Below are 72,089 nucleotides of genomic sequence, written 5' to 3' on the forward strand. Positions count from 1 at the left end.
GGACTGGTCTCTTGTTAATGCTTATTCTCCAGGTTTGGAGTCGTCTTCATTTTCAAGATTATACTTGAATTAAGAAGTAGGTATAAGTCAATATTTTCCAAATATATTTATAGTGGACAGCAGTTAGTTATTTCTACAGCATTGGTAGTGTTGTTGTTTCAGCCTTGGAATTCCAGGGAAGCTGATACTATCTATGGCTCCAAAGAGGGAAATATGATCTAGGGTAAGCCAGTCAGTATATGTTATCCCTTGCGTAATGATAGGCTTGGTAAACAGCCTGTGACCTGAGAGGATCCAATAAAAGCAAGTCTCAGAACTTTTGGTGGTGGGGGGGCGGGGTGGTGGAGTTTAAGAACACTGATCCTCTCTCATGCTCTGGAGAGTGTGATGTGTATATGTGAGGGCTGGATCTGCTGCAGTCATTTTGCAGAGAAGAGGAAGAATATAACACACAGATATAAACAGAATCCAGAAATGGAGCTTGAGGCCTGATCGCATTGTACCTTGCCTGCCCCACCTCTAGACTTTATCAGTGAAGTCAACAAATGTCTACTTATTGAGACAGTTTGAATTCAGTTTTGAAGGAAGGAAGGAAGAAAGGAAGAGAAAAACACTTATCTTCTCCCTTTGTTTTTTTCTAGAAGCATTTCACAGGACTAGATTTTCTCAGAGTCAAACATTGGGAAATGCTGATCTTGACAGTTGATGGCTGTTAGCCAAAGTCCTAGACAGGATAAAATATGCATCCCTTTGATCAAGATCTCTCCAAGTTTTAAGAAGTATCTTTATACCCACTGTTATGTAGTCTAAGTGCAAAGAGATGTTCTTAAATGCTGATCTTTTTTTTTTTTTAACATCTTTATTGGGGTATAATTGCTTTACAATGGTGCATTAGTTTCTGCTTTATAACAAAGTGAATCAGTTATACATATACATATGTTCCCATATCTCTTCCCTCTTGCATCTCCCTCCCTCCCACCCTCCCTATCCCACCCCTCCAGGTGGTCACAAAGCACCGAGCTGATCTCCCTGTGCTATGTGGCTGCTTCCCACTAGCTATCTACCTTACGTTTGTTAGTGTATACATGTCCATGCCTCTCTCTCGCCCTGTCACAGCTCACCCTTCCCCCTCCCCATATCCTCAAGTCCGTTCTCCAGTAGGTCTGTGTCTTTATTCCTGTCTTACCCCTAGGTTATTCATGACATTTTTTTCCCTTAAATTCCATATATATGTGTTAGCATACGGTATTTGTCTTTCTCTTTCTGACTTACTTCACTCTGTATGACAGACTCTAGTCTGTCCACCTCATTACAAATAGCTCAATTTCATTTCTTTTTATGGCCGAGTAATATTCCATTGTACATATGTGCCACATCTTCTTTATCCATTCATCCAATGATGGGCGCTTAGGTTGTTTCCATCTCCAGGCTGTTGTAAATAGAGCTGCAATTAACATTTTGGTACATGACTCTTTTTGAATTTTGGTTTTCTCAGGGTATACCTCTCATACTGTTGCAGTCAGGATGTTAGCTGGAGTTGCCGCCATCTGAAGGCTTGACTAGGATGGCTCACTCACAGGAGTGGTGGGAGGCCTCAGTTCCTCTCTTGTGAGCCTTCCCGTAGAGTTGTTTGAGTGTCTTCATGACATGGCTACTTGCTTCCCCCAGAGCGAGTGATTTAAGAGAGTAAGGTGGGTGCTGCCATGTCTTTTATAACCTAGCCTCAGAAATCACATACTGTCACTTTCACAATCCTGTTGGTCGCACAGGTCAACTCTATTCAATGTGGGAGGGACTACAGGAAGGTGTGAATACCAGATGATGGGGCTCATTAGGGATCAGCCTGGGGGCTGGCTATCATACTAGTCAAATCACACTATTTCTGGTTCTGAGCCCCAAATAATAAAATGGCTATTGACCCAACAAAGCTGATAAGAGGCATATACAGCCTCTGAAAAGAGTCAGGAACTTGAAACTACCTTCTTGGAGGAAAAATGATTGAAGTAAGTGGGCATGTTTAGCTCAAAGAAAAAATTTTGGGTGGAGATATCTTCACTTATTTGAAGGACTGTCACATAGAAGAAAGAGTAAACTTGATTTATGTCTCCCCAGAGATTGGAAAGAGAATTAATGGATGAAGATATATTGAATGACTCTTGAATTCCAGGCAATATTAAAGGGCTTGGAATAAAAAAATAGCAAAGTCACGGTCCCAGACCTTAAAGAATCCAGTCTTTAAGAGTTGTGGAAGAACATAATACAGCATTTTTGTCTATGCTCAGTATGGTTACAGATATTTAATATAATTATCGAAGATGTTCGATAGAGAAGGAAGCACCACATGATTTAGACTGAAGCATGGTTTTGGAGGTTAGTGTGGATAAGATGACTTTGGGCTTCATTCTGATCTTATGAGCCTATGATTTTAGTAGTCTCTAGACATTTGTGAATTTAAAAGACGGCAGTGAGGGGCTTCCCTGGTGGCGCAGTGGTTGAGAGTCTGCCTGCCGATGCAGGGGACACGGGTTCATGCCCTGGTCCGGGAAGATCCCACATGCCATGGAGCAACTAGGCCCGTGAGCCATGGCCGCTGAGCCTGCGCGTCCGGAGCCTGTGCTCCGCAACGAGAGGGGCCACAACAGTGAGAGGTCCACGTACCGCAAAAAAAAAAAAAAAAGATGGCAGTGAGGAAAACCCAGTACAAATTATATGTCATATTTACAGCATTGGTTTAAATCAGGTGAGCAGCTGTAGATATTATTCTAGGGTAATCTAGGAAAATCCATATGGATTTTACAGATTTATTATAAAAATATTTGGAGACATTGAACTAAATATGTATATACAGTGTGAAATGATCAAAGAACAATGAAAGCAATGAGTTCATATCTGTAGTCATCTAATATTTATAAAGCACTAACTGTATACTAGGCACTGTTGTAGGTGTTGGGAAGATGGAAGTGATCTGAATATTTCTCTGCTGGTGTTGAAAACTGGAGAGCATAGTGGTAAGGTCATGGGGTGAGGAAACATACTGTTTAGGCTCAAATCCTGGTTCTACCATTTCCTAGTTGTGTGGCCTTGGGCCAAGTTACTTTGATTTCCTTTTGCCTCAGTTTGCCTATGTGTAAAATAGGAATGAAAATGGTACCTATGTTATAGGGATGTTTGTGAGGCTAAATGTGTTGATATATGCAAAGTGTTTAGAATAGTGCACTATTCTAGTTGCACAACTAGTTGCACATCTAGTTTCTCTGCAACTAGAGAAAGCCCGTGCACTGTATACTATATAAGCATTTGTTTCTTTTCCTAAGTAGAATAGCGTCTGCCCTCAGGAAGCTCCCACTCTAGTTTAGATCACCTTCTTTCTCTCTTCCTCAGTCACCACAGTTGTTCAGATGACTGTGGAAGCAGAAGAGGATAACTGGTGCTCCCCAAAGGCCTTTCACACACTTGTATTGCACACGACCTTTCCTTAATCCTAGGGCACTGGAGCAGCAGTGCTATTTTTCACTAGTAATACTCTGAGCACCACAAACTCTAAGATTGGGACACATAGTGTCAATTTTATGTTAAAAAAGATTTTAAAAATGATCAGTGTGGGGGGGCTTCCCTGATGGCGCAGTGGTTAAGAATCCACCTGCCATTACAGGGGACATGGGTTCGAGCCCCGGTCCAGGAAGATCCCACATGCCGCGGAGCAACTAAGCCCTTGTGCCACAACTACTGAAGCCTGCGTGCCTAGAGCCTGTGCTCCGCAGCAAGAGAAGCCGCAGCAAGAGAAGCCACCGCAATGAGAAGCCTGTGCACCACAATGAAGAGTAGCCCCCGCTCAATTCAACTAGAGAAAGCCCGCGCACAACAACAAAAACCCAACGCAGCCAAAAATAAATAATAAAATACATAAATTTAAAAAAAAGTGCTAATGATCAGTGTGGGTTGAGAAGATTAACTTCTTTTTGGGAATTATACCTATGAGTAAAGACTAAGTAAGACATTTTATTTGTTTTCCCAGAGAACCAAGAAATTTGAATTTCTCCAGACAATTTAAAATTCTCCTGATGCAATTTAAACTTCTTCCTCTCACCTAGGAAGATGGTACTCATGGCTGGCACCAAACATTTCTGCTCCTAAGGCCATGTTCCCTAATACCACATCTACCCTATCCAAATATTAATAAATTAGGCTCTAGAACATACAAAATCATATGTTAGTTTTATTGTCCCTATCACTCTTCTTAGATAGTAACAGAGATAGAGTAATAAGAAGAAAAATAGTTGGGGCTTCCCTGGTGGCGCAGTGGTTAAGCATCCGCCTGCTAATGCAGGGGACATGGGTTCCAGCCCTGGTCTGGGAAGATCCCACATGCCGCGGAGCAACTAAGCCCGTGCACCACAACTACTGAGCCCGTGTGACACAACTACTGAAGCCTGCGTGCCTGGAGCTTGTGCTCCGCAAGCCACCGCAATGAGAAGCCCCCTGCAACTAGAGAAAGCCCGTGCACAGCCACGGAAGACACAACGCAGCCAATAAATAAATAAAATCTATTTAAAAAAAGAAAAGAAAAGAAAAATAGCTAACATCTTCTGTGAGGTTCCAGGCACTGTATGCTAGATCCCAACCCATTTGCCTTTTTTGAAAATCATATGCTAGAAATGATTCCTCCCTCAACTAATGTCTTAGGTCAGCCATTCCTGTATTACAAGTTTGGTGTAAATTTGCATATGGCAGTTAAGCAAGGTGTAGGCCTGGGCCTTTGATTTGTCACCAGAGATCTTTATCTCCTCAGCCCAGAATTCCACGAGAAAAATTTTCCATGTTGCTTCCTTTGCCCATGGGCAGAGTTTTTCTGGTTTCTGTCTTGCTGCCCTTCCTGGTTAGATGCCATGGTCCTGCCTTGAACCTGCCCAGGGCCAGGTCTCCTATCACAGCATATTGAAACTCCTGCCTTTAGCTGCTGGGACCTACTTCTGGTCCAGTAATTCCCCCTAACCCTTCCCCTCCCAGCCCCATGATGTAGTCTATGAGTCTATCACTCAAGCTTAAAGCTTCATCTTTGCTTCTGGCACTAAAAAGCTTTCTCTGTCTCTCTTTTAAATTCAGTATTTACTATATTACTAATTTTTAAAACTTAGGCTTTATTTTTTAAGAGATGTTTTAGACTTTAAGGAAAATTGAGAAGATAATACAGAATGTTCCCTACACTACTGCATGCAAGTTTTCTGTTATTAACATGTTACAGTATGTTTGCTAAAATGAATGAACCAACATTGATACATTATTATTAACGGAAGTCCATAGTTTATTCAGATTTTCTTAGTTTTTACCTAAGTTCCGTTTTCTGTTCCAAAATCCCATCCAGGATGCCACATTACCTTTAGTTGTTATGTCTTCTTAGGTTCCTCTTGGCTGTGACAGTTTCTCGGAGTTTCCTTGTTCTTGATGACCTAGGTAGTCTTCAGGAGTACTGTTAAGGTATTTTGTAGGATGCATCACTACTGGAATTTGTCTAATGTTTTTCTTATGATTAGAATGGGCTTATGGGTTTTGGGGAGGAAGATCAGAAAGGTTAAGTGCCATTGTCATCATATCATAACAAAGGTACATACTATCAACATAATTTATGGTCAGCATGATGTTGACTTTGATTAGCTGGCTGCAGTGTTTGTCAGGTGTCACCACTGTAAAGTTAGTCTTCCCCCCTTTGCTTTGGAAGGAAGTCTCTATGTATGGTCCACACTTAAGGAGTGGGGAGTTATGCTCCCCTTTATTACTGTTTTTTTTTAATGGTTATATTTAATCAAGGGGTTCTGTGTTGGCTCTATCAAATTGCTGGTTGTAGAAATTGAGTCCTTCCTCAGGATTTGCTGTTCTCCTTAATACAGTGGACACTGGTTTCTTACATTATCTCTGCAGCATCTCACTTGAACAGCTACTACCTCCTTCTTTTACTTTTTTCTCTCCCTTTACTTGTAACACCACACTCTCTGAGTTTGCCTCTCACCACTTTGACTAGTTTCTCTCAATTTCCTTTGTCAGTCCTTCCTCCTGTCTCCATCCCTACTCACTGTAATTCCTTCACCCTACATCATCTTATCTTCTCACTCTCTCCCGGGGACCTCACCTCTTGGCTTTTGAGCCATCTAGGGCACTTCTATGGCTACCTTTACCATCTATGAGTTGATGGGTCCCAAATGTTTTTATTTCCTGCCAAGACTTATCTTTTGAGCCTCTCCCTCTCCTCATTCTCTCTTCTCCCTGTCTTATCTATCTCTTCATTCATCTACCCACATATCTATCCATCTGTCTGTCTAATATCCGTGTCTATCTAACTGTGTTCTACTGGGCATCTCCACTGGGTGTCCACTAAATCCATTATTCTCTCCTACAAACCAGGGAAATTTTTAGGAGTAGCTGAACTCAGGGGACTCAGGACATGGTCATCAGGAAAAGTCATGTCTGCTTCATTCCTTGGTTCTGCTTCCCCCAGTGTTGGCATCATTCTTAGACTGTTTCTACTACTGTAAGAGCGACATGGTTCCTAGTAGATTCATAGAAAAAGAGATCCCCCTCTTCCCAATAGTTTTGTTAAAAGTTCTGGTATTGAATCTCATTGGTTCTGTCTGAATCATGTATCTGTTCAAACCAATCACTCTGCCTCAAGGTATCCCATGCTCTCTGACTTGACACCCTAGGTCATATGCACACTCTTGGAATTGGGGATGTGCCCAGCTTAACCCAATCATCTGTACTGAGAGTAGGGGAGATATGGTTTACCACAAACTGTCCAGGGAGGGGAGGATGAGTGCTGTTTCCAGAAGAAGTAGGGTATGCATGCTGGGTAAGTTGGACTACTGGTCTCCCATTTGCGGATTTTAAAATGCACATCTGATAATGTCATGGCTTGGCTTCACATCCTCAGTGTATCTTCCTTACTTTTAGGATGAACTTCTGGCTCTTTATCAAGGCCTTCAAGTTTCTCTCAACCTCTTTTATCCCATTGCATTTTGGCTCTGCCTTCCTTGCTATGGTTCAACCACACTTTGGTTTTTACCTGATTTGGGTCATGTGCTTTTCTGCCTCAGAGTCTTTAAGTATTGCTATAGACTGAATGTTTGTGTTCTCCTCAAATTCCTATGTTGAAATCTTACCCCCCAATGTGATGGTATCAGGAGGTGGGGCCTTTGGTAGACGATTAGGTCATGAGGGCGGATAAATCTCTGTTGTTCATAAGCCACCTAGTCTGTGGTATTCTGTGACAGCAGCCCAAACTAAGACAAACATGCCATTTTCACTGCCTTAGAACTTTCTCCTCTTTTCTATTTCCCCACCCTCATACTTTTGCTTAGCTCATTATCTTAAATGTCATTTCCCCAGAGGAGAATTCCTGATTTCTCAGGATAAGTTAGGTCCATTAGCTCTCATGGTCCCCTGTACTTCTCCACAGGATTGATCACAACTCTGATAGTTAATTATTTTTATAGTTGTCTGTCACCCTTCCCCCATGGACTTTATGCTTCATGAAGGCAGGGACTGTGTTTCATTCACTACCTTATTGCTAAACCCTAGTTCCTGGTGCAGAGTACGGCACACGGGAGTAATTCAGTGCATATTGGTTTAATGAATGAATGAGTGAACAAATGAGGGTTTACATGCTGTCTTAGCTCGGGCTGCTGTAACAAAATACCATAGAATGGTTGGCTTAAACAACAGAAATGTATTTCTCACAAGTTCTGGAGACACTGGAAGTCTGCAGAAAGATCAAAGTGCTTGCCAGTTTGGTTCCTGGTGAGAACCAGCTGCCTGGCTTGCAGGTGGAAGTCTTCCTTCTGTGTCCTCACACCAAGGCAAGGGTGTTGGGGAGAGTAAGCTCTCTGGTGACTTCTTATAAGGACACTAATCCTGTCCTGAGGACCCCAGCCTCATGATCTCATCTAAGCCTAATTACCTCCCAAAGGCCCTATCTCCAAATACCATCCCCTTGGGGGTTAGAGCTTCTGTATATAAATTTTGGGGAGACACAATTCACCTCATAGCACATGCATTATCTCATTTGACCCTTGATAACCCCATGACATAGGTCCCACTTCAGGATGAAGAAAAGGAAGCTTAGAAAGTTGAAACTACCCAAGGCCACTCAGCTAGGTAATGACAGAACTTGGAAGTTTTCAAATCTAGGGATATTTGCCTTAAAAGCAGCTGTAGATTTGCTGCCTCATGAGGCCTCTGAGGCATCTTCCTGTTTGGTTTTGAGCCTTTTGGTGTGAGGGTGCATGTGAAAGTGTGTGAAGCAGGAATGTAAAGGGGAGCTCAAATGGAGGGGAGTCCATACTGCAGAGCGCAGGAGAGCACCTGAAAGCTGAGGGAAAAGATACTGAGAAGGGAGATTTGTCCCCAGGAAGAGACTGGAAAAGGAGTGTGACAGGAAGCTGGACCCTGGAGGGCTGGAAATGGAGTTTGGGATTATGATGTCAACCATCATCAGGGAAATGTTTGACTCATCTTCCCTTTACCCTCTCGCCCTTGTTCCCAGGTCCTACACCCTTTTGCTGGCTGTGACAGGGTTTTCAGAACAGGAAAAAGAAGCGTGAAATAGGAGGAGCAAAAATAAGGTAGCCCCCGCCTTACACTGAGGCAGTGGGAGTTACAAAGTTCTCTCTGTTGGATAGATCTTAGAATAAGAACATTTCTCCCACACAGAACCAGTGTTAAGATAAGGGTGAGATTCTCACAGTCCTCAAAAGCCTAATTAACTCATGATGTTCTGGAAATAGCACCAGTAACAGTATATCTCAATTCAGAAAGCATTTATTGGGCTCCTCCTCTGAAGCAGGAGCTATGGAAAGTGCTGGAGATTCAAAGGGCCGTGAGTGACTTCCCCTGCCCTTGTGTGATGATTTAGAAACTTTGGGGCACCAGCCCCTTATCTTTGCCATTATTTCTACAGAAAGGTGAATTCTCAGTCACGGCACACAGGGTTTGGGCCATGTCTGGAACATACTGACCTTTCTTCCTCTGGTTCCCTTTTCTCACCCTCCCATCTGCAGCCATTCCTTTAACTGAGCGCAGCCACTTGGCCTCCTAGTTCCTGCCAAGAAAGAAATTCAGGAGCTTGGCCTACCCAGTGCACTGAATTGAAGCCCTGAGTTTGACTCTTAGATAGCCATTTGGCTGTAGGGCAGTCACATAGCATCTCTGAAACTCAGGAATCAATTACATCCTAGATTACCTCACAGAGTTCTTGGGGAATATTAAATGATATGTATGTGCTTCATAAACAGTAAAGCATTACATAATGCAAAACAATTGTGCTGATCCTCATAGAGTTGATTAGTCGGATGGGGCCTTAGAGATCTCCTATTGCCACCCAATATTTACTGTGTGCCAGGCTTTCTTCTACGCATTTCACATGTAGTAGTCTGTTTAATCTGCAGAGCAGCCCAGTGGGGTAGTACTATTATTATCCTCAACTTACACATGAGGAACAGAGAAGTTAAATGACTTGTCCGGTGTCACATTGTAAGTAGCAGAGCTGAGATTCAAAGACAGGCAGTCAGGCAGGCAGTTAATCACCAAACCAAGCTGCCTCCTGTGTGCTCTGTTACCGCCGCCCTCTGATACTCCTCTGGGAGCACTCGACAGGATTATGATTGCTTGCCTTAGTGATAAATAAGCTACTGGAAGGCAGGAACTGTACCTCATTACACACACACACACACACACACACACACACACAAACACACACCCCCACCCCACAGTGCCTGCCACATGGTTGGAGCTCAGTAAATGTTTGTCGAATGCATAAATGTACTCAGGAGAGATACATAGCAAGTCTGATACTATCTACTATGTTTTTCCTTCATCTTTTCTTGGCTAACTATGCTCATTTTCTTCAGCCATTACCAGTAGGAGGTTCTTTGGCATTTCTCACTCACTGTCCTAATTGCCCTCCCCTACACTTTCTCAACTTTAACAACGACCCACCTAAACTGGTAGAAGTGAACACTGTACTTGGAGAATATTCTCACCAGCACTGGGTATGACTACCCTTTCCTGCCCACACAGTGTATGTTCCTTGTCCTGGACACTCTCAGGAGCCTACTCCTGCCCCTGAACTATTTGCCTGGGCAGGTTCTTGACCATGAAGCCAAGTGCCCAATGTGAACCTTAAGCCTTTACTGGTAGTCTAGACTGGTAAGGGGAATCCATTAAACGGTACCTCCCCTCTCCTTCCTTCACTTTTCCTTTCCTGGGAGGAGCTTAAGAACTTAGGGATTTCCTAAGTTCTTACGGGAGAAAAGAGGTTATAGCTGGTGAGGAAGCTGGGGCAGGAGAATGCTTCTTCTAATCTGGAATCCAGAGAATTTGTCAATTTTGCTTCATGGCATGACTAAAATGAGTTTTCTTGTAGGAAAAAAAAATCAGCATAATTGGCCTCATCTACTGGACTATATTTAAGGGGATAATGGGACAAGATGTTTGACTTTAGATATATTTTGAAAAATCCTGTATTATAGTGGACAAAAAATATTTGCAGTGTGTCTGTTGGGTTCCTCAAATTGGAAAAGTACAGACTCTGGTTCTCATCACAGACTAAAAAAACTGACGAAAAGTGAGATTCGATTGTTAGATAAACTGGCAACCACATACACAATAAATTCTCTATTCCAATCAGGGTTTTTATTTTTTGTTGTTTCGGTTAGACATTACTCTGGGGAACTAAGTGCCCCACTGGACACTCAGAGATCTGTTCTTTGAGTCGGGGTCAACGCCACCAGCTCCCAGAGACACTCCCCTCTGTGGGTCCGCGACCCCTCTGCTGGGGGACGGTGCCGCGCCTGCGGGAGCGCGCGTCCGAGGAGCCGTCGGCGAGTGGAAGTGGAGGAACGAAAGCGACCTGGGGGAGCTAGCGAGGCCTCACGTGCGCGCTCCCGCTATCCAGCCCGCGTGCTCGCGCGGCCGCTCGCCCGCCCGCCCTTCCGGGAAGTCTCGCGATGCCGTAGCCCGGTGCTCCCGCTGCAGGAGGCGCAGGCTGTTGCTGTGGTTGCCTGAGTTGCTGCTGAGGCGGCGGCGGCGACGCTGGTGGAGGTGTCGGCTCTTGGGCGGATGTTGACATTGTGTTGTTGTTATTGCTGACGGTAATGGCGGCGGCGACGGCCGGGACCCCATCTCCTCTGTAGCCGACGCCGAGACAGCCCGGAGTGAACTCCGCGGCCTCGGAGCCCGCGGCAGCGACTCCCTTCAGCCTCCGCCGCCTTGCCAGCCCGTATCCCGGCCTCAGCCCCTGGACAGGCCCCTTCGGGCAGGGGGCCTCGGAGGCTCAGGATGGCGGATTTCGACGAGATCTATGAGGAGGAGGAGGACGAGGAGCGGGCCTTGGAGGAGCAGCTGCTCAAGTACTCGCCGGACCCGGTGGTGGTCCGCGGCTCCGGTCACGTCACCGTGTAAGGCCCGGAGGAGGGCGAGGGCGAGGACGGGAGGTGCAGGGCTGGGGCGGGCCCTTACTCCGCGGGGGCCCTCTCGCCCCGGTGTGCGTCTGGTGTCGGAGGCCTGCGGGAGGAGTAGGCGACCAGGAAGTGAAAACTTGCTTTATTTTCATTGGTTTCGGTCTCTGAAGTGGGGACAGACGCTGCCCTCCCTTCGCCCGCACCCCTCTTAGTAGGCCCTTCGGGCCTGGGCGCCTTGACGGATCCCAGAAGGAAGGTTATTCTTCAGGGTCTGCCCTTCCGGCCACCCCTTCAGCTTTGGGGTGGAAATACGCATTTCTGAGGTGTCTGCCCCTGTTTTCTCACCCAGTTACCCTGTGCTTCTGTCTCCTCGTCTGTGCCTTTGAGCCTAGTGACATATGGCTCAGAGGCCAGATGTGGGCCGGGTGAGACCCCAGTGACGATCGGTAATGAGTGGTTCCCTGTCCTTGTGTATTTCACACACCCACAGGTCTTCCCAGTTTCTTGCAGAGTCAGTTTCTGCGGAACTAGTGCAAGTTCCTGTAATTGTATATGATAAAAAGTATAGATGAACATATATATTTAAGATGCAGAACGATGTATGCTTACACATAATTAAAAAAAAAATCTATGTGATGGGCACACACCGCTCAGGTTACTGGGGGTTCTCAGTAATCTAAGTCCCTCCTTTGGGCATGAACTCTGGGATGGCTTCTTCATTTGATAAGGGTTCCTGTAAGTCCAACTGGCAACATTTTAAAAGCGCAACATTATTCAAACAATAAGGAAGGAGAGCTTTCTGAAAGGTCATGACTAATAAAGGAATGTGAAGACTTGAACCAAATAATGAGCTGTCCGGAAGCAGGAAGTTTTGTAATGTTTCTCTGAGAAGTCCAGAGTTTTGTACAACTTGAAGTATTTATACTGTTTTTCATTTTAGATCTCTGTTCAAATCCTAGGTCAAACTTCATGCTTGTCAGATATCTCCCCACTTCACCTTTTTAGTAAAATAAAAGGGCCAGCAAGTCTGAGACTGCCTGGAACACTTTTCATTGTATTTTTGGTTTAGGGTGAGTGGGTCTTGCAGTGAATAACTTTCAGTGAAACAGTAAGACTTTTCATATAAGACCGTCAGCAAAACCCTTGCATTTCTCAATACATGATGTGATCAGCCATATTGTTGTTTGGGTGTGCTTATGTAATGCTTTGATTTCTTTAGCACCTGTTAGTTTATATTCAGGTGACTTAACCAGGGTGAAAATGCTGCCTAAGTGCTGTCACAGTGCCATGAGAAGACAATGGAATTTATCACCACAATAACAGTTACTTAGTATTTTAACTGTTATCACCAGCAGAATTAAGACATGTAACCAAATATAGTGGGATATTAAATCTTTTTTTTAACACATATCACAGAAATTTTTAAGTCTTCAGAGCCTGCCATTTAAATTTTGTTTGACTATTAGGACCTTTTTACATTCTTTTAAACGTAAGGAGTGCTTAAAGAAGAGTTTTCAAACTTTATCATGTTGTCTGCCCACCCTGCCCCTTACATTCCTCTTGTCAAAAAAAAAAGCTGGCAATATTTTATTTAAAAAGGTGCAACTATAGTTATAATGTTTCCTCTGTTTAAGGGAAAGAAAAGCTAAGTACTTTCTTGGGCATGATGGAAAATATAATAGGCGAAGTGCTCAGAACCAAATAGGTGATTAGTAAATTTGATTTTAGTTGGCTGCTTAGAGAGGTTAACAGAGTGGAGAGAATTAGTGGTGGTTCTCAACGTTAGTTGCCCATTAGAATCACCTGGGGAGCTTTAAAAAAAAAACAACCTTGTCTTTGCCCCAGTTAAAAGCCAGTTATCTAAGTGAGTGTCCCAGGCTTGCATAGCTTGTTTAAAAAGTTCCACAGGTGATTCAAATATGTACCCAGGATTGAAAACCATTATTCCAGAGTATAAGAGGAACTATATGCCACCAGTAAACAGTATGCCTTTCTACGAGGGGAGTTAATTTTTCTGCGATCTCCCTCAGCAACTTCCCTTTCTTTCCTGTTACCTTGGTTCCAGGCTCTGGGTTCAGATCTATCCTCTGCCACTTTTTGGGTAAATTATTTATATCTAAGACTCTTCATTTAAGATGGGGATAGTTATAGTCCCTCACTGTTAAAATTATTAAGGATTAATTGAGAAAATACATGCAAAGAATTCATCACATTGTATGGTAATGTGCTCAATAGATATTAGCCTTTATTATCATTCACACACACAATGTTCCACTTTGAGAAACATAGGAGTAAAGCACAGTACTAAGAAATCCGAACTGCCGTTTTCAAACCTAATGGTGATTAACTTTAGTCTTGTTTTTCCATTTCTAGACAATTTGTATGAGGTTAAATTATTGTGTGAAATATTTCAGTGAGGATTAATAAGAATCTTTCTGCATTGAAAACCTAATCCTGTTATTGTGGTGCCATATATAAATATAGTAACTAATGCAAAACTTTTTTTACATGACTCTGTCATACATAATTCACAGGCTTACTATGCCAATAGGAACCCAGTTAACACCTATAAAGGTTTCTGAAATTGGTGTTTATGGGTTGCTATACCTGTTGAGCATATTCAGTTTTTCTTGCCTTTAAGTACAAATGCGGGGACTTCTCTGGCGGTCCGGTGGTTAAGACTTCGCCTTCCAATGCAGGGGGTGTGGGTTCGATCCCTGGTTGGGGAGCTAAGATCCCATATGCCTTGCGGCCAAAAAACCAAAATATAAAATAGAAGCAATATTGTAACAAATTCAATAAAGACTTGAAAAAAGGTCCACATCAAAAAAAAAATCTTAAGTATAAATGGGAAGAGCTATTAAAATAGTTATAATAAGACTGGTTAAGCTTATCACTGCAGCTGCCCTACCCCCTACCCATTTATTTAAACTAAGGAACTGTTCAGAGCCCTTTTCCCTTGAAAGGCAATTATAGTGTAATGTATAGAATCATCTGTAATACAGATCAATCTGAAAAGATATAGATCCATCCATATGTGTTTTTCACAGATTTCACTTTTGAGTAGACGCTTATAGTTGAATATTTCTACTCTTTTCTCCCCCTATGATTTACTACATCGTATTATACTATTACTCTCATTTTAGACATCACTATATTCTCATATGATGTAATTTGGCACGTCATTATAGTGACGTGAGAAATTAAGTCACCTTCCATTTTCTACTACACAGGCAGGTCTTGGTTAGTTTTGTGGCATAATCAGATTTTGGGAACATAAGTATTTAAAATGTATAATTTGCCTAAACGAAGCCTGCTTTAATGTAGTTTCTAATAAAATATTTTCATGTTGACCCCAAATCAGGCTTCAACTGTGTACCTCCATTAAGATCAGTATTCTTTCTTGATATTCTTCTAGATGAGTATAATAATTTCCTTCATTTTTGGATTTGCATGTAGCAATATGAAACAGGGTGGCAGCTCCAACAGGAAGAAATCTTGTGCAGAAGCATATTTTGAGGAAAGTGGCATTTGAAGGAAGAGAGGGAAATGATAAGTTCCTGTTATTGCATAATGTTTATGTACATGTAATTTAAAAGGCTTGAACTCCCACTTCAATTAAAAGTAGATTTCCTGTGTGTGTGTGTGTGTGTGTGTGTGTGTGTGTGTGTGTGTGTGTATTATTATGTAATGAAGATGAGGGGAAAAAACTGATTAACTTATTAGGTGGTATTGGCCAAATTTGTTAATATTTTTAAATTATGGTGTTCTTTGCCCCTTAGAATAAATTTGTGTAAAATAGAATGATCATTTGTTGAAGAGTTTGATTTTTTCACAATGATGATAGTGATGTGTTAATATAAAAATTAGAATTTAAAACTGGTTTTAGGCCAGTATTTCCTATCTAAACTATCATTATAACTGACATTAGTTCCTGTCTCATTTCATGCCCTCCCATATCAGAATCAAACTTGGAGCTTTCATAGGGCATGTATAATCTTTGACTTCTAAAATAAGCCCAGTCATAGAGCCAACTTATTTTACTGGGGTTTGTTTCTAATTTCACTAAATTATTGTGTCTTTGGGTACTTTCTTCTGAGGTATAATCTTCCTGTCATGTCCACAAATAATTCCCCATCCTTTACCAGTTTTTATCAATGGCTGTGGGACATCATTCTCTTTGTCTTCATCTCAGTTAAGCTGTGAAAATTGAAAGATTTAGAAATGTGACTTGAAAAAATATGGGAACACTTTGGGATACAATAGAATCTTTGCATAAGAGACATCACAGGAACACTTTAGTGTATACTGACCTTTCAGATGGTAGAGTTAAAAAAAAATTGTCTTGAAATGTATTGGACCAAGACTGCTTCTAGATGCTGTGGTTAGCAACAAGAGACCTGAACATGATTTGCCCAAATAACAGATTCACTTTAGTTTAACAGTTTGTTTTAAACTTTATAACTCCCACCTCCTTTCTTCCACCCGACATAATTCCATTTTTAAAGATTAAATTTTTTGTTTGGAGATTTTTGAAGATCTTATTGATATTTCTGCACAAAACTGGATAGTTCTTTGAGGGCAGGAATTATGCTTCTTGGTTTTTATTTCTCCATTGCTTCATATAGTGTCTGGAATGTTATAGGTCCTGAAATGTTCTCTAAATAAATGAGGTGATTGCATACATCTTTGGATCTTGTTAGAATTGTCAAAGGAATAACTGTTTTTTTCTTTTTTCTGTACCTACCAATGAAGGCAAACAATATTTTACAATAGAACTCTTATGAAATCACATTTATAAGATAAGTGGCCAGTCTTATTTCATTGATTTATTTATTGGCCGTGCTGTGCGGCTTGCAGGAGCTTAGTTCCCTGACAAGGGATTGAACCCGTGCCCTCGGCAGTGAAAGCACAGAGTCTTAACCACTGGACCGCCAGGAAATTCTCTGGCTTCTCTTTTTTTTTTTGTAATGTATATATTCGTTTATTAAAAATCCATGCACAAACATATTCATTTTTGTAAAAACACATACAAATGAAAAGATGCATGTTAAATACATTTAATTGATTGCCTAAGAGGAGAGGAAGAAAATATGAGCAATGTAAATAGGAATAAAAGGAAATTAATTCCCATGTCATATACCTATCATTTAAAAATAACAATAAAATAAGAATGCCAGGGAATTGAGAAGCCAGGATACCAAAGGCAGAGAAGAATAGGGGTTGATGCCCGAGTCCGGGCTTCTATTTGCTCTACATGATTCACAGGGCAGGCTGATGTCTTTTCTTAAAAAACAAAGTTTGGTGAATGTGAGGAAACTGTCAACTTAAAGTAGATATTTTTTTCCCAGAGAATTTTCTTACTCCGTATAATTTGAGAGGAAATTAGTTTGATTTAGAACATAGCATTGAATGTATCTCTGATAATATGAAGGAAAAAAAAATGCTAAATATTTTAACTGGATTAACTGCCAAAAATTCTCAATGGGTAAACTTTCTTGAAGAAATGAGAAATATGGTAGTAAACTGAAGTTTCAAAATTTTACTGTATTTGAATTTGAAATTCACATGATATTCCAGTCCAAACAGTTCAATGTGGAATTTCTGCCTGCCAACAGATGTGAAATTAACCAGTACTTAAGATTTTATGTGTCTAGCTAAGTGGAATATAGGAACTAAATGGTGGGACGTAAATGATATGAAATTATTTATGATGGTAAATAATCAAATACTAAATATTATTATTCTAAATAACATTACTCTAAATAATAATGTTATATGAGAGCTGCTCTTGAATTCCAACTTGAGTTTATATTCCTAGCAGGTTAAACACCTAGGATATTAGACTAACTATATACTCAGAAGGGAATCTTTTAAGTCTCTCTAGTATCTATGTCTGGCTTAGCTTTCAAATCTGTTATAAAGCTACTTAAGATTTCATTCACAATAAAATTAAGCTTTAAAATATAACGGCAACAGATGCTGTTAGGTATCCTTACTCCAGTATCTTCTGTGTAAGATTTTTCATAATTTGTTTCAGAATCCACTTGTAAAATCAGATCTTATACCAGTGTTTCCGTGTTCATGCAGTCTAGCTTAATCCCAGTACAATATTTTTTAAACTTGCCTGATCATCAGAATCACTAAGGACATTTTAAAAAATATACATTTCGAGTTCTTACCCAAGACATCCCCAATCAGAATCTTTAGGGGAAGACTAGGAATTTTTATTTTTAATAAGACCTTGGATGATTCTTATATCAGATGCATTTGGAAAACAATAGATGGTACTGTGGAAAGAGTGTGGTCTTGGATGTCAGGCAGATTGATTTCAGTTCTCAGAAACTTCCTAACTGTAACCATTAACCTTTCTGAACTTTAGTTTTCTCATCCGCAAAAGGGATATCTACCTCAGAGATTAGGTGTGACAGTCAGAAATAATTTATCTGATTACCTGGACCCATAGTAGGCATTCAGCAAATGATTACCATATATTTTGATATTTATCCCTTCATGCATATTTTTTGGTTAATCTTTACCGTTTTCTTGGAAATCAGTCTGAAATGTGACATATGCTTTCCTGCTTTAAAGCAAGATCCTGAGCATAAATCAGAATTATCTGACTGAGTAGGGGAAACATTTAATCAAAAGAAGATACTAACAGATTGGTACACAGTGATGTTCTTCGAGGCTGTTGAGGTATTTTGGGGTTTGAGGATCTTCTCTGAATGGCACTTTCTTTTGAATTTCACATGTGAGAGATTTTACTTTCTGTTTACATTCTTCTTTTCTTTCTAATTGATCAGCTGTAGGTTGGAAATGAGACAACCAACCTTATTAGAGCTATGTGTAAAGTAAGAGAAGTTGGTTCTGAGTGCTAGACTTAGATGCTTGAATTTTAATACTTGGGTTTTAAGATACTTGTTTGCTCAGAGTATTTTTGACTAATCATTATCAACTGTCTTATTGAGGTTTCCTGATAAGTAATTTAACAAGTATTTATTAAATTTTATGCTAAATGTCATGTGAGTCTCTGGGTATATAGTTACGAATGAAACATGCATAGTTCCTCTGCCCTCCTGGAGCTTACAACTAATAGACAAATTATGTCTGAGAAAATTGCTGTGAAGGAGACCATTAGAGTCTCTGATAGAAAATAATGTGATTAGGGAGAACCCCTCTGAGAAGGAAACATTTAGGAAGGGTGAAAGAGTCCTGTGAAAAGCATTGCAAGTCTGGAGAACAGCAAAATAAGTTCGGCTTCCCTGAGGAACTGAAAGGATACTACTGTATTGTGGCTAGAATGTAGGAAACAAAGGAGATAGTGCCTTGAAATGAGATTGGCGAGCTCAGGTAGGGGCCAGAAAGGATTGCAGAGAGATTAGAGTGAAACTAAGAAGAGTAGTTAGGAGCTCTTGGAACAGTAAAGATGAAATGATAGTGGCCTGGTCTAGGGTGATGGACTTTAGATAAAGGAGGTATTTCAGTTCTAACTGTAAACCATCAAATTTAGCAACTTTCCTATGAGGTATGGCAGAACTCGCATTGGCCACTTTTGCTATCTCATTCCCCAACTGTGGTATTTTTTGTTTTGTTTTTGGTTTTTGTTTTGGCTTTGTGGAGGGTGAGGTCAAAGAACTGTGGCTGCCCTTACTGTTGACTGGAGACTGTCTTGATGACATACCTACATTTCCTGTTCTGCTGCCACATGGCAGCTAGTATGCCAAGAGAACAGCATGTGGCAGAAGTGGAGAGGGGCTTTCCCACAAGATCGTGGATTTTGAAGTGAGGACCTTTGTACCCTTTAGCTACAAGATGTGTGATGTTTGACAATGATCTGTTCATTAGGAGGAAAACACTGTGCTTTTTACATGTTTACACTTAAAACTGAATTGTCTACATAAGGATTGAAATTTTCTCAAAGATCTGGAAAAATGATTTTCTTCTTCTTGAGCTCTTTTCCATCCTACATCTAGTAAGTGAAGTTTACTTAGGGTAGAGTTGGTTGGACTTTGTGTTAACTTACCTTTGTTCTTTTGATTGATAAGAAGTGAATGTTTATGTGTATCTCTATTTGTCTGTCTTGTCTGTCTGTATGCTTCCTGCAAGAGCACCTTGTTTTATTCTCTTTGATCTTGCATTGTATTGATAATTACAATGGAGTCCTTGATTAGTGCAGTGAAGGAGTTCCTGTGTATCCAGCCTTCTTTCTCTGCCCTTTCTAAACTACTCAATTATAAATGTTACTTGAAATTGATATGTTGGTAGTCTGTACTATAAACCAATTCAACTATATATTATTTCTTAAATGAACATAAGTTATTGCATTGCTCATAGTATTTATATAAATATGAAGAATATTCTACAATATATATAAATTAGATATATAAGGTCTTTTTTCCTTGGTCTGGTACAGGTAATGTAAAGTAGTTGAGTTGGATTAGTTGAATCTCTAAATCATCAGACGTTAATACCATGAAGTTTAATCAGTATACATTTACATAACTTTATTGCTTTATATATAATCGTCTCTTAATACTTGAAAATACCGTAATAATTGAAAATTAGTAAAATTCTAATGCTAGAATATTATAGAACTGTGTATAATTATGAGGTTATGATAGACTGATTGTAATACATGATTTAAATAAATTTTTGATTTCACTAGTTTATGAATGAGATTATACTCTCACAGAGCTGGTTGAACCCAAATGTATAGAATTTGGTCACATAGTTAAAATTTTTAGAGTTACATTATGAGACATATATATGTCTCCAACTCCAGGGGTTCTGTATCTTCTGGGTAAATATAGTACACTTTCAGTTCTATCCTTCCATGAGCCACATTGATATTCAGATGTGTATTAAGGCAGCCAGATGAATTTAAAGCGTGATTTTTATGCATTGAAATCTGTTAATTTCTTCTATGGTTATGGCTTCATCTCCCAAAATAGCGAAAAAGCTGATTCCATTGAGCTCAGAGTTCAGCATTAGGAAATAAGTGTTGTCTTCACTTGCCATTTGCATAACCCATGTGTTCAGGTTGAATCTGAAATTTCTAGTTCATATGTGTTGTCATATCGACAGGAAGATAAAATTCTCTTAGTCTATAGATTTGTACAGGTCAAGTGTCTCAGAGTTCAAAATATCCAAAACTGAATTTATAATCTTCCCCCCAAATCAGCTTCAAGTGCAGCCTTCCCATTTTCAGTTGATGACAGACCTGGCATCCTATTTGCTTAGACTAAAAAATCTGTGACACATTCTTGATGTCCCCGTTTCTCTTTCACTGCCTCTAATCTGTCAAGAAATCAATCTCTTGGCTCCGTCTTCAAAATATATCCAAACTCTGACCACTTTTTACCATCTGTACTGCTGGTGTGAGTTATCATTTTCTCTCTTCTGCCTTGTACTCAATACTTTTCTTCCCCCTGCTCCCACCTTTGCCTCTCAACCTTTACGGTCTCTTTGGTACATCTGCCACAGTGATTCTTTTAAAACATAAGTCAGATCACGTCTCTTTTCTGTATCAAGACTCCCTGAAGCTCCCCATCTTCAGAATTAAAGTTCCTTTTAATGGCCTGTAAGACCCTACCTGATCTGGCCCATTTCTCTGCCTTCTACCATTCTTTCACTTGTTTACCCCAGTCTAGGCACACAAGCCTCCTTTCCATTCCCCGAGTTATTCTAGGCACACTTCTGGTTAGGGCTTTGCACTGGCTGGTTCCACTTTCTGGAATATTCCCCTCCAGATACCCAAATGGCTAACTCCTTCACCTTCAGATCTTTCACAATTATCTTAATGCATCCTACCCTACTTTCTACTTAAAATTAAAACTCCTCTACTTCCTCTTACTCTGTGCTTTCTCTTTTTTCATAGTGCTTCCTCTGTCAGAACGTGAGGTGAGCCAGGCTTGGTAGAGTACAAACTTTAGACAACTTTCTCTTGCAAAGAGGAAAACTCTCAAACTTTTTTGACAAGAATAAATGTTTAAAACTTTCTTGCTTTTTTACAGCAGCTGTTCCACCTATAAAATGTGAACCCAGAAAATACTGCCTTTTTTTTTTTTTCCTTAAAAACTTTGAGACTGCATTTGACTTTTGGGCCATAAATGACCCTGAGAAGCATGTTGTCTTACCCGAGGCAAATAAAACCAAAAGGTAGATTTACTTTGTTGAGATAATATACCTAGTTCATACCTGAACCAGGGTTAGAATTCAGGCATTCTGTCTCTCCATTGTGTTGCTCTTATATTTTCACCACAGTAACTTCTTTGTGCTTTTCAAACTTTGTCTCACCTGCCTGGATTCCTGGCCTCATGCTTGCCCATGATGGCTACAACTGTTTAATTTTGCCTGGCTTTCCTGAACCCAGCACCTCTCTATGTACCCTGTTTCCTCCACATTACCCCTGACCTTGATGAGGTTGGCAGAAAGTTGGAATATCTTTGACAGTTAACAGTAGCCAGTTTTATCATCGGCTATTCTATTTGCTAAGCTATTTGAAGAGGATATTTGTGAAGTCATTGAGGTTTGGACATTCTCTAATTTAGCATTATCTATAGTGGACATTAAATGATAATATTGTCAACTTTATTAGAAGGATGATAACCATAATAAAAACTAAGCATACATTTACATTGTTTTATAATAATGAAAGCAGTTAAACATACAGAGTTTATACTGTGCACTGTTGGTGCTTTATGTATATGAACTCATTTAATGAGTTAGGGGTGATTATTATCCCTGGTATATAAATAGGGAAACTGAGGCTCAGAAAAGGTAAACTTGCTCAAAGTGACACATCTAGAAAAGGCAGTATCAAGATTTCTATCAAGGCAGTCTGGCTCCAGGGTATTGTTTACTTAATTGCTTTTATTTTATTGAACCAGAGCAACTATTCATCAAGAAACACTTATAACAAAATCCTATACATTTTGGGATTTTAGATACAAATGTGAAAAGCTCAAAAACAGATTTTTTCCCCTAGATCCGTATGAGAATTTTAACATTTGTTATGTGTTAGTTTTATAATTTCTGTTTGATGGAAAAAGGTTTTTCCCTCCAATTCTCAAATATTTTCTCAATTTAGAGTTTCCAGTTCAAGGAGATAAACATTTTCTATGCTTACAGAGAAAGTTATTAGAGGCATTGTCCTGTAGTAGAAATTGCCCCGGGCTTGGGTTCAGGAAAATAAGGCTCTAGCCTAGATCCTACATATTAATTAGCTATGAGACCCAAGCTGTTTGCCTTTTATGCATCAATTTCTTCATCTGTAAAATTAAGTGTTTGGACTAAATGATAGTTGTGGTCCTTTCTAGCTCTCAGATTCTGAGATTCTGTTGTGGAATTAGGAATTATTTTTTTCTATTTAATTTTAAAATTCTTTACAGTATACTTAATATGTATTTAAATATACTTTAAAAATCCTTAAAATATACTCTAAAATATACTTTAAAACTAGTAGAATTAAAAAAAAAAAACTAGTAGAATTATCTTGAAATCTAGACATGTCAATTGCACATATATTTCCTTAGGCTGAGTTAAAAGTAAAAACAAAACTCCTTTAATCATCTACTTTTTCTTCAGGTTTAATGCTTTTTCTAATTATAATGAAAAACATAAAGATTATTAAAAATTGGAAAGTAGTACTTCCCAGTGAAGCAGAAAATAAACCATCTATAATCACCAAGAGGAAAAGGTCATTTAATATTTTGGTGTGTTTGTTCTTAGTCCTTATTAAAATATTTTGTTTAGTTTAAAATACTAATATATGTAATTATTGAAAATTTGGAAAACATGAAATTATGAAAATGAAATGTCACCCGTAATATTTTTGCCTAGGGTTAGCCACTATTAATATTTTGATGGATAAACTTTTTCTGTTTTTCTGTGTATATATAAATATTTTTATTAAAAATTGAGACCATACTTATAAAGTATTTTGTACTCTGCATTTTTCATTTAACATATTGGGAACATTTGCCAATATTATTACAGGTTCTTACATAGTCTGAAACATTAGGCTCTGTTAGATTTCAAAGAACAGAACCACCCAGGGGGCCTTAAGCAGTGCACATTTTTTGTAAGAATGCATGGAGACTAAAGAAGACAGGAAACTTTGCCATTGTATAGCCAGACTTCAAGGAGACTGGAATATTATTATTTTGGATAATTGAGTGCAGCTCTGGTGATGAAGTTATTCTGTCATTTTTCTCAGCAGCAAGTGTCCTTTGGTCTAGTGGTCTGTCACAGCGACTTACCTTCTTTCAGTTCTAGCTTCTGCTGTTGCAGTCGTGAACTGGCAGACTCCTTTTTGCCTCTGTCTCATAGTTTCTGCTTACTGTTGGCTTCAGCTTATTCTTTTTTTAAAAAATTCTTTTTAACCTCTACTTACATGACTTTACTGTATCTCCGCTTCCGCTTAAGCTTCATGTTACCAGCTATTGTCTCTTATTCAGATACCTCAAGAAAGAGGATCAGATTGAGTTAGTTAATGTTGTCCAAGTTGGGTAGGCCCTGCCATCCCATACGCTGCTAGCCAGCCCAGGAATTAGCTGTTCTTAAAGCAGATGCCTGTTTGTGGTCTAATTCACCAGAGCTTAGGGAGCTCCTAGTCAGGCACGCAGAGTAATAGGCTACTCTCTAGTGTACATGGTTTTGAGCTGTGTAGTATCTTTCAAATTGGTATATCATAATTAATTTCATACAGTTTTAGTCTTTCTATTGTTTTAAAACCTTCACTGTTAAAAATAGCACTGCAACTCAGAAACAAGGAAAATAAACATAGCACAAAACAAAGTTGAAGAAATCAGGTTCTTGTACTTCTGTATTTAAAAGACAGAATTCGAAATAACAATGCATTAGTGAATTCTAAGAGACATTAATATGAGGAGATACAAGGAACACAGAAAAATTAAAAATCGAAGTTAAAAAAAAGGTCTGGGGATTATGTAGACTAGAACTATAGAAAAGGTTGAAATGCATTCAGGAAAGCTATTGATTAGTGAACCCCAAACTTGTTTACTTATGATAACATACCTAGTTAATGCCAAATAAAAGATTCAAGTAGAAAAAAAATTATATTGATGTTATCGTATATTATAAAATGTGTTTGCGTAGCAATTACTGTACATCTGCTGAAAAACAGATCCTATTTTAAGAAACAACAAATGAAACAAAATGTCTTTAATACTCCCTCACCAAAATAGCACTGCAGAATACTTGATTATTCGTGAACATATCTGTGCCACTGTAATTATTTTCTTCTAATACATTTCTAGAAGTAGAATTATTAGGTCAAAAGGTATGAACTTTTTTTAAGACTCTTTTTACATACTATCAAATTGTGCGCTTGAAAGGTCTTTCATTTTGTAAGTTTTTTTCCTTTACATTCTAGATCATATGTTACATGTATGTTTTTGTATTTTCTTTTTATTTAACAGTATATTATATGTACTTTCCGTGTTATTAGTTTGCAAACTTCATTTTTAATAGTTGTCTAATATTCTATTATGCTGAGATACTGTAATTTACTTAACATTCCCATTATTTTATTCTTCTCTATTGTGAATAAAGTTTCAGGGAGCTTGTTTATGCATATATTTTTATTCACATTTCAGATTATTTTTTAGGCAGGATCCCTAAAGGAGAAATTACTCTGCCAAAGGTATAAATATTTTTAATGCCAAATTGATTTCTGGAATGGTTGTAATAATTTATAGTTCCACCGACAGTGCATGATATTTTCCATCTTAAGACATTCTTGCCAACATAAAGTGTTTTATTTTATTTCATTTATTAGTCTTTGTAGATAACTAAGATGGCACCCATCTTGAATTATATCTTTTAAAATTATTAAGTGCTACTTCTAGTTTTTTGGGTTAACAGAATGTTAGGTTATTAGGTTTGAAGGGAGTTCAGCTTCCTACCCATTACTCTTCTTTCCAGCATATCGAATTATTATTTTAAGAAATTTGACCTTTCCATTACTGTCCAGGGCCAACTGTACTTTGACTTAGAATAAACTAAATTATTATTATTATATTTTAAAACTTTAAACTTGAAGGAACATAATGGATAAAAGGAGTAATTTATAATGCTGTCCAGTTAAACTGAAACATACCTCTCATTTTCATTGCTAACAAACTCCATCTCCCGCCAAACTTAAAAAAACAAAACCAGCACCACCACCCCCCAAACTGGAACTAAGGTAGTATCAAAATTAAGTAACTTATGTCACATCAAAACCATCAAAGATGATATTTTGTAGTTATATTAACAAACATGAAGTGTGTGGCTTTTCTTATCCATTTAATAAAAAAGGATGGTTTTGTTAAAACTTTATCTGACAGTATTGTTTAGTTGGCACAGCAAAGGAGGTATTTGCTGTAGCCAATAACAAGTAAAAGATTTGCCACTGTGGTACTCAAGCTCTTTGCTAGGAGAAAGCATGCTATATGAAGTGGGACTCACTGAAGAGAGTGTTTTCAGCTGTTCTGTTGAGAGCAGTCTCATCTGTAAAGAAATGTGAACTAAACCCTGGATTGTAGTGGTTTGAATAATGAATGGGAGGTGAGATAAAGAGGTGAATGTGGAAGACTCTTTCAAGACACTGGATGAGGAAGGAGAAGAGATGGATGCCATCATACCTTGAGAGAGAAGAAAATAGGGGTTCAGATCTCAGGCTGGGTAGACTTATGCAGGATTGTAAGCTATGTGTAAGGAGCCAGAGAGAGGGAGAAATGAGTGGATTGCAGAGGAGACTGAAGGAGATGCAACCAGGAGCAAATGATTAGTTTGCCTCCATTGAGAAAGATGGTAAAGATACTGAAAACATAGGTAAATCTAAAAATGAAAGGGAGAGAAGGCATAGCAGTTTATGTTCTTGATCTTTTTTCCTCTGGTTGGAGGAACCATGGTTATCTGCAAAAAAGTGGGTTGGGAGGAAAAGACTGAGCACATAGAGGAGCAATTGTGAAGTATGGAAAAGGGAGTTGATTAGGAATGAATAAAGATTGCTATAGCATTAATCTAACTGAAGTTAGAAATAATCTGTATGATTTTTTTCTATTGTAGCTCCAGGCAGTGGGAATTGAGGTGAAGAAAGTAAACATTTCAATTAAATTGGATTGACAAGAGACACTCTAGAGGGGCAGAAAATAAAGGGTTTTGTTGGAGTATGGTTAAATGATTGATTGTGTAGTTCTGGCAGATAAAGGAGGAAGTGGAGTCATAGGGAGCAGATTTGGAGTAGAAAAGCAAGGAGGAGTGGTAAGGAGTAGGTTACAACCAGAGACAAAAAAGCAAATTTGATAAGGGTGGGAGAAATGAAATGATTGATGGTAGTGGTAAGAGGAGAAATTTACAGTTCAGAATTTCAGAGGTGATACAGTTCCAGATGATGGCGTGGGTTGCTGAATTAAATAGAGGTGAATTTCCTCAGAGTAGATGAGGTCAGTTAATCAGTTAGGTTTTGGTGCTGAGTACTGAATTATTTGGGATGAAGACAAGAGTTCTTGTAGAAAGAAAAAACTGTGATGTGAATGTCTGTGTCATTAGAGAGTGTGAAGTTGTGCCAAAAAGAGCACAGCAGACTTGAGACTGCTATCCTTAAAAAGCCTTGCTTGCTGTGTCGGCTTTTGGTTGGTTGTCTAAGAACTTGAACTTTGGAAGCATTCCCAGTATGCCCAGAATTGATAAGAATGGCTCACTGTGCCTAAACTGTTTGTACAAACAGTATGGTGTATACTGAACACCTGCTTTCCTTCTGGGAGTCTGGAATTTTGGTACATGCTAAGTAGAGGGGGCCTACGTGACTAGTCCATGGTAAAACCTTTGGCACTGACTCTCTAATGACCTTTCCTGGTAGACAACATTATACACATGTTGTGAAAACTAGTTGCAGGAGGAATTAAGCACATCCTGTGTTCTTCACTGAGAAGAGACTCTTGCACGCTTGCTTCTGGTTTCCTCTGGATTTCACCCCATATGCCTTATCCCATTGCTGATTTTGCTTTGTATCCTTTTGCTGTAGTAAATCTAGCTGTGAGTATAGATTTATACTCACAGGACTGTATGCTGAGTCCTGTGAGTCCTCCTAGTGAATCATCAAACCTGAGGATGGTCTTGGGGACCCCCAACACAGAGGGAGCGACCTGGAAGGCTGAAAATGACGGTTGGGCTTGGAACAATGTGGAAATCATGTGCATCAGAGGGAGAGAGAGCAGTGGTGTGGAATTTTGCAATGAGGAGGTAGTGGAATGTAGACATTTCTTCTTGCTTGGAAATTATTTAGCAAATATTTCATGAATATTTATCAGGCATTGGACCAGACATTTAGGATATAAAGATTGTTAAGATATCGTGCCTACCTATAACCAACTCATTGACTATCAGGGTAGGGAGTTAGGCTTATGACATAATTATAATGAGATATGATAAGGACTGTGCAAGAGAGAATATAGTCAAGTATTATGAGGACATGGAAGATGGAGTCTGGAAGATGAACTCCAGGGAATGAGCTATAGTTGAGAATTTCTAAGGAAAGAGTGTCATTTCAACAGGATTTTTGGTTAAAGTGAAGAAAAAAAATTTTTTTTAAAGAGAAGATATAAATAGGTATCCAGGTAGCAGATCAATACATCAGGGGTTCCAAAGTTAAATATTAAAAGAGGTTTGGAAGGGGAAGAATCTGTCAGGAAAGGGAAGTTCTGAATTAGATGAAAATGAGAGTGCAGGGTAACAGATTAGTTTACTCTTTGAATTTTGGCTATAGATTTAGGAACGAGGCGACAGTGAAAATGGAAGTAAGTGAGTAAAACAAGCCTATTTCAAGATTCCATTTAGATTTAGGTGTAAAGTTGCAGTCCCTTTGCCGAGCTTTACCAGGTGTAAGAGCTTTGAAAATTACCTCAATTTATAGAAAAGTAAAAATTGGGGGAATTCCCTGGCGGTCCAGTGGTTAGCACTCTGCACTTTCACTGCTGAGGGCCCAGGTTCAGTCCCCGGTCGGCAAACTAAGATCCCGCGGGAAAAAAAAAAAAAAAAAAGTAAAAATTGGCCTCTTACCTGCTTGCTTCCTTTCTTTTTCTTGTTTTTTTTTTTTTTTTTTGCCGCACTGTGCGGCATGCGGGATCCTAATTCCCTGACCAGGGGTTGAACCCGTGCCCCCTGCATTGGGAGTGCGGAGTCTTAACCACTGGACTGCCAGGGAAGTCCCATGCTTTCTTTCTGAAAAAAAATTTTTTAAAGCTATATAAGCCTTCTGTTGTAGGACTTTGTGATCATGAAATGTTACATAGAAGGTGCTCAATAGTTTGATTTGAATGAATTTCTCTTTTTCTCCAAGTACTAGTAGACTTGTAAACTTGTAATAGGTAAAATAGGTTGTTTAATGTGTTTTATCTTCTTGTCATATATGTCATTCTTTGAAAATAGTTTAAATCGTTTATCACTTCTAAAGCCGTATTTTAAGAGTGATTAAGGACAAGGTCTTTCATAGGAATAGATGCAGATGTAGGACATGTCTACATTTTTCAGGCATCTAATGGACTGACAGTTAATAGGTATTGAATGGTAAATAAGACAGTTGTTGGTAGCACTTTGCCAACCCTCACTTTCTTCTTCATTTCTTCTCTCCCTCTTTCCTTCTACTTCCCCTTTCCAACTTTTCCCTGTATTTTTCCTTCTCCTGCTTTTATTGCTTATGCATATCAAGGACACCTATTAAAATCCACAGCCATTGCCTATCTCCATTAGTAACATTCAAAGCTAGGAAAAAAAGTCATCTATTTTTTTAAAAATTTATTTTATTGAAGTATAGTTGATTTACAATGTTTTGTTAATTTCTGCTATACAGCAAAGAGATTCAGTTATACATATATATACATTCTTCTTCATATTTTTTCCATTATGGTTTATCACAGAATATTGAATATAATTCCCTTTGCTATACAGTAGGACCTTGTTGCTTATCCATTCTATATATTAAAATAATATGCTTTGAAGTTAGTTTTAAGGTATAGGTGGTAGCTAAATTAACCTTTTTTGTTTTGTTTTGTTGGTTAGTTATCATTCAGCATCTTATTTATTTTTTTTAAGTAAAGCAAGACTGTCACTTCAAGTAAAACAACTGATAGCATTTGTTGGCAGTAATTCCAGCTTTCAGATGAAAATTGGAATTTGGGAAAACTTACATCTGCCTCTGTGAGCTTGACAGCTTCTCAATACTTACGATGAGATCAGTGGTCATATTAATGAATGTGATGATTCTGATATCACACAATGAAGTGTGTCAACATTTGGAAATCTGCATAACTCAATCTACCAGTATTTTCCAAGGGACAAATATATGAAGTTATAAAATCAGGTATGGGTAAGAAAAAAAAATCCATTTAAAATGCAAGATATACAGTGGATTTTAATTGAACAGAGTATTCAAAGTTCATTGATAAAGCTTGTTTCCTCCTTACAAGAAATCCTTAATAAGGTAGCACTTATCAAGTTTTGTTATAGTATCAAAGAATATATACAATTTTCCAACTACATATCTGGTGAAACTCAATTTTCTTTATAAACATTAACCAAAAGAGCATATCACTACAGATTGAATGCAGAAAGAGATGTGAGAATTCAGCTGTCTTCCATTGTGTGACATTAAAGAGATGTGAGAAAATCTCACTAAAGTTTTTTGTTTTGAAAAATATTTCTCATAAAAACATTATTTTTGTTAGCGTAAAAATGAGCATTTTGGGCTCATTTATGAATAAAAATTTTAAATGTTTTAGATGTCTCAGTTCTAATGTATAATCTGAAATAGTGATAAATCTAAATCACATAAGCTTAAGCTCACTGAGGTCCTCAAGGATTTAAGAGACCAAAGAAGTCCTGACACCAAATGTTTGAACACCCCTTGTTCACCCAAATGTTTGAATATAGTAGAGTACTATATTCCAAATGGAAATGAGGAAAGGGTGCCTGGGTATCATGGCTCAATCTGCCTATAATCATGAAGTACTTGATTTGAATATTAAATGTCTTTAAACATTTTTAAAGCGAAAGCAGATTGCAGTTGGGTTTCACTCCTGTGGGCTGGGGAGACTCCAAGGCCTTCAACAGCAGCATCTTCTTGCCCCTCTTTACAGGTATTCTTGTTAAGCAGGTGGGAAAGAAAAGTGAGGGGAAATGGGGCTTCCTTGGTGGCGCAGTGGTTAAGAATCCACCTGCCAATGCAGGGGACACAGGTTTGAGCCCTGGTCCGGGAAGAGCCCATGTGCCGTGGAGCAGCTGAGCCCGTGCGCCACAACTACTGAGGCTGTGCTCTAGAGCCCGCGAGCCACAAGTACTGAAGCCCGCACACCTAGAGCCCATGCTCCGCAACAAGAGAAGCCACTGCAGTGAGACGCCCTCGCACCGCAACAAAGAGTAGCCCCCGCTCGCCGCAACTAAAGAAAGCCCCCGCACAGCAATGAAGACCCAACGCAGCCATAAATAAATAAAGGAAGGAAGAAAGGAGGGAAGAAGGGAAGGCTGGTGGCAAAGCTAAGCACTCCCATCTATTGTGAACCATGTCATTCTTTTGGGGGTGAGATGAAGAAAGAGAAAGGATTACTGTCTGTTGTTAAGACACAACAAAATTATGACTGAAGAGGAGAGTGCCTAAAGAATGTCCTTGGAACTGCTAGTTCTTACTCAGAAGAATAACTACTAGCCTGACTTACAAGGAGCCCTGGCTTGCAGGAACAGCAGGGCAATTAGCTGGTAGTGCTCCCTGGGCAAAGCATCAACACTCAGCCTTATTATAAGGAAGTATCCAGGCTTGGAAAAGAAAGGAAATTAAGGTTTATACTCATACTGGATTGCTCCCTCTAAATTAGCATATTACTGGCAAACTATAGGTATTTGATAAAATAATCTGTTCCAAATATTTAATGGCTGAAGGTGGAAGGGGAAGATACTTTAGGAGACTTGGAGGTATCTGGTTGTGGCTTTTCTAAAAAAATTTGAGGACCAGTTGGAAGGAGATGGTTAATTGCAATAATAAACATGGTTGAAATGAAACCTGTTGCTTGAAGGAGAAGATCTTCAGACCAAGGGAGATAACACAAGAGATGGAAGTGTATAATCTAGAAGGTCCAGTATTCTATAAACATTTGTTGAATGGTATCTCCTCTAAGGCAAATAGATGAAAAGGGAGTCCATTATCTAGAGACCTCATAGAACTGTCAGCGAGTACTGCATACCTCTTCCTCATGCTAGGGCCTTTACAGTTGTAGGTGAGTTACCTGTAGGGGCATTTTCAAGTAGAACCACATTGCTCTGAGGCCCCCACAGAAAAAACAGGTTTAGCTCAGAGTCTTAGAAAGAGAATATCACCAATGCCAGAATTATATTAAACAGTAATGGTTGCCAATTTACGTTTAGTGTCAAAACTTTTTTCATAAAATAGTATTCATTGTTTATAAAGACATTTGATGTTATTTCAATGCTGCTATTAAGTAATTTTTGAAAGTACTTTAAGATGATGACAAAATGGTCTCAGATGCCACCATCTACATGTTGTAAGGAAGTCTAGATCATGATGCAAACGACAGCCTGACCCACAGAAGTGTTGTGATTGACTTGCACAGTATTATAAAGGTGGGAAATTTTGCAGAGAAATCTGGTTTTCCATCTCCTCTTAGAAGAAGAAAAATACAACCTGTCAAAGGTGGGCCTGCATTCTAGTGTGACAGTAATCAGCTGGATCTGACTCATTACATTCACACACACACAAATTGTATACCTCTGCTTGGCTGGTCTCCCCACTCCTTATTGACTGCACACAGCCTACCTTATTTGATTTCTCTCTCTAGCTCCACTGATGGTTGAGTTAGAAACCCTTGACCTGGCCAGCTGTTTCATACAGAATATCTTAGGGGATCCCTCTTACCAGTGCCAGATACCCAAGATGCAGTATTGTGTATTCAAGTGTTGCTAAGAGAGTGAATTTTAAGCATTTTCTTCACAGGAAAAAATGTAACAGTGAGGTGATGGATGTGAACTAAACTTACAGTGGTAATCATTTCACAATGCATGCATGTATCAGATCATTAGGTTGTACACCTTAAATTAATGCAGTGTTAAATGTCAAGTACATCTCAATAAAACCGGAAAAAAAATTTGGCTCCAGGGTCCACTAAAAGTCATCATATGTAAGCATCTCAATTTTATTTCCAGGGTGCAGTCTGCTATTACCAATGTTGTCTATGAATGTTTTATTCTTTCCCACTAACTTATGCAAAGAAATAGTCAAGTGCCCAGTCAATCCTCATGATCTTTAAAGACACTTAAAAGCTTGAAGATGTTAAAATGCACTACCTTGGTTTCATTTCTTTGGGGGTATGTGTAGCAAATGTCTTGGTATTTGAAAGTTGAAGTAGCTGTTTTGTTCCAGGTGTTTTTGACATTCTGTAGCTGTAATAGCAGTGTAGATATGCTGATCTCAGAAAATGTAATTTGCGTTCTTAGACATGTTATCCCTTTTTTGAGAGTTAACAAAATGCTCTTGACCTAAAGAGTAATTAATAGCAGAGATTTTAGCTTCCTGTTACTTAATTGGAAGAATCTTAGTAATTTTGACAGAATTGGACAGTTGTGTTGTTTTCCACAGTACTATTTGGCTCACAAAGATAGCTCCAAAGAAGTCATGTCTTTGTATATTCTCAGCCTCTTGTATAAAAGTTTTGATTCAGCTGCTAAAATTGCTTGTTACATTTCATAAATTGCTGATGACAGTGTGTCTCAAACTTCCATTGTTATTCTGTGTATAAAGTTGCACTCTATTTACTTGAAATTTGATCAAGTTAAATGGTGTATTTGTTGCAACCATGACATGTAATAACATATTTTTCTTTTTTAAAAAAATAGATTTGGACTGAGCAACAAATTTGAATCAGAATTCCCTTCTTCATTAACTGGAAAAGTGAGTGTCAATTATTTAGGTATTATTTGTATGCCTCAAAACTAAAGTCTTTTCCTAACAAATTAGAAAAATTTATGCTAATGAGACATGTTTATTGACATTAATACTGCAGTGTTGTTATTTCTTAAAATTTTTCTTTAGGTAGCTCCTGAAGAATTTAAAGCCAGCATCAACAGAGTTAACAGCTGTCTTAAGAAGAACCTTCCTGTTAATGTACGTTGGCTACTTTGTGGCTGCCTTTGTTGCTGCTGCACATTAGGCTGCAGTATGTGGCCAGTTATTTGCCTCAGTAAAAGAGTAAGTTGAATTATATATTTTAATTTAAATATAGAAGTTGACAAGCCAAATCTTGCATTTACCTAGTTTTTATTTTTTGTATTGAATGCATCACACTATTCTGAATACTATACAGAAATAATTTGATCCAATAGAGGAGTGATTAAGTTACGTCCACATGCTGTTATATTAAATAGCAATCTGAAAATTATAATTTTTATGACATAGGACATTACGTTAGGGTAGAATATAGCGTTCTCTATGTATACATTCATGGTGGTAATTGAAAATTTGGGTTCAGGTCTGCCACTTATCTCTGACCTTCTAGGCATGTTTCCTAACCTATTTATTTATTTGTTTGTTTGTTTATTTATTGCTGCATTGGGTCTTTGTTGCTGTGTGCAGGCTTTCTCTAGTTGTGGTGAGCGGGGGCTACTCTTTGTTGCGAAGCTCGGGCTTCTCATTGTGGTGGCTTTCTCTTGTTGCAGAGCATGGGCTCTAGGCACGCAGGCTTCAGTAGTTGTGGCACGTGGGCTCTAGAGCACAGGCTCAGTAGTTGTGGCGCACGGGCTCTAGAGCGCAGGCTCAGTAGTTGTGGCGCACGGGCTTAGTTGCTCTGTGGCATGCGGGATCTTCCCGGACCAGGGCTCAAACCCACGTCCCCTGCATTGGCAGGTGGATTCTTAACCACTGCGCCACCAGGAAAGTCCCTTCCTAACCTCTTTAAACTGTAGTTGACATATTTGTAAAATGGCAATATTTACCTCCCTACTTGAATAGGACTGTTGTAAGGATAAAATAAAATAGTGTTTGTAAAGCTTTTAGTTGAATAGCTCAGAGCAAGAGTCTAATATATGTTGATTAATAGCATTATTACTGAAATGTAAGATAGTACCCATAGAAGAAATAAAATGGTAATAGTGCTTATTTTTATTTGGTGAAATAATGGGGAATTCTGTTTTCTTTTTTTATTCAAAGAAATTTTTTTTGTTATTTTACAAGTTTCCTGTGATGAGTACATAGTAATCCTGTAATCTGAAAAAATGATCTAAAGTGTAATAATTTTGACTGCTTATAATAAAAAATTTCCAAGATGTGGGTAGAGATAAGGCAAATTAGTATAGATTGAATGTGTTATATTTTTGTTAAAAAGCTTTAAAAAATTGTGTAATTAAATGTATAAAAATGAAATACCATTACATTGAAATTGAATGTATAGTTTTGTGTGGCTACATTTCATTTTGTCATCAAATGATAGGAAATATGGAAAAGCAAATTTTATTTGTCCTTTTTTGTTTTACATAATAAGATGTATATTTCTACTGGAAAAATATTTAACTAGTGCATTTTATTAATAGGAAGTAGATATTGCCTTCATAATAAAACTACTATTGTGATATTTACTGTAATATTTACTTTTTTATATTCCAAGAATATTTCTTTTTTTCCCCCCCATAGTTCTCACCAGATCATCTTCCTACCATAGATTAAAAGGAAAAAAAAATATGGTTGTACCTGCATCCACAGTTGAATTTGTAGCTCTTACAGTTTAGAGCCTCTCACTCCCTCCTACTGTTTGGGCATTTCCATTGTTTAAGTGACTGCTATATCTTACTTGGTTGGCCATTTGCTGTTATTTAACCCAAGGAATCAGAGAGTTTTATTACTGTAGAAACCTTTGTGACCTAGTTATTTTTATTTTTTTGAGGTTTTGAGATTCTGTTTTTTACTTTTTAAATGAGTAAACAAGACATTGCAATGTGCACACAGTGTAGGATTTAGAAAACAAAAGTAAACTTCCTACCCTTCTCCATGAATTCTTAGTAAGAAGATCATATTTCAGATGCTTTCATTAAATTCCTTCTTATTTGAGACATAAGGTAGATTGACTTTTTTAGGTTATTTCAGTCTGTAGTTTCAGAAAGTACACTTCATTCAACTGTGTATTATTATATATAAGGTCTTTCTTGTATTTATATGATTTAATTTTTTATGGACTCTATTGTCCAGTGGGCATAAAAAATTTGAATGCTGCTTAAAAAACTGTTCATTTCCCTGTCGAGGGTTTAAACTATTATATAATTGGAGAGAGGGACCCTTCATGCATGTATGAAGAGTATTAGAGGCCCTGAAAAAAGGGGTGCTTTGTAAGATGGGGGCAGGATGATTTGGAGCAGGGATTTTTAACCTTTTATTTATCATAGACCCTTTTGATAGTCTGGGGAAGCCTATGAACCCTTTCTTAGAATAATGTTTTATTTGTGTTTGGAAAGGTTTAATGTATCTTAAATGCGTTTTCAAATACATTGGATTATTCAGGAAACCAATTACATAGTTATCAAAATACTGAAACCCCTCAAATGTGTGCTTTATAAATATTTATTAATGCATGCAAAATAAGATAGCAGGGGACTCACGGTAGTATGATGTTATAGGAAAAATCTGTGATTTCTATGAGTGATAAATATACAGGTCCTATTTAAACTACCACAGTTCGTTGCATGCATTCATAGCCTAAGGAAATATACCACATTTCAGTTAGAGGTTAGTGAAATTAAAGATGAATTTTTGTTCTGTCCACTTTCACAGACTGCTGGAATTCTATCTAGGTATTCCATGTTAAGAACCCTTGATTTAGAGGTACTAGTATAAATAAAAGCTAAAACCCAGCCTGATTGCCAGCCTCTGAACCCCTCTGAACGTCTGCTTTGTCCTCGTTTGTGATGTGGAATCATCTTATATGGTTAGAATTGTCTCACTCTAAGGCAAATCAGGACCAAAGGCATACTCCATATGCAGCTTAGCGTTTTCACCTTCCTAACATTACTTAATAGTTTGAATAACTAGATTTCTGCCTTGTCTTTGAAACCCATCCCCAAATGAGTGATCCTTTTTATGACCTGGCCACGTTCCAGAGACCTGGTTTTTAATCTGTCCTATCGTTATTATTTTTAGGTCTTCCAAATTGCCTTTTCCTTTTAATTTTTTTTAAAATTTATTTATTTTTTGGCTGCGTTGGGTCTTCGTTGCCATGTGTAGGCTTTCTCTAGTTGCGGCGAGTGGGGGCTCCTCTTCGTTGTGGTGCACGGACTTCTCGTTGCGGTGGCTTCTCTTGTTGCAGAGCATGGGCTCTAAGTGTGTGGGCTCAGTAGTTGTGGCTCGCGGGCTCTATAGTGTAGGGTCAGTAGTTGTAGTGCACGGGCGTAGTTTCTCTGGGGCATGTGGGATCTTCCTGGACCAGGGCTTGAACCTGTGTCCCCTGCACTGGCAGGTGGATTCTCAACCGCTGTGCCACCAGGGAAGTCTGCCTTTTCCTTTTAAAAAAATTACCTTAGCCTATTTTTGAAAATTATTTAATATACAGTAAAATTTTCTCTTTTTGATGTACAGTTCTATGATTTTTGACTAATGCATAGAGTTGTGTAACTACTGCCACAATCAAGATACATTACAGTTCTTTCACTTCAAAAAACTTCCTTTTTCTGTCCCACTGCAGTCACACCCTCTTCGGTTTTTAAACCCTGGCAACACTGATCTGTTCTCTATCCCTATGGTTCTGCCTCTTCTAGAATATTGTATGAATGGAAGTATACAGTGTATATAGCCACTTGAATCTGGCTTCTTTCATTCAGGTAGTGCATTTTAGAGTCATCTATTTTGTTTCATGTATCAATAGTTTATTCTTTTTTATTGCTGAGTAGCATTCTATTGTATGGATGTATCACAATTTGTTTATCCATTCACCAATTGAAGGACATCCCTTGTCAGATATATAACTTGCAAATATATTTTTGCAGTCTGTAATTGTCTTTTCATTCTCTTAATGTCTTTGGCAGAGCAAAAGTTTTTTATTTTGCTTAAGTCCAATTTGTTAATTTTTAAAAAATTGATTGTGCATTTGGTGTCATATCTAAGAATTCTTTGCCTAAATTAGGGTCACAACATTTTTCTCCTGTGATCTCTTCTGCATTTTACTTTTAGGTCTGTCACCCATTTTGAGTCAGTATTTGTACAGGTATGAGTAGATCAAAGTTCATTTTTTGCATATGACTTCAAGTTTTCCAAGGTGATTTGTTGAAAAGACTATCCTTTTTCCATTAAATTGCCATTGTATGGGTACATTGTCAAAAGTCAATCAACCATATTTATGTGGATCTATTTCTGGACTCTGTTCTGTTCTATTGACTTGTGTCCATCTTGATTTCAATACCATGTGGTCTTATTTATAATATTTTATAGCTGTATAGTATATAGTATATACATATATATATATATATATGCTATAGTGCTGTAGTACCTACTATAAAACTATAAAGTACTATATACAAGATACGTCTATATATATGTATATATAGTATCTAGTGTGTGTGTATATATATATACACATATATGTGTGTGTGTGTGTGTGTGTGTGTATATATATATATATATATATATATATAGTTTAGTACCTTATAGCTTCATAGTAAGTGTGGAATCAGGTAGGGCAAGTCTTCTAAACTTCATTCTTCTTTTTCAGGATTGTTTTGGCTATTCTAATTTCTTTCATTTTTCATGTATGTTTTAGAATCAGATTGTTGTGTCTAAAAAAATATGCTGGGATTTTGATGGAAATTTTGATGAAATTATAGATCAATATGGAGAAAATAGACATCTTAACAACAAGTCTTCTAAACCATTAATGTGGCATACCTCTCTATTTATTTAGGTCTTCTTTGATTTCTTTTTCATCAGTATTTTGTAATTTTTTGCATAGCATACAGATCATGCACATATTTTGTTAGCTTTATATGTACTTATTTCTTTGGTTTTGGTGCTATTAATGGTATTTTTAAATTTTTGATTTCCAGTTGTTCATTGCTAGTACATAAAAAATACAATTGATTTTTGTATATTGACATTGTGTCCTGTGATCTTATTATATTATAGGAATGTTTTTGTACATTCTATGGGATTTTCTACATAGATAACTATGTTGTTTTATTTCTTGATTTCTAATCTGTATACCTTTTATTTCTTTCTCTCTTTTTTCACTGAGTAGGATTTCCAGTAAAATGTTGAATAGGAGTGATGAGAGTGGACTCCTTTAGGCCTGATTTTCTCTATTTTTCTGTTTTCAATTTCACTGCTTTTTGTTCTTATTTTTATTATTTCTTCTCCTTGCTTTGGATTTAATTTGTTTATTTATTTCTAACTGCACTGACTAGAATCTCCAGAAAAACACTGATTAGAAGCAGTGAGAACATATGTCCTTGTCTTGCTCCTGATATTAGGGGGAATGCATTCTCACTTTAATCATTCCATATCATATTAATGACAGGGTTTTGTAGATGTCCTTTATCATCTGAGTAAGTTTTATTCTACTAGTTTGTGGAGAGTTTTTATCAGGAATAGATGGTGGATTTTGTCAGATACCTTTTCTGCTTCTTTAGAGTGGTTATATGGTTTTTCGTTTTTAGTTTAGAAATCTGTGGAATTGATTGGATTTTTGGATGTTAAACCAACCTTGCATTCCTGGAATGAACCTCACTTGGTCATGTCTATTTTTCTTTTAATATTTTTGTTGGATTTGATAGACTATAAGTTTGTTTAGAAGTCTTATATCTGTGTTCATGAGGGATATTTTTCTGTAGTCTTTTCTCGTAATGTCTGATTTTGGCATTGGGGTAGTGATAGCCTCACAAAATGAGTTGGGAAGTGTTCCCTCCTCTTCAGTTTTCTGGATGAGTTTGTGCAGAATATGCATTATTTCTTCCTTAAATTTTAGGAGCACTCATCAAGGTTCCTCTGTGTTGTAATGTGTATCAATTCTCTATTCTTTTTTATGGTTGAATAATATCCCATTATGCATATATATCACAGTTTGTGCTTAACTTCTCGAGGAACCAGAGCAGTGTTTAGTCTAGGGCTGAGCACTAGTGAGGCAAGACCTTCCTGGTTACTTTACTCAGTAGCTTGTTAATTGTGATGTTCTCTAGTATGGCTCATGGAAAGAGGCTTTGTGCTGGATATTTGTCAGTTTGGGATACTCTTCCTGTAATCCTTTCTAGTAGTTCTTTGCTCTACCTTTGGTAGTTTCCTTACCCACGTGTGCTGCTCAGCACTCACCTTGATACTCAGTAGAGACTATCTGCAGATCTTTGGAGTTCTTTGCAGCACTTTCCTCTCTGGTACTCTGTTCTGTGGCTTCTAGCTGCCTTGGTTTCCTCAGATGCTCAGCTCAGTCTCCTTAACTCGGAGTTGCTGGCTTTGTCTGGGCTCTCCCTCCATTCACTGTGGCCTGGAAGCTCTCTGACATCAGTAATCATGGGAAAGCATAGGGCCTTTCTCATTTGTCTCTGTCTCCCAGGAATTCTGGTCTTTCCTTGTCTGTTCATTGTCTTGAAAACAGTTTCATATGCTTTGAGGGGTATTTTGGGTTTTTGTTTGTTTGTTTTGGTGGTTTCAGGCCAGAGGGTAAATCTGGTGCCTATTGCTGCATCATCGCTGAAAATGAAAGTCTGAATGTCCTCTTTTTATAGAAGTGTTTTGACAAATAACTACTGTGCTGTGGATTGAAAGATTTATATTAACGCTATACTCAAAGAGCATGTAGTCTATTTGGAGAATTGGCTAGATGAGTGCAGAGATAGTTTAAGTTTGTAAGTACTTGTCATGTTTTTCATGAAGTAGCTCTAATAACAAAAGACAATAAATATATGTCCTTAGGGTCTAGAAATATGAAGTAGCCACCTGCAATCACAAAATATGTTTGAAGTCTTGTGTTACATCTTAGACACTCATCTGAATTTTACATTCTATTACAAAACATATTTGTTTTAATAGAAAATGTTTAAAATGACTTATTGAATAAAGTTGATACTCTTAGAATATAAGCACATGTGTCTTATGAAATTGCTGGTTTTAGCTACCACTTCTTTATGCTGCTAGTATGCCATTCTCTGGAAGTTACTTATTCATTAATTCAATTAATATTTCTAAAGCTGCACTGTGGACTTGGTACTGTTTAAGATGCTGTTTAGATACTGTTTAGAGGTTATGTTTCCTCCTGTAGACTTAAAAAGTAGACAGAAAGCAACGAGGTAATTACAGATAGTGATAAGTGCTTGGAAGACAATAAAGCAGAAAACCTCAGCCTTTTGCTGTTCTTTGTAAGAGCTTGAGGAGCTTACAAGCAAATAAAATGCTTCAGCTTCATTAAATAGATCTTATGACCTTTACTTTGCAAAAGCTTATTTTCATTGATACTTGTGATTATACTTTGCTTTTTGATTGTGCCTTAATTGTAATATTATAGTTTTGAAAATTGATGTCTAAGTAAGTGAACTCTTTATGACTTGTTTTTCTTTCAGCCTGGCTTATTTATTGAGGAAACAAGTTTCATAATTTTACTGTACATTGTGTTACAGTATTTTTTGTTTTAGCTTGTTTTCCATCCTAAAGTAACTATTAGTTTCAGTCTTATAAGATTTTGCATATATATATAAAATATCCCACATTTAGTGGTTTTATAGACTTTGTTTATATATGCTCTCAGCCATTATCCTTTCTGACTGAAGAACTCTTAAGTTTTAGAATGTTTATACACCAATTTCTTAATCTAATGAGTTGTCTTACCTCCTTTTTTTAGTGCTTTAATTTCTCTCTTACATATGATGACCAAAATTGTGTGGCTTTCTAAAAGTGCTCTCTGTATGGATTTGTTGTAAATAGTGTATATTTCCATTCCCTTTATACTTTTATTTGTATGTTGTCCTGTATCAGGGAATCATTTCTTTAGGAATAGGGAAATAGGCTGCAACATGTGGTAGCTGGGACCTGCACTTTGGTGCTAGAGGAACTGGTTTGGAAAGTGGTACTTACTCAGAATGACTGATCAGTTCACTCTCTCTAAACCTCAGTTTTTACCTCTCTAAGATGGCGTTAATCTCTTCTTTGCAGTGTTGTTTTAAAAATTAGAGCAAGTGCATGTAGGGTACTTAGTATAGCATTTTGGCTATAGTGTGTGCTTAGTTAACGGCAGTTGCTATTAATATCATTTTATATTCTTCCCAGTGTCTGTCTTGCTAACTACTATATCCCCAGTGCCTCTCACAGTGCCTCTCGTCTACTTTATGTTCAATAAGTATTTGCTGAATGAATGTACCTTTTGGCTTTTGAAATTTGTGAGTAGTAAGAATGTAACATTTCAGAAGATATAGTCCTCACTATTCAAAATAAGATTCCTAAGTAAATAAAAGCATCTTGTCTTTTAGAGTAAATAACATTTTTTTTTTCTGCAGGAGCAGTGTGATAGAGTATAAACAATAGTAAATTAGTGTTTGAAGCTGAGTGACTTTGAGAGTCGCTTAAAACCTCTCTGAGACTGGACTTCCACCACCATCCCCCCCACATCTTCTTTTTCTTTTAATCTCAGAAGAAGAGAGGCTGACTGATCTCTCTAGGTACTCTCCAGCCCTAAAAATCTATAATCCTTTGAAAATTGAGCTGTGTAGGTCTACAAAACATCACTATTTCCAAGCTCTAAAGTAAAGAAGTTCTCAATATTGATTTTTATTTCAAATCTAAAGATTTAACATTTTAGTAAAATATTTTCTTTCTTTGTTTTTTTTTAGTTTTCCTTTTACTTTTTTGGCTTCTCTGAGTTTTTTTTGGATAATTGCTATTTAGTTTTGAAACTTTGATTAAAAAAAAAAAAGGCCTGTATCTCATCTAACTGTTTTACTTTAAGTTGTATTATGCTTAGATTTACTTCTAGATATCTTTTCTCTCAACCTCAAGTTTAGTTATCCAATAATTGTGAGTTACTTTGGTTGGGGTATAGAAGGGGTGGAAAATCCAAATGGAAGAGGTCAAGAGTAGAGGGTTTTGAGTGAGAATGCAGCCTTGTAAGACTTAAAAAAATTCAAGGGAAAGTGAACCTAGGACAGTCATAACCAAAGAGCTGCAAATATTTGTATATGAGAGGAATTTGAAGTATACTTACTCAGTTATACTAACAGTATTAAAAGTTACCCAAAACTTTTAGAACTCTAATTTACTCTGTGTTTGGGATTTGAGCATTTGTATTCAGTAACTCTGAATCATGAGAATGTCAGTGAACCTTTGGATGAAGAATTAGATAAAGAAAAATGCTAATATGTTTCAGGTAATGAAAGCAAAACAAACTTAAAAACATCATAATGAAATTTTAGTGAAGGGCGATCTTGAAAAGTTCCTGGTAAACAAAAGAGATGAGTTAAATGTAGTCCTATGACAATCATTATTATTAATTGAAAGTATAGGAAAACCAGTGCTAACTTTTTTTTAACGAATGCTATCCAATTGCTTTATTTCTATAAATATAACATATTTATAAGGGCTTTCATATGTTCAAGATAAGTATACATCTGTGAAACCAACATTATAAGCGGTGCTGTAAACCCAACCATCAACTCTAATAATTCACTCCTTTCCTCCCTCTTTTTTTGTGTGTGTAGGTGTGACAAGAACATTTAATATTTAATGTAAGATCTACCCCATGCATTCTTCCCCCACCCCCAGCTTTACTGAGATGTAATTGACACATAACATTGCATAAGTTTAAAGTGTACAACATGATGATCTGATACACATATATATTGCAAAACCCAAACGTTCTCTTCTAATCTTGAGTGTTCACTTTATGCCAGGGTCATTGAGTTAATCAATTTACTTGTACTGTGTCATTCAATCTTCGCCAAATTCCAAGAGTAGGCATTCATATTATTCCTATTTTAAGGATGAGAAAACTGAGGCTCAGAAGTTAAGTAATCTGTTTGAGATCCCACAGTCTACAAAGCTAGGCTATAATTTGAACCCCAGGCTTAAAGCCTCAGATATGCTTTTTTTCACTCTTTGATAAGGATACAAAATCAAGCTGTTTTTTATTACTTATCATAATTTAATTTTATACCTGGAAGCAGGGGGATTTTAGAGGTGTGGAAGAAACTTAAAAGATCATTATTTCACAAGATAGGAGATTCAGGTCCATTGAGTGTTGTAAGTTTATCCAGTTGATTTATAAATGGTAACAGTGTTCAAGCATTTTATATTAGCTTTTGTAGTACTTTAGTTTTTCGGCAGATTTAGCTTTCCAATTATTTTTTCCCTAATATTTAAACAAATTTGTAATTTTTTTTTTTTTTTTTGTGGTACGTGGGCCTCTCACTGCTGTGGCCTCTCCCGTTGCGGAGCACAGGCTCCGGACGCGCAGGCTCAGCGGCCATGGCTCAGAGGCCATGGCTCATGGGCCCAGCCGCTCCGTGGCATGTGGGATCTTCCCGGACCGGGCCACGAACCCGTGTCCCCTGCATCAGCAGGCGGACTCCCAACCACTGCGCCACCAGGGAAGCCCATAAACAGATTTGTATTTCTTGAAAATACAAACTAACAGTAAAGGAAGGAGGCCATAAAGGAGGTAAAGATGCAGGAAAACAGTATATTTTAATCAGATTTTATGCAAAGTTCCAGTTGGACAACTAAGAGTTGGTATATTGCTTTTGCTTCTATTTTACTTTTATAAAAACAAAAATCAACATCCTTGTCTTTGAAAAATTATCAGGGTCTCACTCCCTAATAAATAAGTACACATTATTTCTGGTAAAGTTTTTTCTTTTTATAATATTACACCCTTCCTTAAAACTTGTGTATTTACTCTTAGAGAGACTGAGAATGTCATGTAAGGAGTTAATGCAAAGTAGGGGGGACAGGGACTCGCACTGAAGGTAGAGTCGGGTATTCTAACACCCATCTATCCTTAAGTGTTCAATTTGCAGTTTCTTGCCTCTTCTTTAGTATCTCCCACATTATAAGGATAAATAGGTTTAACCTCTTTCAAATCTTACTTCAATTGCTGTGGAAAAGGGATCTCATGTAAAAAATTTCTTAGGACCAGAAGAATATATTTATTGCTGTTTCATTTTAAAGAATACTTTAGGCGTGAAACTTAGAAAACTGATTCTTACATAAACTAAATAAATTACTTCCGTTAGTGTGAATGGCACTGATGATTTGTTTTTAGCTGGAGTAAAAACATGTTACTAAATTAAATTCTCATTGTGAAAGAAGATATGCAAGAAAGAAGTGTAAACTTTGAGTCTTAAATGTGCAGAGATGGCACTGGGACTTTAAAGATGTGTTCGACTCCTTTAAAATGTGTTTTGCCTAGAGCTGGCTGACATTCAGTTCCCTCTGAATATTTAGAACATAGTATTGGTGTGGTGGTTTATAGAAAGATTTGCTCACCTACTTCAGTGTCCAGTCTGCTGTTACCCCATGCCATGAGTTCTTAATTTCAGATGGTATATTTTTCAGTTCTAGAAGGTCCATTTGATGTTTTTATAGAGGCTAGTCCTCTTTTGAAATTCTTCATCTTTTCACCCATTTAGTCCGTCTTTTCCCTCTATTTAATTGAACATACTAATCATAGTTAATTTAAATTCCTGTCAGCTAATACCAATACTTGGATTATCTGTGGATCTGTTTCTGTGGGTTTTTTCTTTTGATTATTGGTCATTTTTTCCTGACTCCTAAAGTTTTAAATTTTATGCTAGATGTTATAAACAGAATGAAGTAGAAACTCCAGAAAAAATCTTCCAAAATCAAGGGTCCCATCTGTTCTGTATTAGGCAGATAGCTTGAGGAGAACAATCACTTTGATCTAATGAGAGATTGAGGTGGGTTGGGCTGGGTTGCAAGTTTAGTAGATTCAGTCCATCTCTGGTTTTCTATTTCTTGGGTATGACCCTCTCAGACTTTTGATTGAGGCCTGGCAGGTCTTTGTCTCCTCTCCTCAGGAGGTTGTATCCTTTGGATATTTTGAGTTTAGCTTTCCATCTTATGCAGGTTCAGGTGTTTTGAGGGGGAGACCAATCATGAGTTTGTTGCAGATCCTCCTCCATCTAGCAGAATTTTGTCTCCTAAATACTAGGAGACTATGAGTAATTTTTCTCTGCCTTTTTGTCTTGGTCCCCCATCCTTCCATGCTGCCCCAGAATTCAGTAGTGTCTCTAGGGAAAACTGGCTTTGCATTTTAGGGTACATCTAATTTCCAGTCCATTGGGCCAGGCTGTACAACCTACAAAAGCTCTGTTGATTTCCCTTTTCCCTAGTAGAGTCCCACTGGTGCCAAGCCTAATCCTCAACTGACCTCTCTAAGCAACAAAGAAAGAAAATGGCCAGTACATAATCATCAAATGATTTAGAAAGCGCTCTTTCCTTCTCTGGATTTTATTTCATCTAGTCCTTGTTGCTTCCAGAATTTTCTGATGTTTTAAAAATAATGGGTTTTTTTTTCTTCTTCAGTTTATCCGTTTCTACTTGTGATGGGAGTGTTGGCTTGAGTTTGACATCCTACACAGAAATATAAGTCTCTAGTTACCTTGACTTTACATAAAGATTATGCTGTTCTTTGCATGTTGGGAAGGAAAGAATGGTGTGATTATCACTCTCTTGATTTTTAACATTTTGTTTGAAATTTCTTCGTGTTTGGAATTGAAGAAATCGTATTTTAAGGACATGGTATTCATTTTATGTTTGTGCCTTGATTGGGAGGATTTATAAATTGATGTCTCTTAATTCAGTTGCAAGTAAAAATAGTTATGCTTGCTGATCCCAAGTAAAAAGAATGTTGGGTTTAAAGTTTAGAGATCCGAGTTTCAATCCTGTCATTACCCTTACTGGTTGTGTGACCTTGGGCAAACTATTTAACTTCTTTAAGCCTGTGTGCTTAATCTATAAAATAATAATATACCTCAATTCATGTTTTGTTGCACAAAGCAAGATATAAACAAAAACAGAATACATTTTGGATAAATCTCACTGAGACTTAAGAATAAAGTAGAATGAGTACTTCTAGACCTTAGAGCTGGAGAAAATTTAGTTTTAGATTAGGTTGGCTGTTCAAGGCCGATAGCCTAGTTAGTGGCTTAAGATACCTTGCGTGTCATAGACATGTTATTCAACAAGTTACAAATTCTTTACAAATTCATAGTTCGTTGAATAATGGAGAGAGCATGATGTTGAAAGCCATACAATCCCGGTTTCAAATCGCAGCTCCACCATTTCCTAGTGTAGCTTTAAGTTTCTTAACCCCACTAAGACACAGTTTTCATATGTAAAATAAAAGTTATACAAGCTGCCTTCTAGGTTTATTGTGAAGATTAAATAAGGTAACAAAGGGAAGACACATGGCATGGGGTCACATCCGAAGTGAGGATCAACAAATACTATTCCTTACTCCTTTTTGTTTCTGTTTCTCCAGTTGTCCATTATAATTAATCAGCAGTAATTTTTTTTTAACCCCACCTGTTGGTTCTAGCCAGTGATTCTTCCTTGTGTAGTTATATAGATTTTAAAAATCCCTGATAGTAATACATTTGACTCTTAGCTTAGTGAAATTCATTTGTCTTATGAATAATTTTTCTAATTTTCTGCTGTCAATTGAAACTCAGTTTTAGTTTTTTGATATGTTATCAGTATTTTCTGAAAAGTTATCAGAGGTTTGTGGATAACCCCTTAAAATTGTGTGCAACATTTTACATATTGGTGCATAAATGCTTTTTTCATCATTCACAAGGTAGTCAGAGTAACCTTAAAAAGTTAAGAACCACAAGCCTAGTCATACACTCTTTTTTTTTTAAATATAAATTTATTTATTTATTTATTTTTGGCTGTGTTGGGTCTTCTTGCTGCATATGGGCTTTCTCTAGTTGTGGCGAGTGGGGGCTACTCTTCATTGGGGTGTGAGGGCTTCTCACTGCGGTGGTTTCTCTTGTTGTGGAGCACGGGCTGTAGGCTCTCGGGCTTCAGTAGTTGTGGCTCGCGGGCTCTAGAGCGCAGGCTCGGTAGTTGTGGTGCACGGGCTTAGTTGCTCCGAGGCATGTGGGATCTTCCCGGACCAGGGCTCGAACCCGTGTCCCCAGCATTGGCAGGTGGATTCTTAACCAATGCGCCACCAGGGAAGCCCTAGTCAGCTTGATTAAATTGTATTTAAGCATACCTTGTTTAAGATTAGTACCTGTAAGTCACTGCTCAGTACTAAGTTAAAAGGGCACTTTTGATACACAAAATATTTGCAGTTGTTTAGTTTATCTTCATCTAAAAATAGTACTTTTAACAAACAGTATGAAAAGGATTGTTCTGAATATACTTTAGTGGATATTTAGTTTATCTAGGTTACTTAAAAGTTAATATTCACATAAAATTTTTAAAAGCGGCCTTTAAGTACAGGAAGGGAATTTGTTTAAAAATCCTTTTGAGGAATCTAATCATATTCTAGTTTGTCTTTTGGTGAATATAGAGTTTTCATGTATCATAATACTGAGATATGCCATTTAATTTTCTGCACATAACTGCAGTATAAGATTTATATGAATCCAGAACAGACAGAGGTGAATGAAGTAATTTTCTCTTAAGTTAAAATAATTATTTAAAATTTTGTATGGTTTCTTTCTAATGACTTATAACTAAGAACATTTCTGTTTCACTTATTTTAATGATTTGGATTTGCACAGATGTCAAAAGATAAGTATAGTTTTTATTTGAAAATACTTAAAAGTTTAAAAAATTATGAATACATTCAAAGCATTATTCTAGCTAAAGCTTAATTAATGCATTATAAACTTAGGAGTTTAAAACTAAAACTTGTTTTAAATAAGACATTGAACATTGTGATGTTATGAATAAATCCTGTTCAAATAAGCTTTAATTTTAAGTAGTTGAACTTTTACAAATAGTTATTAGTGAGCTACCCTATTTATACATTTTGTTAACATATCTTAGCATCTTATGTTCTAAAGACTGATAAGAATGTCATTTCTTTGAGAAAAATTCAGAGAAATTTTGTTACAGCTTCCACATTAAACGTTTTTCCTTTGGTTTTAAGTACTTTAAAATCTATGAAATTTCTATTGATTTTATTAGCAAGTTCTAGAAAACTACTTCTTTGAAAAACCGTTTTTTCAAACAATTGATTGTGAGTAAATGAATCGTTGGTAATGAGTATGCTGTTAAGTAATAGTGGTAACAAAGTAGAGAAGTAATACATTGAAGATTTGCTAAATGATTTCTTGCTGTCCTGAAAGACTTATTTATATCTAGTGGCACATAATTTGTTTATAGGGAATAATAACATATTCCTTAGAAAGTATGATATTAGAAAAAAATTACAAAAATGTTTCTTCTAATAATAAGTCAAATTTGAATTTTCAGGAAATCCTGATTTTCAATTGCAGTAACGTAACTTTATCTAGGTGTTTCATATGTATTTTTCTATTGTAAGCTTACTCTAGATGCTTCTTTGGAAATTGATAGGGCTATATCATACCTAATATTAATTTTTGATTAATCATTATTTAATTAGCCTTTTATGTGAATTATCCAGGCTATTTTACCTCTTTTGCAGTTGGCATGTTTTGACTTATTTCCACAATTCTGCCAAAAATGTAAAGGAACCAAAGGAGTAGAAGCCAAAATTTCTATCCTCCTGTTATTACTACTTACTACTCAAGTTGAGTCTATTTAATAAATAAGTCTATTTATAATTGTAATGATGTTTTTAAACCTCTATTATTTTTTACTTTAACATTGCTGAACAGCTATATTAGAACTAGTTCACCAGTGAGAAAAATAAAATTAGCAAGGTGCTGAAATGAGGAAATGTGTTAAAAAAAAAAAGTTAAAGTGAGAGCTCTGTGATGAGGGAGGTGGGTAGGAGTCCAGATGCTTGGAGCAGTCCTTTTCCCAACCAGGTTAGTTGACATGATGTTATTCTCATAAAAAACTTGTTTTGATTACATGGTATGAGTTGATGGTCTTGGTCCTTTTAATTAAGGATAAGAATCCATGATAAAATTAGATTTCTTATTGATCATCTTATGCAGAAGGACTGAGGATTCATTGGTTAAGAACCACTAACCTGTCCTCTCGCCCCCAGGGTGTGAGCACTGAAAAGGATTAAGGCCCACTGTAGGGAAGCTTGCACTGAAGCCTGCACTGCCCTTTCCCCTGTTCTTTCAGTTAAATAGAAGATTTTTAGTTCCCATGACTGTCAGTCTGGTGCTTTTCACAAGCACCAAATTCTTTTAAGAAAATTAAGATGACTTATTTTTAGATCCACTGGCCTAGAATACCGAAAGATGATATATTTTTTTGGTACTTCATGTTGACAGACCTTATACATATTGTTTTTTTTTCTGATGCATATTAGTTTGCTTTAATTTATGTTGAATTTGGTGATCGATACAAACTTTTAAAAATCAAGGACAGATATTTATATGGTTAAGTTTGTTTGTCCAGTAGTAATCACAGAGTTTGGCAATGTTAAATCTTATATTTCATTAGAAATAGCTATCTGACAACTCTGTGGACATAAACTCTTAACTTTTATTTCTAGGTTACTGCAATAATAAGGTACTTTCTTTTCATGTTTAAAGGCTTTAAATAGCTTTTATAAATGCTGAAGTGTCACATTTTTTTCAATATCTGCCAAATTGGTATTGTGTTTAATTGTGAAAATATATTTTGATTTTGTTAACTAAAATAATTGCAAAGTATTAAACATTCTCAGTAGTTAAAGCTTTTTTTTCCCCCATTTAATTTGAGCTTTTGTTGTTACTAACAAATAATTTGTGGCACAGTTTCTTTTCTTTCTTTCTTTTCTTTCTTTTTTTTTTTTTTTTTTTTAATGACTGTTACAATCTATATACTTGTCACCTTAGTGTGCTAGAAATGTTCCACTCAGATGAAGGGTTCCTTTCTGGTTTTGTATGTTCTCACCTGCTCCTCACTGTAAATCATTGAGATGTCAAGTGCAATGATTAATTAAGCTGCACGTGCAAGTGCTTTTTTTTCCACCTGTCAAGCAGGAAAGAAGTCTTATAGCAAGATTAGATGGTGTTAATTCACAGCTATTACTCCAGACTGTGAAGTGTGTAAAAATATTTTATATTTAGATGCTTACTTAGAATATGGCATACCACCGTTTGTTTGGTTTAGAATTCTTATATATTGTAAGATATAATTATTATATCATCAAACCTTGTCATTAAACTTTCAGTTAGAGGCAAAGGATGAATTCAGAATTCCTACATGAATATTTTGGAATTTAAGGTTCATACTTTATAATTACCTTTTATTCAAATACTGGTAGTTGATTTATTTAAAGTAAATATTTAAGTTTCTAAATTTATGTGTGTGTGTATGTATCATATACACCATGAGATCCATTCATAATGAGATTTGTTCTTGTTATAATATAGTATGGGTTTAAATTTGTGATGAAACGATGATTGTGGTAACTACCCTTTTTTCTGTGAGTAATGAATATTTGCAGATTGTAATGTCAACCTTTTAATTTTTATACATTAATATGAAACAAGAGACTTGGAAAGCTTGTTCTCCCCACCTTACTTCTTTCATACCGCCTGCCCCCTTTTTAAACCATCAGTAAAAAGTAAAACCTCAAATTGTATAGTAATCTTAATCTATTATTAAAAGGTCCTAGAAAGGAAGATTACAAGGTAGATTCAGGTTTTGAATCGGTTTTGCCATTGGTTTAGCAGCGGGTGGGCAGGCAGATGCCTGCTCAGAGTAGAACCTATTGCCATTTTTCACCATTGATAGAGTAGCCTTTCAGAGTCAATGAGCTCTGTCAATGTGAGCTTGTCAAGGCTACAACTTCATAGACCTGAGAGGCGGTTTGAGAGGTCAGCCCTTTTCAGGTTCGCTGTGATGCAAATGAACTTTAATGCTTAAACAACTATTGGAATTTTTATGTCTGCTCCTTGTTCTTTTTTCTTCACAAAGTCATTGACGAGACATTCAGTGCTTTTTAAATTGGAAGTTGCATTGTGCTAAAGACCTAGTACAGATTTACGGAGGGCTGAAAGCAGTTAGATCATGTTCTTTTCATGGTGCGATTAGAATCAAATCGATTTCCCTACAGCCTTCAGCATTCAGATGGCAATTTTAACAAAGCTTGGGGGCTAGACAAGGGACAAAACGACTGAACTGAATGTTAATTACACTCTGCAGCCTTATTTTCTTTTGATTTGGGGCTGACTGGCAACTAAATTAACAAAAAGTGTGACCATAACTGCTGCCCTATTTTCATTTAAAAGGAGAGCTGCCTCTAAAAGGCTATCTTTACAAAGAAACAAGTGAGGTTTGCTGATCATTGTTAACAAGGGCACTTTTTTCCTTTAAAATTCTTGCCAAAAAACTGTTCAAAAAAAGTAATGTAATAAATTAGTCATTGGCATATTATTATCCAGGGAGTTAGTTGATTTTCTGATTTTTATGACATAAGCTTAGAAAATGTAAGGCAGTAAGTAGTAGTTATGAATTATAATTAGCACCTCTGTGACTGTGGTGTGTCTTTAGCATGTTTAACATGCTAAGAGGTAATATGGTAACTAGATTATAGTAGGTACTTTAAATAAATATTAAACATTTTATTATGTAACATTCAAAACCAGCTTGATCCTAACAGTTTTTCACCTAGCTCATCCTTGTTTGACATGAAGATTTTCGTATTTGATGATTAGTACTTATTTAGTTGTGCCACATTAATGGAGCTGTATGCTTTTTTCCTTTCCTTGCAAGGAAGCTGCAGCTGCGGCAAGTTGCAGTTGCTTCTTGTGGCAACACTGTCCTGTTTGCACCTGCAGCTGTGTCAGTCTCATCCTAACACCTGGCACCATGAATTATCCTCCCCTTTTTTCCTCCTAAGCAAGCAACATTTCATGCTGCATAGTATATATTGCAAAAATCAAGTGATCTTAAATATAAATTTCTTAGTTGATTCCTTTTACAGTAGTATTGAATAAAGAGTTTGATTTTCAAATAAAACCAATTTTGTTTGAAAACCAACAAAAATGATTGGAGACTGAATGAAGCTGCAGCTGCAGCAAGTTGCAGTTGCTTCTTGTGGCAACACTGTCCTGTTTGCACCTGCATCTGTGTCAGTCTCATCCTAACACCTGGCACCATGAATTATCCTCCCCTTTATTCCTCCCAAGCAAGAAACATTTCATGCTGCATAGTATATATTGCAAAAATCAAGTGATCTTAAATATAAATTTCTTAGTTGATTCCTTTAACAGTAGTATTGAATAGTTTGATTTTCAAGTAAAACCAGTTTTGTTTGAAAACCAACAAAAATGATTGGTTTAAATGCAGTTTTGCCTCTGTTGGAAAATCTTTATCTGTGGAATAATAAACTAGCTCTTAAATTTGGACATTATTTTTAAGTATGAGGTAAAAATTAGTTTGATTTGTTAGCAAATTGATTTTTTTATTAACCTTTAATTATTTCCTTTTTAAATTTACTATAAAGGCCCTTTTCATTTCGTTAACTAATGTGTAAATAACCTTTGTTTTAAAATATATATATATTAAGGTATTCTTGTTTTACTACTTAAGTATTACAATATTTTTGAAAGAAATGGGGATTTAAATTTGTGTCATTTGGTAGATAACATTAGCTTTTTAGACTTTGATAGTTTTAATCAGAGGCTAGTAAGTTCGAAACAGTTAAAAAATACAATGCCAAAAAACAAAACCATATCTTTATCAAAACAAAGTACTATTTCTGTTCAGGCTACAATTTAGTGCTTGAATATTGATAGTGTTATAGACCACCCTATACTCAGTCACTGTCTTATACCTCTTTCCTTTTCACACAAAAAGCAGCTGCAAAACAAAGTTTTTCTAAAACCAGTCAAGAGTAAACTTTTTTCTCATTTGTCTTCCAGACACGAAGATCGATTGAGAAGTTATTAGAATGGGAAAACAATAGGTTATACCACAAGGTGAGTACCACAGGGAGCAGCTTCGTACCGTTGGGGTCTGAATTGCACAGTATGGAAACAGATGCTTTTGTTGAACTAAAAATATGAAAGGTGGACAAATGGGTTAGTCTGTGTGCTGCAATAAAATAGAGCTCATTTTTCTTCTTTTACTCTCCTTCTTGTCTAGCTGTGCTTGCACTGGAGACTGAGCAAAAGGAAATGTGAAACGAATAACATGATGGAATATGTAAGTTAAAGGGCTGTTTTGTGAGTTTCTCTATTAAATGATCATTTATTTTGCTTCTGATCTTATTCTTTCCATGATTATTAATCAGCAAAGGTGTCAGGAGCTTAATCTCCTGAGTGCAAGGATTTTCTACGGTTCACAGATGCATGGTTTCATGTGCAAGACTGATTTATAAAGTTATGAATGACTTGAAAACAAGGCTTCACTGTGTTCTGAAAAATAATAAATTAATTGCCAAGATAAAATAGGCTGAACATGTGTTGATGGAGTGTGAAATTTTAGATGCTGTATAAAGAATAACCACAACTTTGGTTACGCAGCAAGTCAGATATGGCTTTTTTATATAATGCTAATCAGATTTCCAAGTATGGAAGAAAACCTTTCAGTCAAGCCGCTGGAGCTTAAGAAACCTTTAGCCTTTATAGATTTTAACTGCCCATACCTCAGTGGCCTTTAAAGAGTCTTTTAAAGTGTTATTGGAATATTATTTTGTAAAAATTATCTTAAAAGTAAACAGGAGATGAGATGTTGCTCATCCTGTGTTTATTCTTTAAACGATGTCTAATGGGCATGTATATACAATGAATTTTAGAGCTTAGAATGGGATTTAATTTACTGACTGCTTGATTTACTTGAACAGTTTTTCTCCTTTTGAAAAGTTCAGAATACTATAGAAAATTATGAATCTTTATTCTCCCTCGAGCTTGGGTGTTTTATTTTAAATATGAAAAGGTAATATACAAAAATAAAAAGATCTGGGGAAGAGTTAACTATCTGACACATCATTTCTGACAAATTTTGTCTATTCTTTGAAACAGTATAGACATCATAGGTTTTGTGTGTGTGTGTGTGTGTGTGTGTGTGTGTGTGTATAAAAGATTGATGAAAACAGTGCTTAGATACTGGAAATAGTTGGAAATTATCATAAAATTTTTTTCTCTGTAGCATTTTCTCTTTCATTAGCACAATCAAATCCCATTTCTAGCCTTGAACATAAAAGATATCTTTAAAATGTCTCTTCTTTCATAGAATATCTCTATTCAGTGAACCAAACAATGTAGATTTTATCATTATCTATTATATTAAGCATGTTAATTTATGATGATAAAAAGACACTCAATACTTCTTTATAATAATAAAAGCACATTCAAATAACTTGTTTTGAGATTGACCTATGAATATGCTAGTCTTATATTTTCATCATAGATGGTGAGAGAGTTTATGTATTTTGTGAGGAGGGATGGATATGTAAGAGATTTAAAGGATTTTGTGAAAAGAATATTTGCTATATTTATAAACCCAAACACTAAGCTTAAAATGGAGCTTTTTATTTATTTATTTATTTTGCACATTTCTAAATTTACTTTGGAAAGCAAAACATAAAAGTTATTCCCAATACTGTTATTTCCAGATAGAACTATAAGAATGTCATTCATTCATAAAATATGCGTATTATATTCATGTTTATTTTTATGATGTTCTATTATTAATTAAAACAAAATAATTTAATTTAACCTTCCAAAACATTCTGAACTTATGTGCTGTGTTTGTAAAATAGTTCCCTTTAATTATCATAAATTTTTAGATAAACACTCTACTAAGAAGAGTAGTTTAAAAAAAATTGCTTAAAAAATGTATTTTTCTAAGTTTTCTTGGAGAGAGAGTGTGTGTGTATATGTGTATGTATATGTATATGTTTGTGATAGTTGAATGGGGGAAAAACATAATTTAAAAAAACCCCTAAAAATAGTTTTGAAAAGTTAAGATAGTAAATAATCTACCATATATATCTATTTGACCTCAGATTTTATTTAACTTACAGAAATTTCATTTGTTAGTTAAAGGGAAGTAATTCTCCTCGATTATATTTTGAATATTGGAGTAAATCTATGAAAAATACCAACTTGTACCAACTTCTTTTTATTGAGATATGGCAGAGCAGTATGATCTAGAAGAAATGAGACGAGTGGTTAATTTTTATGTGTGGCTTCTGAAGGGAAAAGTTTGTAAGATATATTCTTTAAAAACTAGTAATAATTCAAGTATAGTCAAAGATAGCTTTTATTATTCATTATGTAGTATATACTGTAAAATGTAATTTAATCATCAAATTTTAGAGCTACAAAGAATCTTGTCATCTCTCCAATCCCTTTATTTTATAGATGAGGAAACTGAGAAACAGAGGAATCTAGCTCAAATAAAGAAGCTGGATAGGAAGCTAATAAACATTTTGTAGGCAAATAACAGGTCAGGAGAGTGGCCCAGGGGGCACCAAAGGATAAGTCAACTAGGAGAGGAATGTTTTGGAGCCACGTATAGAAATACCTTCTTTATTGAGACAGACCAAAAGCCAGAACTGAAGAGTGAAAATGAAGGTTTCTGGCCCAGATGGCTAAATGTAGAAGAGTATCCAAACCTGGAGGTCATATCAAGACACAGTTTCTGAAAAAGAGTGAGGAGTTCATCATTTAGCATCTATTCCATATAGAGTTGGAACAAGAGGAAGAATTGATTGTAATTTAAGACAGTTCCAAGTTTAGAATAAAAATCAACTCTGGTCAACTTGTGTCTTTCTGTGTTACTGTGTTTTGTATTTGTTGATTTTCCTTTAGTTTTCTTGTAAAAAGTCTTTTGGAACAAATTTTAACCTTTAATTTTGCTAACCTAAAAAGAAAAGACTGTTTTTAAAAAATTAAGAGAAAGACGACCAACTCTTTTTCTAGAGATCACATATCCTGGTACAATAAAATGAGAACAACTCTAGGTAAAAGGGAGGAAGCCCGAGGAAGTGAATATTGGGTCAGCTACAGCCACCATAGGGCAGTAGAAAGGGCAAGGCTTTGGAGTTAAGACAGTCCTTTGTTCAAATACTGACTCCACAATCCATGGTGTTACACTTCTCGGATCATCAGTTTTCTCATCTATAAAATGAGTATGACAATACTTGCCTCACAGAAAATTGTTGGGATTAAATAGATCCATATAGTGTGAAACATTTGGTATGTAGTTAGTTCTCAGTAAATGGTAGCTTCCTTTTCTCATTCATTCATGCATGCACTCTCCTTCTGTCTGTCAGAGGCACTATCAAAATCATTTTAAGTGATGGAATATAACTGAAGTCTTTTTTAAGATAAAATTTTTTTTAAATCTTTTTAAAACTTTTTTTTCTCCTTCTACAGGTCATCCTCATAGAATTTTTACCAAAGACACCGATTTTTCGACCAGATTAGCATTTACTTTATTTATAGAGACTTTCCAAGTATGTTGTCTTTCCAATGGTGCCTTGCTTGGTGCTCTCCTGGTGGTGACATAACATTGGTTCTACAGAATCGTGTGGTGTTTTTTTCCGTTTTTGTTTTTTTAAATAACCGCATGTTCTAAGTGTGCATTTTTGTCAGACTTTGCAACAGTTATTTCATACAGATGTTTAATACTTAAGTTATTGTGCTCTTTTATGTTATGTATTCTGATTTTCAAGGATTACTTTTTTGTATTATCAAAAAAATACATTTGAACTTAGCATAAAAAGTGGCCAGCCTTTTTTATTTTACCACCAAGGTACACACAGTCCTTTATTTATTAATTCCTTAATATAGAAAAAGACCTTTGTAAGGCTCTACTTATCTGTTCTAGCAAGCACCCTCTTTGTATTATTTTTCTTGCTTTTTAAATTTATTGTCATTATTTTAAAATAGTAAATTTTCTTTCATAGCTTTTTGAACCCTAACATATTTTCTCATACAATTCCTAATGCTCTGTTTACAGCAGAAATATCTGTAACATTATGAAGACGTATCAAAAAGTTTTGAAGGTATTTCTGTCTTCAAAAGTAGTAAGGCAGGATTAAATTATTTTCATTAGAATAGACAAATCCCTGAATGGTATGCATGCATCTAATGGTTACTAGAGCTCAGGATCACAAAATATAGTAGCATTACAATCTGTATATTTTTGATCAAGATGATATTAATAATGGCCTTATTTGGGTTATTTTTTATTGTTTATCAAATCTTGTATACAAAAGTATAGAAATACTCCTTTAAAAAATTTCTAAGGAAAATATTTGTCCCAGTCTAACACAGTTGTAGAATGGATATGTGTTTCTGAAAAGTTTTTGAAAGAAAGCAAAAGTTGTAGAATTAAAGTAAGCTGGTGTTTAATACCCCATTAATATTTAAAACAGATTATTACTAAGAAATGAAGGACATATTTAGTACCGTTTTAGTCCACTAGTTTGCTTTCAGTCCAGTTATGTATACTTTTTTGATTGTGACTGTGACATACAAGTTTGAGTCAGATCAGTTTGTTTCTTTCAAATATGTACAGACATACATTTTTTTCTCCTTTTGGTTGTACATATCTCCATGCATTTTAAAACTTTCTAAATTCTAAATGGCCTATGTATAAATTTTTGTTTTTATAAACCTGAAATTATACAAATTTTGTGTGTCAAGAACTTGTTCCGTACAACTGTGGTATCGAGCAATAATGTGAATAACTTTTGAAATTATATAAACTATGCTTAATTTGTATTAAGAATTGGTACCACTATATAATACTTTTTTTCCTTGTATTAAATCTTTCAAATACCAGTTTCATTAATTTATATACCTGTATTTTTAAAAAGTATTTATTTATATTTCTCCAAAGTACTATTATTCTATGTAAATTTGGATAGTTGAATGCCAGTATCTTATATCCTATATTGGACATTAGGAACTGTCTTAAAAACTAGGAATTTTTTTTTTTTTTTTTTGGTCTGAGATTTATTTGTTTCCTTTGCCTCCCAAAACACCAACTTGAATTTATATAACACTTTTCCTATGAAAAGCTCAAAGTACAAAGGATTCATACACTTCTCACTTTATTTACCTTGTGTCTTGGGTGTGTCCTGTCACCTTAAAGTAGTGCAGATTAAAAGGTAATGCTGTTCGGAAACTCTAATATTCCTCTTTGGTTTCCCTGTGACAGATTATTGTATGGAGAATGCTAATTCTGCCTCAGGATTCCGAAAGAACAGAAAAATATGATGACTGTGTAGACTATGCAACACAGTTTTCCAAATCTAAAATTTTGTAAATTTGTAAAGCACCATATTAATCAGCTTTATAGGAAGAACTATACCTATTTAGGCATAATTTTTTCTCCTATTATTCTTCTATAAATTGTAATTTTGACATTATTATATTCCTATAAGAATATTGTTAACAGTAAGATAGTTTTCATACTTGATAATGTTAAGTATAGGATTTTTAAAAACTTTCCTAATTTTATTGAGAAGTATCAACATGTCAGTTGCTTAAGGATTCCCTAGAAATGGGCACTCATGCTTCTAATGAATATATAGAAAAGAGCTGTCAGTGCTTAGTATGTGGCATTACCATAAGCCAGTGATGCTTTGAGGAGTTAGATTTTCACGCTTGGGTTTTCATTAGTACCCCCCAGCGTAAGCCCTCTGGTTTACCTTTTCTTGAATCATGAATTTAAGTGCCCATGTTACTGGAAATTAGGAATGTCAGAGATGCCTGTGTTACATGAACATTAGTCCAAAGAAAGTGTTTTAAATGATGATCTTTAGTGTCTGTTTTCTGACTTAAAGTTTGTGAGACATGAACCATAGTACTTGTAAAACTGGCCAAGGAAAGGTATTAGCAGAAAATCTAATGTTTAGATTTTACTTATGATCTTTGTTCATATATTACTGGCATTTTACAATTAGTCCAGTATCCCTTTGTGGAAACATTCCTTTATCAAATAATGTACTTTGCAAACTTTATTATATTTTAGTACATGACTTTTATATACGTAAGTTAAAATATGTAGTCCAAAACCTAATGACTACAGTAAAACTGAAGTGACACATTTAGCTTTTAAGGTATATATGCCCCTCTCTCACAACTTCACCTATATCAAATGGTCATCAGATGATTTTTTAAGACTTTTTAATGACTAGGTTTCATCCATTTAAAATATAAACATGTAATTTTGGCCTGAAATCAACAAGTGTTCAAGCTTGAATACTAGTAAACAATGATATCCTTTTCTTACTAGAGAACTAGTTTTGTAACAACTTTCTCCATGGTTGTATTTTCAGTGTTGTATGTAGAGAGCTTCTGATTACTTCTTTATGTTAATAGACACAGGCTAACCGTATATAAAATCTTGACAGCATTCCATATCAATCTTGGTTATAAAAAATGATATTAAATAGTAACATGTACAGTTGGATCCATAGTTGCATGAGTTCAAACTACACTGGTTTAATATTTTGTATATAGACTGTTTCAACTTTTATGGTATTTGCTTCACAGTTATAACCATTAGCTGCTTGCCTGATGTTTCACTGTAAATATTTGCTTTGGCTCAGCTCTTGGTCAGTAGTACTAAATCATAAGTACCTTGTGTTTGAAACTGTCTTTGACTGAATTCCAGCATCTCGTCCTGAACTCTGTTTCCTTCTCCTATCCCACTAAAGTACTGTGGGTCCTTTTGCTGCCCTCCTGATGTTCAGAGTCTTCACCCAGGCGTGGACATAGTTCAGAATTGCCTTTCTGTCTTCCTTCCCCAAAGCTCCCAGTAAGAATGTTAATTTTTTGGCACTCTTAGCTAGGTGTTTAGAAAGCCAGTTAAAGTGAGTCAGTCACATTAAGTGATGAATGGCTGACACACTGAATTCTGCTAAAGTGGTACTTGCATTTTTAAAAGGGAATTTTTTAACTTAAATTTCCAATTGGTGCAGTGGTACAATTGGTGTTTTCCTTTTCAATAGACCCTATCAATCTGGACTTTCCAGGAAGGGAGTAAGAGAATGGTTGCATATGGGGCTTCTCAAACCACTATTTCTGAAGAAAGTTGATTTATGTTAGTATTGAGGTGGAAAGAATAGGCTCAAGACCAATCCCAAACCAAAATATTGGTTATCCCATAATAATTTGTGTTTAAATAAATACCCTTTTTAAAATAAACAACTCTTAATTTTCCATGGATATAATAGCCAACTTTATGTTGTTTTTAGGATCATACCTTTTATATAAGTTGAGATTTGAAGGAGATTTGTCTTTAAATCTTGAGTTACCTTGTCTGTACTTTTACAAAGATTTTTAGATAGTAATTTAGGAGAAACTTAAATATTGTTTACATTATTAGTCATAATTTTGTGTACTTGTTTCTGTTCGAGGGAGCAATAGCCCCCCTACCCCTGCCACCTGCCCATGGTAAATTGAAACAACAGAGGTTGTTTGTAGCCTTAATAGACAGTAATGAAAACGGAAATTCAGATTGCTGATTCTGATTTTGAATTGATTTCTGATGTTCTGCAAGATCATCAAGTTACTTGGCATCTTTGCTTTTCATTTCCACAAAAGGAGGATACTATGACTACCTCATATTTTTTAATCATTTATTTTGCTGTTATTAAGTCCTATATAGAAGTTAAGTAGCTAGATGTTTAATAGTAATGACTGAGTAGCTTTTCTGACTTATTTACAATATCGGCAGAAACTTGAGTTATTATCAAATTTTGCTTTTTAAATGAAAGAGAGTGAGTACTTCCTATATATACTTATAGTAATGCTTTGCTTGTTTAAAAAGTCAGGTAAACATTAAGTATAATATTTGAGAAAAATTTCTAATAAGACCTTTTAAAATATAGTTACACCTCCAATATTAAAGTAAAATTACGCCTTTCTTTTGGTTTTTTTAACATTTACTTCATAAACATGGTGCTCTGAATTTGAGAATTGACTTTTTTCTCCTCATGAAAAATAGACAGTATATTGCTTTCTTAGCTCTTTATCTCAGAAATAGTTCAGTGAACTAACTATGCCAGGTAATACTTAATTTTGGCAGATAAGCTATCTATTCCTTTTTTTTTTTTTTTTTTTTTTTTAAAGAACCATAATGTCAACCAGCCTTCAAGAGAAGATAAGTAACAGGTTGGTGTTCTGGCTGCTCTCCTCTACTGGACCATGATATACCCTCAAACTGCAGATTTTCTCTCTCATTATTTTTCCTACTGGTTCTTAATTTAGTAAAACTGGTTCCAGTTCTTCTCAATATAAATGCTATATCGATTTAAAATGTTTTAGAAGAAAAGCACATTCTAGTTCCTCAAGAAACCTTTTGTACTAAATAAAAGACCACCATCTCTTCCTTTTTTTCCAATAGCAGTTTGTTTAACTAGGTAATTACTACAATCTCATTGCATTACCATGAAGTCTTCATAAACAGGAGTTTGTTTTAACTGAAGTTATTGAAGCCCTTTAAAGTCACTTTCTTTTTACATTTGTTAGAGCTAGTGACATTTTGACCTCTCAGAAGAGTTAAGCATTGTAAAACTGGCAGTGGAAAGCAAGGTAGACATGATTTGGAAAGCAATATGCTGAAATCTACTGTTGGAGAGAAATAACTGCATTGTTATCCTACAGTTTGGTTTACAAAGGGGAAAGTTATGCAATGGTCAAGAACTGCACACAGCTTTCTTTATGTATTACAATGGAATTATTTTTTAAAAGAAAAATACTGTTCTAGATAGAGTTTTCCTCTGTTATATGATGTCCTTTGAGAAGATAGGAGGCTACCTTGAATACAGTATTCTTCTATTTATTTTTTATAATTTAAGTGTGACAATTTTAAAAAGTACCAAATAAAGGATTTTAGGAATTTGTTCCTATGTCCTTGATGAGCATGGAATAGTTTACAAATAAAATATCAATAATTCATCAGAAATTTTTGATGGGTGAGCAGTTATGCAGACCCAAGAGGTCCCTATTAATTATGCTTTCAGGTAATTCTAATTACATTCAGCTAAGTCTAGTAACATTAAAATAAATGAATACAATTTTGGTAAAATACGCAGTTGAATTTTAAAGGTGTGTATTGTATTTTTCTTTCATTATTGAGAAATTAAAGCCATTGTCAAACGAATATCATCTGTTTTTGTTAAGATGAGATTTTTCTTATGGTTAGATAAAAGTTTGTTGGCTTTTATAATTGTGAGGAAATCTGTATTTAAGGTGGCTTCGTTTTTGTTCCAGTGTAGGTTGCAGTATATTTAGTCTTGCAAAATTAAACCTTCACTGACATGGTTTTTCTAGTAAACAAATGGAGACCTAATTTGAGCTACAGGATTTTTTGTTTTGTTTTGTTTTTAACTTTTACTTTGCTTGCTTGCTTTGCCTAGTTGAGTTTTTATTGTTCTTAAGTGAGTCTGTTGTAACACATGACTTCAACACATGATTACATGCTCAAAACTGAAATATGGGCTAATTCACAGTATTTGGTCTCTAAAGACTATAATATGTCAAATAAAATTTTAAGCCAATTTAGGTGAAGTTGGAAAAGGGAGTCTGGAATTTAGAGATCAAATCACTTTAAAAGAAATTGACCAAACTTAATAATTATGTCTGTTGAAATGACCATGTGAATGAATATACATACACATATTTCTTCTGTAGACATGACCTTTACAAATATCTGGGAATAAAATATTTAACATTATGAATATGAGTTTAGGAACTATGAGCAATAAACTTATTAAAGAAAATTTTATATTGTGTTCATGAACTTGCTTTAGAGTTGGAACAAAGAAGAGGAAAAAATACAACTTACATATTACCTTTTTTTCCTCCAAAGATCTTATTTAAGTTGTCCCTAAATTTTTAAAGCCAATACAGCTATTAAGGTTTAGCATTGGTTTTTCAGTTTTTAGGGGGAGGCAGATAATTCTAATCACTATTCCTGTAAATATACACATTTAGCATTTAGCTAAAGTTTATCTGTTGCATTGTATCAAATGACTATTTGTCGTACAGACTTTTATTTTTTTCATGTTACTTGATTGACCCAGGTTCCATTGCAAACCTTTAAAAAAAACAGTTCCATATAGAAAAAAGTGTATGTGTGTGCATATATACACACACAATTCTAAGATAAAGTAATTATAACTAAGACATTATAACTAAGAAATTCACTAAGACATTTCTGCAGTAGGCAGTAGAGATGCTTTTAACACTAAGACATTTCTGCAGTAGGCAGTAGAGATGCTTTTAACACTAAGACATTTCTGCAGTAGGCAATAGAGATGCTTTTAAAACTCCATCACCTGGATTGTTAGAGTTAAAATGCAAAATGACAATTGAGTCTATTTGAAACATTTAAAAACTAAGGGAAATTTTGTGTTTGTGGATAATTTTTTTTGTTTCCTTGAATCATCTCAATATTGTAGTTTTAAAAGAATTACTTTCTTATTTTCTGAGTTTTTATTCCTTTACTTATTTTTCTTTTCATCCTGACAAGAAAAATGCAAGGGTTCTCAGAAGCATATTAAGTTTCCCTTTTCACAGGTGGAGACCTAAGCAAAAATGCCATTGCTGCTTGCATTAGTTACTATCTTAGAATCCATCACAGAAAGCCCAAAAGATAGCCCAACCTTTTGTACCTACAGTCTTAGATATTGTTAGATAGCCATTCAGTTTTCTTTACATTGTGTGTGAGATGAATATTTCTTGAGACATTTTTGTTTGCTTTACTAAAGAAATCAACGAAGGAAAAAAAAAAGTCCAAAAAACAAAACAAACAAAAAACACCCTGTAACTCATGTGAAGCATGCATGGTGTTGTAATTTCAGTTTGCAAAGTGGTGTGATACAATGTTGCTGAGCCAAAAGCACATGATAGATTTAATGTAGCCAATTGTGTACTTTTGAAAAAAAGAGTAACTGTTCCCTGTGAGTTAATTTTGGATTTTTTCAAAATCTCTCTTTTAGGCTTTGTGCTGGATTCTTCCAGACAAATGCGTATTCCATGTGGGCCACTGTTCTGCTAAATGCTCTCAGTTCTCCTTTTGCAATCAAGATTATGTTGCTAAGGAGATTTTGCTTTTATTGGTGCCATTGATTTGTGTTAATACGTTTTGAATACCTCTCCGTATTCTTCCATAGACAAGGCCAAAAGAAAAACTTCCCCGAGTTTCCCAATTTACATTACAAATGGAGCGGTGGTGTAATGAAGCCGATATAAAGTGGGCAGTTGAAAGGGAACTAAAGAAGGGCACTCAAGTGAGAAATGAAGAAATGTGCTGAGTGTAGTCTGTGGGCTGCCTTTGGTCCAGCTGCAGGAACTGGCTCCGGCCATAGGTAGAGTGAGTGAGCACCTCCCTCTGCAAAGACCACCCACTTTTTGGATCCCAAACTGGCATACCATAGATTACCTCATTGACTAATATAGGGCCATTTAAAAAGTGAGAAACTCTTCTGAGGTGGCAAAGAGATTATTCTGTCTCACCCCCAAATCTCTCTTTGAGTCCTTCCTAGAGCATGACTGAGGCTAGACTTCCTATACATTATGACCTTAAGTTATCCTTTAAAGGAAGCCTTATCGATGATTGTGAGGACCAGCATATTCAAGTATTGTTGGTATGTCTCTAGGTGAGAAGGATGTTAACTAGATTAAATTTAAGGTTTTAGTTATATGCTTCTTACTTTGTATCATATTCTAGACTCCAAAGACTATCTTCTTAAAAAACTCAAATGTTCTGCTGTGAATGGAAGGAGAATCCAACTTGACATGTCTTGACTCAGTGATTTACTTACAGTGTAGTATCTGAAGGTGCCAAAGAATACCTTTGTGGCACAGTCATACCTTTTAGTGGTTTACATTGTTCAGTCTGGTGTTAACCCATATGGTTTTGTTCTGTTGGTCTTTTAATTCAAAGCACAAATACTGCATGGATATAACCTGAAGAATTTTTAGACATTTTAAATTAGAAATGTCAATATATTCGAAACTATGAAAAAAATTGCTACACAAGTCTGAAGAAATTAAGAATTGATCAGAAGGAAAGCATCTCAAGTGTTAAAAGAACAAGCCTGCATTATTTAGAGGTGAAAAATGACTTGTTTCTGTCAAAATAATTTATTAATTACTTCAGCAAAATAAAAGTCTAAATTATCAGTCCTTTAATGTTGTATGATCTGGCCAAAAAGCATAAATTGCAGAGGCATTCTGCTACCAGTGGGAAATAAGAAATTTATAAAAACATCTGAAAAGGAAATCTTTAATTTCTATATTTATAGTGTCTCCTCAGTAGGTTTTTTTCTCCAAAAGATACTTGTCAGCTACTGTGCTTCATGGTTAAAATCCCAGTTTTCAGACTAAATGTGGTAAGAATTTTTGTCATCTATCCCCAAATCTTCATGTACTGTACTTCTGGGGGTTTTTTGCCTGTAACTTTTTTAAAGCTTTTAAAATTAACTACAGCTTAAAGACTAAAGTTGAAAAATATAGGGATGAATTTATATTTTCAACCTGGTATTTTTGGCTGTATTTGTCAATTTCTATATTAATGATACCATTCTTCCATGGTATAATCTTAAATTTAAGAATTGTATTATAGGTAAAAGGTAATGAGACAAGTAACACAAATATTTCTGTACTATATATTGAGAGCTTTTTTTTTTTTCCAAATTGGAATTTAATCTATTGAAACTGACTTAAATTACTTCAAGCTTATGCTTGGAAAGACTGACCTGACGAGGTGGGCAAACCTGTTTGTGTACATAAAGCATAAGCAGTATAGTTTTACTCTGAGCATCAAACATGTAACAAAAACTAATGAAGCTATTTTGCAAAGATAGGTAAAGTTTACCAGAGGCATTCTAAGATTTATGAACTCTGAAAAACCAGCTCTTCATAGTTTTCTGTTTATAACATTCTATACCTGCTGGAAGGTATTTTTGTAAAAGAATGTAAGTGTAAGAAGTCAACCATTCTGCCCAGATTGACCAATATTTCTTATATCTACTGTTTAGAGCAAAGATGAGTTAGATCTATAAATACATGGTGAGTGTTTAAATACTATCAAACCCATTGACAATTAATCTGCACTAGGAGAGCCTTGCAGAAAGTATGTGTGTAGGAAAGCACTATCTTCTTTTCCAATTTTGTCAGCACAGGGCCTTGCTCTTTAGTTATAGAGACCACATACATTTTTAAAAAGATAGAATCTCAGAGCTGGAAGAAACCCCAGTGGTACCCAATGGGGATGTGCCTTGGAATCAACTGGGGAGTTTTTTTGTTTTGTTTTTTTCAAATACACTTGTCTGTACTGTCCCACCCCCTACCACCCCCATTAGAATTGGGAGGAAAGTAGAATATATTTTGAAAGATTTTTCTCAATTATGATGACATCGTTCTTCCCCATTCTAACCTTATAATGACCTAAGGAGTTTGTCATTTATCTGTGCTCACAGATTGTTAGTGACAGAGCTTATGTGTGTGTGTGTGTGGGGGGGGGGAGTCTTTCCTGCATTAAATACTATAAATAGAATCTTCCTTTTTGCAAACTTAGCAATTTTTAAAAAATCCTAAAAGCTGTCATTTGAAATCCAGAAAGTGTTACCAAGATTGATTCTTTGCAACTGAAAGACTATCACCTATGCCTAGAGCACCTAAAGGCAAATTGTTGAAGAGAAACAACCCAAAATTGCTTATCTCGCTAAGTGGTGAAATTCTAGCTCTATCTACTGTCCAACCTGAGAACTGTGACTTAAACATTTAATTATTTATCGCTGGTCCGTGTGAAAACATTTAGAATGGCTGGCTGGCAGCCTACCAGACCCCGAGTTAAACATTCTACAGCCTGACTAGACTGCTGGGTAGCCAACTTCACATCAGATTAAGCACATTCTCTTCATGATGAATAGCTTGGAACCCAAAAACTTGATTTCCTTACAAAAAAATGCAAGGGGTGTGTTGTTTTCTAAGTTAAAATTATTTTATGTTTTACTGCCACCGTTCTATTTGTGATTGTCAGAAGTATTTTCCTTGGTGGTGGTGAGATAGAAGAGAAATGGACAATGACGGGCTTTTGGTACTAATAAAATTCAAAAAGGACTCCAGCAAGGTTGGACACAATGCAGCCTAGAGGTGAACATTCATGCATTTTGCACAGAAAAAATTTACATTTCATTAACATTTTAAATTACAAAGGCAGGTCTACAAATACCGATTTGTGTGCATGTGTGTTCTCATTGCATTTTCCAAGCAAATGGTGAATAATGTTAACTATATTGTTTCCTTACCATTAATTTCCCTTTTTATTTTAAAGTGTAAGCTAACTGTAATGTGTAGTAACATTAATTTCAGTGAGCCGTACTTTACGTTATCTATGGATCTATGCACGTAAGCTCTGTGTAATGTTCGCTTATGTAATAAATGCTTCTTTGGGATAATGAAGGGTACTCTGAGCATCATTGCTCAGCTATGTAGTAAACCAGTTCTTCACAGACTTGCCATTCTAGTTCTGCATCCACATGAATAGAAATCAACTCTCTTGATAGTGAATGACAATATGAAAATGTAATATTTGATGATGAACTTTCACTAGATAGGATAGAGTTCAACTCCAGTTGCCATTCTTTCAAATATGTTTTTGGGAAATTTATGCTTTGGAAAAGTGGGAAATTACAAAGAATCTGAAAGGGTTACAGAGGAAATGGTGGCTAACTATGTAATGAATTGAAATGTTGGAACTAAGAACTGTGCTCAAGGGAGCTGTCTGTCCAGCAGGCTGCCAGTTGAGAGTAATTGACAAGCAGGTGCCTGAAAAAACGACAGGAAAGGCCTATTTTTAGTTATTGGCATCAATAATAATGACATTATGGCTTTAGGCCATGATTGAAGAAGATTATTTTCTGAGAGTAAAGTAGTGTATCATGAATTTAAAGTGTGTTAGCTGTTCAACTGCAGGAAGTTACAATGTCTAAAATTTTTTAATGACTGAAAGCCCTTCGACCAGAATCTCTCATTTAAGAACGTGTTCTTTAGCAGCTTAAAAACAAAATTAGCTTTAGATATATTTTTGATAAAGGAAAATTGTAAAATATACTTTAAAAATCACAAAATGTTTACTACTTTTATGAATGTGTTTTTTCATTTATTGAATGTTTGGAGCACTCTCAGAAACTTACATAGTTTTGGAGTTCTCAAGGAACCAGCCATTAGTGAAGAATATTGATATTGCAGGATTACTGAACTCTTGACAGTTACCTTTCTTACACTTCTTCTAGCAGTATGGAGTCCCTATAACTATGCTGCAAATGTGCTATTATTTTTAAATGCCACATTTTCAAACATGAAAGTGTAACTATGAACAATTTCTTGGTTATCTCCTTTGTTTCCCCATTGAACTACCCTGATTTACTCATCAAAATTGCATTCTTGAAATGAATTTGTATCAAGATCACAAATGAAATTTATTAAACCATTCACAATCAACTGGAGAATGTTTTTAATTAAATAAGAAGATGAAATACAGGAGTTAGCAATGTTGAAACCTAGATTCTTAAATAGTATGTTAAAATTTAAGTATGCTTTTGGGGTAATATTTAAATAGCTTAAAACAAAAGGAATAAAAGAAAAATGATGTTTGCTTTTAAATAATTCAAAGTATTGGCCAGAGATAGAAAGTCAGTGGTAGTTCTGCCTTGAAATAATGCTTAGATTTCAAAATTTGAGTTTTATTTTTATGTTTTTATTTTTTACAAAAAGGTTATTTTGCTTTCTTCACAAGAGAGTGTTTAAGACTTTGAACTTTTTGAAACTTCTAGATGTAGTAAGTTTTTAAAACAAATACTGTAGAAATAAAGAGAATGTCAAGTATATTTCAAACAAGATAGAATTTACTATTATAGCAAATCTGTTTACTCAGAAAATGGCATTTCAAAGATAATCTCTTAAAAACAAAAGGGGAAAACAAATTTTTAAAATTTATTGTCATTTTAGTGCCACTTTAAGCATATGTTTTGACCCCAATTTTATTCTTTACAATTTAAAAATAGATGATGGTAATCCTTTTCCCTTCAATAAAAAGGAATCCAGCTCAACTTTTAAAATCTACGTTTATAAGCTGCCCTGTTAATACACACTTTTCTTCATAGGATTGTCCACATTTAAGTAGATAAATAACTTGCCTCTTAATTATTTCATACTAGCTATATGACTTTATTTTCATTACTTTCAACAATTACAACTTTAGCTTTAAAGAATACTTCTATCAGTTTTTTTGCATCAATTCAAAATTCAGAAGGTACAAAAGACAGTGGTAGCTAGTTTCTTTTTTTTTTTTTTACATCTTTATTGGAGTATAATTGCTTTACAATGGGGTGTTACTTTCTGCTTTATAACGAAATGATTCAGTTATACATATACATATGTTCCCATATCTCTTCCCTCTTGCGTCTCCCTCCCTCCCACCCTCCCTATCCCACCTCTCTAGGTGGTCACAAAGCACCGAGATGATCTCCCTGTGCTATGCGGCTGCTTCCCACTAGCTATCTATTTTACGTTTGGTAGTGTATATATGTCCATGCCACTCTCTCACTTTGTCACAGCTTACCCTTCCCCCTCCCCATATCCTCAAGTCCATTCTCTAGTAGGTCTGTGTCTTTATTCCTGTCTTACCCTTAGGTTCTTCATGACATTTTTTTTTCTTAAATTCCATATATATGTGTTATCATACAGTATTTGTCTTTCTCTTTCTGACATACTTCACTCTATATGACAGACTCTAGGTACATCCACCTCATTACAAATAGCTCAATTTCATTTCTTTTTATGGCTGAGTAATATTCCATTGTATATATGTGCCACATCTTTATCCATTCATCTGATGTTGGACACTTTGGTGGTTTCCATCTCTGGGCTATTGTAAATAGAGCTGCAATGAACATTTTGGTACATGACTCTTTTTGAATTATGGTTTTCTCAGGGTATATGCCCAGTAGTGGGATTGCTGGGTCGTATGGTAGTTCTATTTGTAGTTTTTTAAGGAACCTCCATACTGTTCTCCATAGTGGCTGTGCCAATTCACATTCCCAGCAGCAGTGCAAGAGTGTTCCCGTTTCTCCACACCCTCTCCAGCATTTATTGTTTCTAGATTTTTTGATGATAGCCATTCTGACTGGTGTGAGATGATATCTCATTGTAGTTTTGATTTGCATTTCTCTAATGGTTAATGATGTTGAGCATTCTTTCATGTGTTTGTTGGCAGTCTGTATATCTTCTTTGGAGAAATGTCTATTTAGGTCTTCTGCCCATTTTTGGATTGGGTTGTTTGTTTTTTTGTTATTGAGCTGCTTATAAATTTTGGAGATTAATCCTTTGTCAGTGGCTTCATTTGCAAATATTTTCTCCCATTCTGAGGGTTGTCTTTTGGTCTTGTTTATGGTTTCCTTTGCTGTGCAAAAGCTTTGAAGTTTCATTAGGTCCCATTTGTTTATTTTTGTTTTTATTTCCATTTCTCTAGGAGGTGGGTCAAAAAGGATCTTGCTGTGATTTATGTCATAGAGTGTTCTGCTTATGTTTTCCTCCAAGAGTTTGATAGTTTCTGGCCTTACATTTAGGTCTTTAATCCATTTTGAGCTTATTTTTGTGTATGGTGTTAGGGAGTGATCTAATCTCATACTTTTACATGTACCTGTCCAGTTTTCCCAGCACCACTTATTGAAGAGACTGTCCTTTCTCCACTGAGTGGTAGCTAGTTTCTATTCTCTCCAGTTGGCTTCCACAAAGTGACTGTTCTGTGGTGAGTCTTTTTGGTTTTATTTTTGTTAGTATTTATTTTCCTTTTAGTTATCAAAGAGATTTATTTCTGCATTATGTTCCCAAATTATGTTAACTGCTAATCCTGGAATAGCAGATGAAAACTTCTATAAAAAATACATGTTTAGTTCCAAGAGATGACACTGCTGTAACGTAACCTAAAGACCTGTTGAACTTCTGTTCCTGGGTGAGAAAAATAATCCAGTTAATATCTTCCAGTCCACAATAGATCTAGGAAAATAGTCTGAATACCAGTTGTCCACCATCATGGGTTATGTGCAGATTACTAAATCATTAATGTAGATTTCTTTAGTGCCAGATAACAGAGCTAAACATATGTTACTAATGAAATTGGAGACATTTGACTTGTTCTCCTTAATAGTGCCATACTCTAAATTGGTTTGGTTAGGGAAGGGTGTAAAGAATATGTGTTAAGCTTGGCCTGTTTCCCGGCATTATGCCAAGTACAAAGGCTATCAAGGGAAATAATATCACTCTACTTCTGAAGAGTTTAGGCTGGAGGAATAAACATGTAATGTGGTATAATATGTGCCAATAATCAAGGGAATTATGTGGTATGGTGGGGCTACAAAGAAGCAATAAATTTTGTATTGGGTGAGAAGGTCAATGAAGTCTTCAGGAGATAGTCATGATGATTTTGAAGGATCAGTTGAAAATGGACAGGTGCAAAGGCAGAGAGGGATATAAATAAGTTGCATTAAAAAAGGGGTTCTGCATGACTGG

General features: G+C 36.0%; 1 protein-coding gene across 2 annotated transcripts; it reads left to right on the top strand.

Annotated features, from left to right (window-relative positions):
* The first annotated feature begins 10,977 nt into the window (after window positions 1-10,977).
* On the top strand, window positions 10,978-58,337 carry CHIC2 (cysteine rich hydrophobic domain 2). 2 transcript variants are annotated; one of them, XM_004268267.4, is made up of 6 exons: window positions 10,978-11,444; window positions 33,357-33,411; window positions 33,553-33,708; window positions 53,463-53,519; window positions 53,686-53,745; window positions 56,925-58,337. In XM_004268267.4, the coding sequence occupies exons 1-6, from the start codon at window positions 11,326-11,328 to the stop codon at window positions 56,973-56,975; spliced, it is 498 nt and encodes a 165-aa protein (XP_004268315.1). In that variant the 5' UTR covers window positions 10,978-11,325; the 3' UTR covers window positions 56,976-58,337. The 2 variants fall into 2 exon arrangements, with proteins under 2 accessions (XP_004268315.1, XP_033281331.1); XM_033425440.2 differs by lacking the exon at window positions 56,925-58,337 and adding an exon at window positions 56,088-56,915 and having other exon boundaries at window positions 11,034-11,444.
* The last annotated feature ends 13,752 nt before the right edge of the window (window positions 58,338-72,089 follow it).

Source organism: Orcinus orca, chromosome 4, assembly GCF_937001465.1.
Source record: "Orcinus orca chromosome 4, mOrcOrc1.1, whole genome shotgun sequence".
In the NCBI taxonomy this organism is placed as follows: Eukaryota; Metazoa; Chordata; class Mammalia; order Artiodactyla; family Delphinidae; genus Orcinus; species Orcinus orca.

Coding starts and splice junctions, on each gene's coding strand:
- CHIC2 (XM_004268267.4), top strand. CDS start 11,326: ATGGCGGATTTCGACGAGATCTATGAGGAGGAGGAGGACGAGGAGCGG. Junction 33,709..53,462: donor TTATTTGCCTCAGTAAAAGA/GTAAGTTGAATT, acceptor TTTGTCTTCCAG/ACACGAAGATCGATTGAGAA. Junction 53,746..56,924: donor CGAATAACATGATGGAATAT/GTAAGTTAAAGG, acceptor CTCCTTCTACAG/GTCATCCTCATAGAATTTTT.